This window comes from Strix uralensis, chromosome Z, assembly GCF_047716275.1.
Source record: "Strix uralensis isolate ZFMK-TIS-50842 chromosome Z, bStrUra1, whole genome shotgun sequence".
Classification (NCBI taxonomy): Eukaryota; Metazoa; Chordata; class Aves; order Strigiformes; family Strigidae; genus Strix; species Strix uralensis.
Genome location: NC_134012.1, coordinates 18,560,121 through 18,632,209, shown reverse-complemented (window position 1 = coordinate 18,632,209; position 72,089 = coordinate 18,560,121).

Here is a 72,089-nt window from a genome sequence, read left to right as displayed (position 1 = left end):
TTTTCGGTGGAAAATGTGTCAAGGGTCTTGTTTTGCTGTACTGGCTGCAGACTGCTATAACATGCTTGTAACACTGCTTGTGGGGGTGAACCAATACGTGTTTGCTGCCTGGGCTTTTGTTAGGGGTCTTGCCACCTCTATGGGTGAGCCAGGGGAAGAGATCCTCTCGGTTTTTGAGAGTTTTAGCTATCCCTGGAGCATCCAGGCCAGCATGTTTGCGGCGCAATGCTTTCTGAATGTATGCCACATCTTGTTTTGGGCCATGTGGTAATTCTGCAACAATAGCACCACCCGGAAACCTGCCCTGAGGCCAGATAGTTATAAATGGCAAGGTGTGTGGGAAAAGATGGGCAAGTACCTGAGTCAGTGGTCACCCCCAACGTTCTGGGATTTCACTCCCGAACAAGTGCAGAGTCCTGATAAACTGGTGGAGTGTTTGGAAAAGGTGTGCTGCCAATCTGACAAACCCCGGGAGACACAACTTGCTGCAATGTGCTGGGGGTTTGCCCATGCGTACCGCACCGCCCTTAACAGTGATCACTGCCCTCAAGGGGGACAAAGGGCTGCAGGATCTGAAAGTGAACTTACTGGTACAGCAGCTGGGCCAGGGGGACAACCAGTACCAATATCAGTCACCCTGATACGGAAAACCAAATATAACAAAAAATCCCCTCGCAGTGTACAGGGTGACAATGAACCAGGCCCATCACGAGAGCAGGAGGAAGAGCCAGAGGTAACCATCCAATCTCTATCCCTGAATGAGTTGCGAGATATGCAGAAGGATTTTAGCTACCTTCCAGGCGAGCAAATTTGCACCCGGCTGCTCCGATACTGGGATAGTGGAGCTGCTGATTTTGAATTGGAGGGGAGAGAGGCCAAGTAGCTGGGACCTTTAGCCAACCAGGCTGGTATTGACAAGGCAATAGGGAAACAGGCTCAAACCCTCAGCCTTTGGAGGCGACTCCTGCTCAGTGTGAGGGAGAGGTACCCCTACAAGGATGATGCTCTATGTCAGTTAGGTAAGTGGACCAACATGGAGAAAGGCATTCAAAACCTCAGGGAAATGGCTGTGTTTGACATGGTCTATGGTGATCTGAATGATGAGCAGTCACCCATGGATCGAGATCAGGCCCCTTGCACACAGTTGATGTGGCGGAAGTTCCTGCAAAGTGGACCAGAGGCACATTCCAAAGCATTAGCAGTAGCGTCCTGGTGGCGAGATACCCAGACTCAAACAGTGGACGAAGTGATTATCCAGCTCCGGCAATATGAGGGAAATCTCCCTTCCTCCCAACATGCTTTGGTTTCAGCTGTAGAGGAACTGTCTCAGAGGCTCCAGAAAATGGAAGAGGACATGTCCTACATTCCACCTGCACGGGCCGATGTCTCAGCTATTAGAAGCAGGTGCTTCCCCACCCAAGAGAAGGGCAGTGGAAGGCACACACCACAGGGCACCTTGTGGTTCTTCCTCCGCGACCATGGGGAAAACATGAGGAGGTGGCATGGACAGCCCACTTCCACCCTAGCTGCATGAGTACAGCAGCTGAAAGGGAAGACCACCATGAAAGGGGAGTCTTCCAAGAGAGACGCAGCTCCAGTGTCCAGTCGGAAATCCCCCAGACAGAATAGAATGGCCAACAGTATGCTTGACCCTCTTGAGGAGACCAGGAAGTCATTCTTGCAGGAGTCACTCTTAGATCAAGTGAGTGATGGTGAGCAGGATTACAGGGGCCCTGCCTCCAGCCAGATGGAGGAAAGGGATAATTGGATTTACTGGAAGTTGTGGATCCGATGGCCTGGCACATCAGACCCACAAGAATATAAGGCCTTGGTAGACACTGCTGCACAGCGCACCCTGATGCCATCAAGCCACAGTGGGGTCGAATCCATCTGCATCTCTGGAGTGACAGGGGGATCCCAACAGCTGACCCTATTAGAAGCTGAAGTAAGCTTAACTAGGAAGGACTGGCATAAGCACCCCATTGTGACTGGCCCAGATGCCCCATGCATCCTAGGTATAGATTACCTTAGGAGATGGTACTTTAAAGACCCAAAAGGGTACCGGTAGGCCTTTGGTATAGCTGCCCTGGAGGAGACTGAGCAATTCTCCACCTTACCCGGCCTCTCAGAGGACCCCTCAGTGGTGGGGTTGCTTAAGGTTGAAGAGCAACAAGTACCAAGTGCACCGGCAGCAGTACCGTACTAACCGAGATTCCCTGGTCCCCATCCATCAGCTGATCCTTTGCCTAGAAAACCAGAGGTGATCAGCAAGACTCACTCACCTTTCAACAGCCCTATATGGCCAGTGAGAAAACCTAATGGTGAATGGAGATTAACCGTGGACTACTGTGGCCTGAATGAAGTTACACCAGTGATGAGTGCTCAGTACCGGACATGCTAGAGCTCCAGTATGAGCTGGAGTCGAAGGCAGCCAAGTGGTACGCCATGACTAACATTGCTAACGCGTTCTTCTCCATTCCAATAGCACCAGAGTGCAGACTACAGTTTGCGTTCACTTGGAGGGGTATCCAGTACACCTGGAATCGATTGCCCCAGGGGTGGAACCACAGCTCCACCATTTGCCATAGACTGGTCCATACTGCACTGGAGAAAGGTGGGGCTCCAGAACACCTGCAGTTCATTGATGATATCATTGTATGGGGGGACACAGCTGAGGAAGTCTTTGAGAAAGGAAAGAAGGTAATTGAAATCCTCCTGAAGGCTGGTTTTGCCATCAAGTGACAGAAATTTAAGGGGCCTGGAAGGGAGATTCAGTTCCTAGGAATACAATGGCAAGATGGACGTTGCCACATCCCAATGGAGGTGATAAACATGATAACAGCCATGACCCCACCAACCACCAAAAAGGAGAGTCAGTCTTTCCTGGGCACTGTGGGGTTCTGGAGGATGCACGTCCCAAACTACAGCCTGATTGTGAGCCCTTTCTACCACGTAACCCACAAGAAGAACGATTTTAAATGGGGCCCAGAGCAACAACAAGCCTTTGAACAAATCAAGCAGGAGATTGCCCAGACAGTGGCCCTCAGGCCAGTCAGGACAGGGCAGGAGATTAAGAACGTGCCCTACACCGCAGCCGGGAAGAATGGCCCTTCCTGGAGCCTTTGGCAGAGAGGACCTGGGCAATCCCGAGGCCGACCTCTAGGCTTTTGGAGCCGGGGATACAAAGGCTCTGAAGCTAACTATACACTGACTGAGAAGGAGATACTGGCAGCGTACGAAGGAATTCGAGCTGCCTCAGAAGTGGTTGGCACTGAGACACAGCTCCTCCTGGCACCCCGACTGCCGGTGCTGGGATGGATGTTCAAAGGAAAGGCTCCCTCCACACATCATGCAACAGATGCCATGTGGAGTAAATGGGTTGCATTGATAACACAATGGGCTCGAATAGGGAACCTCGATCCCCCAGGATTAGTGGAAATGATCATAAACTGGCCAGAGAGCAAAGATGCTGGGATGTCACCAGAACAAGAGGTGAAACGTGCTGAGGAGGCCCCACCATATAACCAGCTGTCAGAGGAGTAGAAGCGATATGCCCTATTCACTGATGGGTCTTGTCGCATTGTGGGAAAACATCGACGATGGAAGGCTGCAGTGTGGCATCCCACACGACAAACCACTGAAGCTGTTGAGGGACAAGGTGAACCGAGCCAGTTCGCAGAGGTGAAAGCCACCAATTGGCTTTGGAGATTGCTAGCGAGAAAAGTGGCCGAGGCTCTATCTCTACTCTGACTTGTGGGTGGTGGCAAGTGCCCTGTGGATGTGGTTGCAGCAGTGGAAACAGGACAACTGGCAACGCAAGGGCAGACCCATCTGGGCCACTGAAGTATGGCAGGATATTGCAGCCCGGGTGGAGAACCTCATTGTGAAGGTGCACCATGTGGAAGCCCATATACCCAAGAGTCAGGCCACTGATGAACATCAACACAACCAGCAGGTGGACCAGGCTGCTAAGATCGAAGTGGCTCAGGTGGACTTGGACTGGCAGTAAAGGTGAACTGTTCATAGCCCGGTGGGCCCATGAGACCTCGGGCCACCAAGGCAGAGATGCTACATACAGGTGGGTTCAAGATTGAGGGGTGGACCTCACCATTGACACCATCGCAGAGATCATCCACGGATGTGAGACGTGTGCTGCAATCAAACAAGCCAAACGGGTGAAGCCCCAGCGGAATGAAGATCAATGGATGAAATATAAATATGGAGAGGCCTGGCAGATCGACTACATCACACTGCCACAGACCCGCCGAGGCAAGCACCACGTGCTCACAATGGTGGAAGCAACCACTGGATGGCTCAAAACTTATCCAGTGTCCCACGCCACTGCCTGGAATACCATCCTGGGCCTTGAAGACCGAGTCCTGTGGTGACACGGCACCCAGAGAGGATTGAGTTGGACAATGGGACTCACTTCCGAAACAACCTCATAGATGCCTGGGCAGAAGAACACGACATCAAGTGGGTCTACCACATCCCCTACCATGCACCAGCCTCTGGGAAGATCGAGTGCTATAATGGACTGTTAAAAACTACATTGAGAGCAATGGGGGGTGGAACCTTCAAACACTGGGACACACGTCTGACAAAGGCCACTTGGTTAGTCAACACAAGAGGATCTGCCAATCGAGCTGGCCCGGCTCAGTCAAAACTTCCACGTGTTGTAGACTGGGATAAAGTCCCTGTGGTGCGCATGAGGGATCTTCTGGAAAAAATGGTCTGGGTTAGTCCTGCACCAGGCAAAAGCAAACCCATCCACGGGATTGTTTTTGCTCAAGGACCTGGGTGAACCTGGTGGGTGGTGCAGAAGGATGGAGAGGTCTGATGTGTACCACAAGGGGACTTGATTGTGGGTGAAAACACACCATGAATTATACTGTGCTTTTGTTAATTTTTCTTTGTTAATGCTAATTGTTAAATGGCAGCTGGATGTGAAGCACATGGTATAGAATAGAGGGGTGGATTATGTCCTGGTTTAGCTAGGATAGGGTTAAGTTTCCCCAGCAGTGGGGAGGAAGCTCTAGCCGGGTTATTCATATACCATGCTGACGTCATGTCCTGGTGCCATAGCGCGGGAAGAATCGCTGAGCGCGTGGGGTTTGTGCAACCGGTCCTCTCACTGCTGTATCGGTACATATTTTGCTCTGTTCATTGTTATTACTGTTATTCTTAATGTTACTGTTGTTGTTTGTTGTGTTGCTGTTGCACTGTTGTATTAAACCTCTCCTTATCTCAGCCCCGGGGCTTTGTATTTCACTCCCTTTGTGGGGGAGGGGGACTAAACCCCAGCAGGGACTAAACCACCACAATCTCAAAGAAAATAATATTTTGTGATATAACAATAAAAGTTGAAATTCAAAACTAAAGTATTTATGTTCTCTAGCTAAAAAATTAGTGCTTTAAATGATGTTTATTCATTTTGCTTTCCTAAAAGATTATCTCTGATCTGAAAACCACCTTCTCACATAAGCAAGCTTACTTTATTCTTTTTGGACACCCAGATAGATGCAAATTCTCTGAAGACAGATATACAGAGAAGCAGAGTTAAGCAATTGAAAAATTGTCTTCTCTGAAAATATCAATGACTTCCCAAATTTTCAGTCTTCCTTGTATTCTAAATTACCTAATCAACTCATTATCAAAGGCTCAAATACACCTTCATAAACTCTGTTGATCTCCATTTTTAAGGCAGAATTCTCATTTGGTTTCCAACATCCCCCTTCTTTCTTCCATCTGACTCCCAACTTTATGATAAATTGAACAGAGCAAAAGTATCTGTTGTATCTATGTATGTGTCAGTGAAGGTGTATAAATCTCTACATGCTAGAACAAATAAAAAGACCTAAGCTGGCATTTGAAGAGGCTAATTTTTGGACTAATGTGGTATGCATCAGACCTCTCCATCCTTCTGCACCACCCACCAGGTTCACCCAGGTCCTTGAGCAAAAACAATCCCGTGGATGGGTTTGCCTTTGCCCGGCGCAGGACTGACCCAGACCATTTTTCCCAGCAGATCCCTCATGCACACCACAGGGACTTTATCCCAGTCTACAACACGTGGAAGTTTTGACTGAGCTGGGCCAGCTCGATTGGCAGATCCTCTTGTGTTGACTAACCAAGTGGCCTTTGTCAGACGTGTGTCCCAGTGTTTGAAGGTTCCACCCCGCATTGCTCTCAATGTAGTTTTACGAAAAAAAAAAAAAAAAAAAAAATTGTATCCAGAGGCTGGAATGCTAAGGCCAAAGGTGACAGACAGCCTTCAGGACACTTGACAGTGTCAAGTGACAAAATTAATATCCATATATTAAATTTTTTGATTAATATTTTAGGTAAGCTCACTATTTTATGTTTGAAGGATCATGTACCTTTTTTAGCAGTTACAAAGGAAGTAGTTTTTTCAGTTTCACCTAGATATCCATGTTGTTACTTTGTTACCTTATTGTGCTCAAAAAAATTACTTTGTGTTTTATTTCCATATTTGTAGCTTTACATGCACATTATATTGTATCTTGACATTTTCCAGCCACCTGAAATCACCATGGCAACTCCCTCATGAACTATTTTTTGATGTAGAATGTGAGAGTATTTAGTAAAATAAAGTAAAAAAGAAGCATTTATTGAGCAACTGAATATAGAAACGCAGTGAACACAACTAGGTTATACTGAATTAACACCAGAGTTATGAAGAAGCAAACCAAGATAAAAGAAACAAAGAAACCTTAAGGTTCAAATGGGGTTTAATACTCTGAATAAAGGTGAAATTCAGAATACTGATTTTCAGGCTGTGTGAGATCATCTAACAAACACAGTCTTGATGATGGCTGAAACCCCACTTTAGAACTTATTTGCAAAGCTAATTCTTATGTTCTGTACTATTTTTTCAGGATATCTATAAATGTCCTTATAAAGACTTATCGCCTGCATTCCTTACACAGCTAGGGATTGAATTGAACATGATTAGCAATCATCCTAGTCTTTTTATGTAATTGTACATGTGACTTTTGTGGCTTGTATCACAAATCATTACTTTTTTTGGATAGTTTTTTCTATGCTAACCTGTGAATTTCCTGGCAAGGAAACTGGTGATAGGATCCAGGCTCCTTTGGGAGTAGGAAACCATGTAGCAGGTATTTTCAGAAGTGCTTAATTTCTACTCAAGCCAGTTTAAGTCTCACATATGATGATTTTGCCCTAGTAAGGCTTGTTCCTGATTTCTCTGGACCTTATTTCCTCATCTGCAAAAACATACAACAGTTATTTCTCATTGCCTTTCATGTCATGCTTTTCAGCTTGCAAACCCTTTGTGGCAAGACTTATTCTTTACTATGCATATTTAGTCTGGCTGTTGTAATAAATGAAATAAACACTACAAAGGTATGTGTGGTGGATTGACCTTGACTGGACAGAAGGTGCCCACCAAAGCTGCTCTATCACTCCCCTCCTCAGCTGGACAGGGGAGAGGAAATACAACAAAAGGCTGGTGGGTTGAGATATGGGCAGGGAGAGATCATTCACCAATTACTGTCATGGGCAAAAGAGACTTGAATTGGGGAAATTAGCTCTATTTATTACCATTCAAATCAGAATAGGGTAATGAGAAATAAAAACAAATCTTAAAAACACCGTTGCCCCCACCCCTCCCTCTTCCCAGGCTTAACTTTACTCCCAATTTCTTTACCTCCTCCCTCTGAGAGGCACAGGGGGATTGGGAATGGGGGTTGTGGTCAGTTCATCATACCTTGTCTCTACCACTCCTTCCTCCTCAGGAGGAGGCCTCCTCACACTCTTCCCCTGTTCCAGCATGGGGTCCCTCACACAGGACACTGTCCTCCAATATGAGTCCTTCCCATGGGTTCCAGTTCTTCATGGGCTGCTCCAGTGTGGGCCCCTTCCATGGGGTGCAGTCCCTCAGGAACAGACTGCTCCAGCATGGATCCCCTACTGGGTCACAAGTCCTGCCAGCAAACCTGCTCCAGCAGGAGTCACAGCCTCCTTTAGGCATCCACCTGCACTGGCATGAGGTCCTCCACAGGCTGCAGGTGGAGATCTCCTTCACCATAGACCTCCATGGGTGCAGGGCACAGCTGTCTCACTATGGGCTGCACCACAAGCTGCGGGGGAATCTCTGCTCCAGCACCTGGAGTACCTCCTCCACGTCCTTCTTCAACTGGCCTTTGTGTCTGCAGAGTCGTTCCTCTCACATATTCTCAATCCTCTCTCCCAGCTGTAGTTGCCCTTGTACAGGTTTTTTTCCCCATTCTTAAGTATGTTATTCTAAAGGTGCTACCACCATCACTGATGAGCTTGGCCTTGGCCAGGAACGGGTCTGTCTTGGAACCAGCTGGCATTGGCTCTGTCAGACAAAGGGGAGGCTTCTATTAGCTACTCACAGAAGCCATCCCTGGAGTCCCCCTGCTCAAAACCTTGCCACATAAACCAATACAGTATGAAAAACCCGTCATATGGAAGATTAAAACCTTTAAGACATGTAAAATATCCCTCCTAAAAGACAACCTTCCCTCTTCCTTCTCTCTTCCCTCTTTCATCCCACTGAAGAAGTGTGAGAGCTCTTTTCACACTGAATCACTTTAGGTTCCATTAGCTTACACTTTTCAGCTGTGGCAGGCAAATCCTAGCATGCATTTTTGTACCTTTCTAAAGTGCATTTTGGCTTATTACCAGAGCCATTACTAAATCATTCTTTGCTCTAGTTACTGGAACAGAAAAATAGTAAGGGAACATGGCAATTTTACCTCACTGCTGCAAGAAGCTCCTTTTGCAGAAGATAAAGGTTGTTTTGAGACTAAAGGCTTTTAATATATGGTCACACTGTTGTGTAAAACTTTGTATTGCCCTATGTCAGAGAACTGAGTATACAATCTGGGTTTCAGAGTGATTAATTTTTATATATAGTACAATAAAGGATGTTCTGATTTCAGAGATAATTCAAAAGCTGGTTAGTGAACTGACTCTTAGGGTTTTTTTGATTTTTCAGTACTAATTCTTTGAGACCTCATTCTCATTTTATTTCCTGAAATTCCTTTGATCTTATTACAAACACATACCTCATTAAAAGGGACTTTATAACAGCCCAAAAACACTCCTAAAGAAAAAAAAAAAATAGCACTTAGTGAACAAAACAAAAACCTTATCTGTCTTGAAATTTCCATTTCTGATGCCTTAAAATTGTCCCCTATTTCCAACTAAGGGAGAAATTCTCAGAATGACATTTATAAGAATGCCACTTTTTGCATAACTAAGTTCCCAGGTAGTAATTCTTGATTAATAACAGAATGAATGATCAGGTATTATGACATAGCATTTTAAATCTGCCATTGAAGTATATTAAAATGCTCTGATTTTTGTCCAAAATAAGAGAGTAAGCAATTATTAATTTTTATTGTGTGACCAGGGCATATTTGGACTTTTTTTTTCTAACATAATCCTGGTGTTAGATCCATTCTCTTCATACAGAATATAAATGCAGAAAAAAAAAAAATGTTTAAAGGAAAAAGCATCTTGAACCCACTTGCTCTAATCAAAACAGGATAGTGGAGGAAGCTTTGTCATTCTTCTCCATCTGAGAAAAATGCCGGCTACTAGTCTTGCTTTGCCCTCAAATGACATTTGAATTCTCCCCATTCTTGATCCATCACAGCAATATTGCAGCAAGCATCAGATCAGATGGCAAGGTCTAAATGAAAGAATGATCTGATGTTTGGAGCTTGAGTCTGGATATAAAAATGAATAAAAATTTATTTTCTTCTGTGATAGGCCACTAAGTTTCTCTCTCAGTTCCCATCAGTAGCGGAGCATTATGTGCCTGACACACATCAGAACTTAAGAGGACAAAATCACAGAGGTTTACAACACTAAAATGTACCAAAGCTCATTTATGTTGTCATTAATTTTCAGTAGCATAGTTTAGAACCCATGCTACATTTTGCATGATGTTGTAGAGAAATGGAAGAGAAGCATGATCCTCACCTGAACTTTTTAATATCTTTTTTTTTTTTTTTCAAGCTGATATATTTCATCCTTCTTCAAACAGTTAAACCATCGATATAGTCACCAGTGCAACACTGATACATTAGACAACAATATACTTAGCTCTATTTACTGTGGCCTTTGTATGTTGGGCTCAACATACATGTTTTAAAATTTATGACTGAAGTGTGCATCTGCTATAACAGTAGACACTATAGTCTGTGTCTGTACCCAGTTAAATCATAATCAAGCCTTCGTTAACTTCAGTCTCATAAATAAGACCTGCAGAAATCCATGTAATGCTTAATGTGCCACTGATATCATGAAAACCTTATGACTTGATTTATCAGGAAATATAAAATCAAAGATTTAATAATAGATAGAAAAAATAAGCAGACAATAAAAGAAGATTGTCAGAATACAGTAAAATTAATACATATATATATTTTTACACTATATCTGAAAAAGATCTATATTTTCTTTAACTGAGAAAACAACCTAACACTCGTTAAACACGTTTTGCTTGCACTTTAAGTCAGGAAATCTACCTACTGTATAGAACACAGACATTCTCTTCAATAAACTATAGTGTCTCTTCAACATTGTGGAAATTGCCAGAAGTCTGATAAATGTTTATGATCAACATGTGTGCAATATATGGTATGATTCATCATTGTGCAGTAACTGTTTTCAACATTACCAGAAGTGTGATAAACGTTTCCTGGCAGCTTGTTGGCAATAGGATTTATTTAGTGTTGACATTTATTCTATTCAACTCTTTTAAAGCCAGCATTCTGTATGGTGCACATGTTACATACCAATGAGAACAGCAGCAAGGAGAGACAGAGCTTGGGCTGAAGCTGTAGGAAGTACTAACATTCAGTACTTCCTACAGTTTATGATTTTCTATATGTTCACTTAAGTAGTTTTTCTATAGAGTGGAGAAGGCAATCACTGCACCATAAGCTTGCAAAAGTTCTATTCAGCCTCTCAATTAGTTCCTTATTTCTCCTAATATATTCATTTAAGGGAGAGAATTTCATTGCTGAGCACAGAGATTTAGTCACACAGCTTTCATTAACGTAAATGAGAACTGTACAACAAAATCCTCTGGCACCTTCTCTACTGTTTGTGTAATTTGATGATAGATTTTGAACGTGGGTGAAGCACATCGTTGCATAGCCCTGATCTCCCAGTACCTGCTCACAAGTCCAGACCTCCCATACTCATCAGGTAGCTACAAGGAGTTAAGCTGAAAGTGGTAAATCTTCAGGACACCTTTTCTCATTAGGGTGATAGAAAGGTTCAGGTCTCTCTAGGGGCCATTCTGTCAGCTTCAGTATGTGTGAATAACAAAACACTGTCAGATTGGTAGCCAATTCAGAGCTGCAGTGTGGATCCCTTCCATCAGAGAAGACTGCCAAATATTGGCCTAAAGAATGTTTTAACTCCCTCAATCTCTCTTTTCCAGTCTTCATGGGATATCAAGATATATTTTTTACCTATGTAAAAAAGAAGATTTTAGGACAATTGCCTGATAAATGGACCTGGATGAAGCTCTTGCTTACCTGTTCTAGCTTCGAATTTAACAGAATTTATTGGGCAAGAATACTCTTTTCACCTGAAATATCATGAATGAATATGTTTTAGAAATGGCAGATTACAGGTTAGTTTTCCCTCATGTTGAGGAGATAATGAAACCTGAATATCCCCCTTCCTTTCAGTGGAAAGGTATAGAAGAAAGTTACTGGTATTACATCCTCCTGATATCTATCAAAAGCAAACAAGCCAAAAGTAAAGAGTTATTTTGAAGAAAGGCTGCAGGACCCTACTTTCTGTTTGGGCTTGAAATGCCTTTGGTTGGAGACACCAAGCTCAGAGAATGCTGTCAGTCTGGACAGAGGGTTTTCTCTCTGCCCTGCTGTCTGGTTACTGGAAGATCCTTAACTTTCCCTGCGTATTATATAAAGCCAGCCTATGAAGAATTCCTTACTGAATTTCAGAATAGAGACCAGATGCCTAAATGTTATCAGAATTTACATTGCACAGACCCTAAGGGGAAGAACTTGTCTTGTCTACAGTTTAACAGCACTTCATGTCTGGGGTTTTGCAAATCTAAGGTTGTCTTAATAACTATCCTGTAAATCAAACAACCAAGGATCAAGGGCTATTTAAAAGTTTATTTCATTATAATAAAACTGAATTATTGCATTACCTGTAGTGCAGATTTAAGATTGGGTTGATGATCTATAGGAGAGAATTGTCTGTTAATTTTGACATGTTACGGACATGTATTAGCCACAAAACTGTGTGCTTACACCTATGGATTTACAGACACACAGATGTAATATTCTACCAAAACTTAAATATTATGAGATTAATGTTAAATTTCGATGAAGCCAGAGAATCCATCTGATCACCAACAGATAGAGTTAAATGTTCATGACTTAATTAAAATGCAAATACCCACTGATTTCTGTAATTTGACAATGAATAAGCTCTGACTTTTTTGCTTTAATTTGCTGTACTAATCAAATTAGTAATTAGTGAATACTTAGATAAACAACAATAAGGTAGGTTATCCTTGTTGGTTTTATGTCTTCTAATGATGATATGAAATTAGATGGGATCAGAACCTTTAACATTTACCAAAATATCGACAAAGAAATACAATTTATGTAAATCTCTGATGCTGAATGCTGCCTGTAAAACTCATTAGGTAAAATAAGGCATCTTGAAGCTGCACATAAAGTATAAAAATATGCAGTAAAAGGAATCTGAAGACATAAAATAATATGCACCTTTTGAGTAATATGAGAGAACTTGCTGGGGGAAGGAATAAGTTTTAATTTGGGTTATACCTTCTTATACCAGCTATAACATGAGTAACAAGAAACATAAAAGGCCTCCTAATCTCTAAACACAACATAAAGATTGGTAAAAGGAAACAGCAGGTGTAGTAGGGAAGAGAGATCTCATTGAAGTTCTGTATACAAGTCTGAACAACAAACTACTTTAATCATAGTGGAATTATATAGTCATAACCTAGAAATCAAGGGAAAGATTATCAAAGCTAAGTAACTGTTCTGTGATGACTGTATCTGACTACCCTGACGGTATAATGATATAACCAGTTGTTATAATGTTTTTTAAGCTTTTGTGCAGTGAAGTTCCAAGGGTAAAGGGGAGAGAAAGGGGAAGGAGAAAAATTCAATTTCTTTCTTTTTTTTTTTTAACTTTCAACATTTAAAAGCTGTAGAGTTCCTTTGGAGACAGTTTGGTGTTCAAGACTAAGATGAAAGGTAACACTGAAGATACTACGACCACATTCTCCTTCTCCACTCTCTCAGAGCTGTAGAACTTTTACTCTGAAGCCACCTGTCCCGGTTTCGGCCAGGGTAGAGTTAACTTTCTTTGGGCTGAGAGGGAGCACAGCTAGAGGGCTGGGCCCGGATTAGTCATTGGAGTATTCCACATCATGTGACGTCATGCTCAGTATATAAGTAGATGCATGCTCTCTCATTTATGTTTTTCCATTTTCTGGTTGGCGCAGCAGGATTTCTGGTGTGGTCAGGATCACTGCTGGGGGCAGGCTTCATACTGGTCGCCAGCTGGTGAGCAACTGCTGTATATTACCTGTTTGGACTTACTATTGTTACTGTTGTTCTGTTACTATTACTATTTTTTTTTTTAATTCAACTTAGGAATTATTTTTTGTGTGTCCCTCCCTTATTTCACCGGCGGGAGGGGGCGGGGCGGGGGAGTAAACAACTGGCCACATGGTGATTGGCTACTGGCCGAGTTCAAACCACCTACTGAAGCAAGAGTTGTAGCTACAGGAGAGAAAACACTATTTGTCGCTTTCTTGCTGTCAATGTTACCTGCTACACTAGCAGTACCACTGGCAGGACTGTTCCAGCTGTGGGAAAAAGCTGCAGCAATCAGTCAGCCTTTAGTGTGAGAAGTCCTACAATAACATGGGATCTATCTACCTATCACACCAGGAAAACATCTGAATACACTCTTAATTCATCTCCACTATTTTGCAAGGTGAATTTTGCAGATCTCAGGAAGAAAGACTACATGGTTGGATGTATGGTCAATGATGGACAACGTAAATGGAGTTTGAAGTTTAATACATTTTCTCCTTGGTGTCCTTGGTGTCAGGAACACCAGTTTGATTCATTCCCCCACCACCACCCCTTTTCTTTTTTCTATTAAATTACTACAACATGATGTTCTTCAGAGATTTCTTTTGACTGAATCACACATACTCATTTGCTTGGATTACAAGACAGAACAACCTTCTCTTGAAACTACAGTTCATTAAATTTGGAATTTGATAGGGACAGACATAGAATATACCACTATAAAATCAGATCTTACCTCAGTCATCCCCATGATAATGAAAAGCAAAAACATCATTAAGTGGTCTGCATGATTAAGAATTCATTAATTTTTTTACTAGTATTAAATACTGTTGGAGGCAAGATGTTATGTCTTCTGCTTCCTTCATGAACACATTTACAATGCACTTAAGTGGGAATGGTGGACAGGTGGTGTCCTGAAAACAATAATTTTTTCGTTCATAATTTAAGGATTTTTTTCTATTTGTATAACACACTGGTTTTCTGCCCTGACTCTGATGTGACATTTATACTCTCATAGAGAATAACAATGGAATATTTTGGACTAGAACACAGGAATTAGAGACAGAAGAGGAAAAACTACCAAAAATCACCCCAAACTTTTCTCCTTCTCTTTCAAAACAATATCAACTGGTAGCAAAGTGGAAGTAGGTAGGACTCAGATAGTGACATACTCTAAGTCCAACTTGATAAAAGCATATCCAGGCACTGCCCAGGGGGGGGTTAGACCACAAAGTTGCCATTTATCCATGAGTGACTGGTCTCTTAAAGAGTGTGGGTATCTCTTGAGGACTTGTCAGATCAGATCACCAAAATGGATACTTCTAGCTTTGCTTATCTGTCTTCTGAAATCCTATATGTATAAGTGTACTAAGATTTCTATATCATGCACCTAACAGATAAGCCTTAAATCAATAATAATGTTTTACAGGTTATAGGTCTACATCCTCAGCTATAGTAAATCACTGATGTTCCATTTAGACAACTTGCATCTACTGCTTGTGTCTCATCCTTTTTCAAAGGATTACAGATCATCTGATAATATCTCAGCAAGTTGTTCTCAAAGTTTCTTATGGGGGGAAAAATTATAAAAATGTTAATTATCATTGATGATAATTAACACAATGTATTCACGTGGTGGGCTGTGGAACAGATTGCTGTTCCTTTTAGAGTGTGAAAAGCTTATGAAGTTTTCCTAATCCTAGAACACAGTTTCTCTCAATTAATCATTCTCACAGCCTGAGCATCTTGTAGTACAAAGCAGCTTAGTAAAAAAAATATAATTTGACCAGCCATTTAAACTTTCAACATCACTTCTCCAATAATGTTATCTGGGCAATACACTCAAGTAGTTGTCCACAGTTGTGGTCAATTGATTTATCCTCTAATTATGATTGAAGCAGGTGATCAAAACCAGTGATGTTTCAAAGGGATTGCTGGAGAAGTCAATGACAGTTGCAGCACTCAATAAATTCCTTGGGTTTATCATAAAATTGGTAGTAATATGACGATGATTGGGAAATAAAAGGAACAAAAATAGTATGTTTATAGTTTGTGGCCTTCTTCTCTCACCACTAGTATCTAATTAAAAGACTGATTTTCACATAGATGTAATGAAATACATATTGAGTTGTGTAATGGATTTTCCCCTAAGAGGCATGGAAACAGGAACATGTGCACATATATATGAAACACACAAATCATTCAGGCTTTGTGAAAGTAGATAGTGTATTTTTGTTTGTCATAGATGATAATTAAAACTCTGAGAACAAGATTTAACGTCTTCTCTGTTAGCAGTCTCCTTATCTGGTCATCAGAAAAAGGGGGTTAATTCTACAATTTGAATGAGTTTGCTTTATTCTAGCCTTTAAATATATCTGTAGCATTCTTAGCTCCTAGGCAATCTGAACAATCAGCTTCCGGTTCTAATATTACATGGAAAGTGTAGAGTAACCTTTATTTCTACTGAGTAAAAATAGAGCCAATGTGACACATCTTTACCAGTTTCTAATCTGAGATTGGGATGAAGAATGAATATTTTTTGTTTTGTTTTACATTAACCAGTTCGGTAACTACCACTTGTATCATCTATTCCAATTAATTTGGTTCATCAATTTTTTAATACTTGGAATGAATGTACCAATGTCATATTTTTGGTTTTAAAAGTAAGACAGATATTTTAATTCAATGGTCAGATATTACTCACTTTCACCAAGATCTTACTACTTAAACTAATCTGCTGTTAGGGTATTCATTGAGATGCATGGTTAAAAAAAATCACAGTGCAGAGGTAATACCAATTTCTTCCTCCAGAAATGTTACATTTCTGAAAGAAAGCTGCATCATCATGGCTCATTTTACAGGTGGAGTGGAATGATGACAAGTGAAGTAACTAATACAGTCAAGTTTTCTTTTGGGAAACCCAACCCCAAAGAAACAACCAAAGCTCCCCCCAAAACTGAAGCACATAGAAAAGGTTGCCTTGGGAACTGAGGGTTTGGAAATTGAGATTAACCTTGATCTAGTCTTGAATGTACTAAACCAGAGAGGGCAGATCAACACTTGAACCTTGTTTGTTCTGATCATGTAACAAATTAGAAATCATTCAAAATTACAGATGCAGTACATAGATGTTTTAATAGGTAAGGAACATTTCCCCATTTCCTAAATATTTTTCTTTTCACTTTCAAGTGGCAGTGAAATCATTTCTTTTGCATATTAGAAATGCATTCATGTTTATTCTGTACATGGAGAAAAAAAAGAAAACCCAACAAAAAACCCACAACCCAAACCAAACAAAAAAACCTCAAGACTTTTTTCTTTTGCATCAGGAAATAGTTATTCAATTATTTTGGCCCAATCACATACTAAAGTCCTGAAGGAGTGGATTCCAGACTACTAGCTGTATAATAGAATAATATTCTAATGGAACGAGGGCAGAATCCATAAGATAAAGATAATTGTCTTGTTTGGCTTTACACACAAATGAGGAAATCTTCAAAAGGGTGAACTGCTGGGCTGCTGTCACTCTCAACTACCATGCTTTTGGCAAGTCTTTCTCAGAAAACATGAGCCACAGCAGTGCACTACTCAAGCCATTACACGAGACTTATTTCTTTCCCAGTTAAAATTTCTGGCCACTAGAATGTCTCCTCTGACAAGGCTAAATTCAGACATCTTTCTCCATTCAGAAATCACAAGCCATGTGTCGTTGTTTGATTTCACATCAGGACAATACAGATAGAATAGGATATCACTGCTCTCTGGAGAGAGCAAGGAGAGATAAAACTGAAGATGAAAGAAAACACTGTTTGGATACACTCTATCACTTATTGTGAGAATTAAAAATTTGAATTATTTGATTACTATATTTTCCTATTTTTACTGGGTTATAAAATTGCTGTCTCCTGTATGAGTAGAACCTGAGATCAGATTAAAACTTTGACTTGTTTAGTGCTGCATAAATAACTCTAAAACCACTTGTGCATTGAAAAAATTTTTGATTTGCAGCTTCTGAAGTTTTAAAACAGAAAAAAGTTGTCTCTGATTTTAGCTTTTTCCCCCTTGGTTATACAACCCTACAAAATACTAAATTTGTATAAAGAGATATATATGCATCATCAGGGATCTTCTTGTTCTGTCAGAACCACAAGTGAGATCAATATCCACATGGGAAAAAATTAACACACACCTTGCCCAGAGTTACTTTTCCAAGTATGCACAGGTAAGTCTGAAACTCACATGGAAACAGTAACCTTGGAATGTTCTTATAATTCAAATTCAGAGACATGGTCTGCCATATAAAAACAACAGCAGGATCAGCAAACATGGGCACAGAGCCAACTGTGAAGATGAGAATGATATAACAAAAGAAGGACATGTAGAGAAGGAAGGCAAATGTAAAGCTGAGAGTTGATAACGGAAGACATGAGGTTGGCTGAGTAATCAATTGAGAAAAGAATGTAGGCAGTGAAAAGGGAAAACAAATAAAAAACCACAGAAGACTTGATGGGCTGGAAAAGCAGTAAGGGAGGAAGGAAACCAAAAGAAGAAGGAAAATCTGGGAACATAAATGCATATGACCCTCTCCAATGGAAAAAAAAATAAAAATGCCTGCTGCAGACACTTTGCACACAAACATCTGTATTTCTCTCCTCCTGAAGCTTTCTGAAACTAACCTGTGTCCTGCTATCAGGTTATCTAACATTTTCTACCTAATCACTAGAAAAGTCTGAGTCCCACACAACTACTAACTTCCCCTCCATCCAACTACACAAAACAGTACTTCATAGTTTAGGCCCAAACAACAACAAAAGCACCAGGGGGCTGCTCATTCACTCCACCCCCTATGGTGGGATGGGAAAGAGAATCAGAAGAAAAAGGTAAAACTTCGTGGGTTGAGATAAGGACACAGTTTAACAGAACAACAGAAGGACAGAAGAAAACAGTAACAACAACACTAATAAAATGAATATATAAAACAAGTGATGCACAATGCATTTGCTCACGCCCGGTACCCCATGTTCAGCCCCTTTCCAAGTCATGGTCTCCCACCCACTCGGAGCTAGCTCCTCCAGTTATATACTGGGCATGATGTCAGCATGCTGTTGAATAGCCCCTTGGCTGGTTCAGGTCACCTGTCCCAGCTGTGCCATCTCCCAGATCCTTGTGAAAATTAAACCCATTCTAACTGAACCCAGAACACAATATTACCACCATTTTACAAAAGGGGGAAAGAGACAGTGATGAAATAATTTCCCTGAGAGAGTAGAAATAAGCAGAAACTGAAATTGCATTCAGAATCCCTAAATACTAATCTAGTGCCTTACCAATAAAGTTATCCATCCTCCACTGGTGCAGTAGTGTCTGAAGGTATGTGATTCACTACACACCATGATCGATTTCTGGTAAGGGGTGCATTGTTTCTTCCAGTTTTTGAAATTCCTCCAAACTTGGGAGTGGAAAGAGAAAAAAGCCCAAATGTCAGCCTTCTTAATACAGTGGTTTTATGCACTTGTATTTCAATCTTTCACAAATCAAAGGCATAATGTGTGTCACTGACAAGCACAATGTACATCCAGGACTGGAGATTTAGCCATCAGTTATATATCAAATTCACTCAGAAGAGTCCTCATCCATTCTGTGCAGAAGTTTAATGTTACAAAACCTCTTACAACTGTATTGGGAATGAGCAGAGGACAATGTAACCTGCCTTCATCTTTACTTTATAACTTTGAATTTTTGAGAAACCTTATACTGCTGGCAAATTTTAATTTGATATTTTGAAGAATGAATAATTTGAAAGCTTAGTAGGGCTTTTTTTTTTGGTGTTTCATTTGGTTTTGGGTTGTTTTGTTCTTTTTTTGGGAAAATGCAAATTAAAAACTCTCCTGGATGCTTTATGTGTTGTAAGCTGCATATCACAGTTGCAGGGTAGTTTCCTGGAAAAAACGAAGGAGACTATTACATTAGTTTTTCAAAGTAAGGGCAATTCACTTATAGGTATAACTATTCACTGTTGATAGATGGAATGAATCCTAGCAGATTTTCTGCCAGGAAGAATCAAGCAAAAATAATTTAAGTTAATGTATTAATTTACGTTAATGAGTAAAATGAAAGCATTTTGCTTAGAAGGTACAATTTATGGTTGAAATGAGTGAAAGATCAACTATAATGTTTTACCCTGGATCTTATAATAACAAAAGAGAATTTATTGTTCTATTATAAAATATCATTCATGTATCAGTCAGAATGAGTAGAATGGGTAGAATGTTACATTCTTACAAAGTGGTTGGTGGAATTGATTTCAAAAGGATAAAGAAAATTATCCTACTTCAATAAGATTTTCTATACATATGTATACTAAATAGATATGTTAAATACTTTTCATGAGAATCACTTGATGTCATATCTCTAGATTATGAATAAAGCTTAAAGTGTGTTACAATTTTCCATCATTTCAGGATATAAATTAACAATATTTATTGTATACAAAATCTCACAGCATTCTTTTGTGCATAACACTTCTTCTCTCCATCAGCTTTCTTGTTAGATTACCTTCATCCAGTGATTCAACACAAGACGTGAAAGGAATACAAGTAATGTCATAAGAGTAGCTGACATCAGCTGATGGTTGTTATATTTCAAAAAATCATCCTCTGGACATGACCTAGGTAGGAGTTCCTATCCCAAGCTTTTTTAAGGACTAAACAGTTAATTCAAGACATGTTTATTACAAAAATATTAAATGAGAGGTGGACTAATTCTATGAAAAAGAAGACACACTACAGAGAGGTTTTAAGATTTTAAATAATCTGCAACTAAGTGAGAAATCATTAATATACTCACAGACCAGGAGATACAATTGCATAGTTATAAACCATGCTTTTTGTAAGAAAAAACCCTTGCAAAGGGTGTGTAACACTGTGCTTCTCATGCTGTAGTCTAACAGAGATGAGAAGTACTAACAACAATTTTGCTAGCAAACCAAGCAAACTTAAGATAAATACAGTCATTTAAAAATACTTGATTCAAGAATATATATGAAACTGCCAGTAGCAATGATGGATGCTGAGATATGTTATTAAATTATACGGCAACAATAGCTTGGAAATGAAAAAGACTAGACACACAATAACTACTCAAAGACTAAATGATTAGCAGTAGATAGTTTAGCTGGCAATAGGCTAATTTCGTGTCAGTCTGCATTGCATTATACAATGCTAATCTGGTTTTTTTGCAAAGAGGTTAAAAAAAAAGGTGGAAAATCAGCAGATTCTAACAGAATGTGTTACAGAAGTGAGTATATATATTTTTTGAACATCATCAGTCATATGTAGAGAGACTGCAAGTAGGGTATGCACAAGTTAGAATGATAAATTATTATTTGCTTGACAAGACATACAGAAGGTAGCTAGTTGTAACAAGTTATTTGGCTAAGCCTTGGTGCCACGACTCTGATGAGGCACCCAGGCAGCCTTTGCTGACAGGGCAGGAGCAGTCAAAAGATGTAGAAAATGTTCAGATCTCTGAACTGTGAAATAGTTCTCTATGTCACCACCTCTTGTACAATGAATACCCTGTTGATGATGGTTTGGGATGTCCTTTGAGAAGGTGATAGTTTCTCAGGCAGACCCTGTTTGGTTTTCTAAATCAGCTCTTGGGAGAAAGCTGCAGTTTGCTCTTTTACTAGATGAGACCCCACATACAAAGTAGTCAGGCAACACATGGACCAAAATGCATGCTGAACTACTGAGCACAGGTGAGGTTATAAAGTCCTGTGTATGCCATGACAGTTTGAGACAGCCAGAGGGATTATACTGACAAACACTGAGATTTGTGCAGCTTTTGCTGGACTGTTTCAAGAATCTAGATTTTTTATTTAGATGTGGCAGTGTTTTTACTCTATTGCAAATTTAGCCTTGGGACACATGGACAAAGGACATCAGTAGAACAAAAGATAGATTTTTAAAACTTTTTTGATAGAATAATCCCTAGGATTTCTCTCTCCCACTCAATTCCATCAAGTCGCATAAAGTTGCTGATGGAACAAAAAACCTGGAAAAAACACTCTTAAATATAACTTAAATTTCCAAATCAGCAAGTTATAACTTCAGTAACAGTTTAGTAAAAAGAACTAGAAGACTGAAATAATTTAGAAGGACATGTGCGAAAAGCATTTGACAGAATACATTAACTAACAGAGGCTGTAATGTCATAGAAGAGTGCAGTATGTTGAGAAAATTAAAACCAAAAAAAGTTTTCAAAATCTAGAAAAAATAAAAAGACATTGTTATGACAAGAATTTATGAAGATCTGAAGCTATAAAGTAGGCTTACATATTAACCAGTAAAGAATAAATTATAGGCAGGCAGTCCTAACGTAGACCTAAATAACATTGTTTCAGGGTCAACATTCTGAAAGACAAAGAAAACCCAGCTCACGGTTTTGACAAAATTAACCATAAAGTCCATATTATAGTATAAGCCATACAAAAAAGCTGTCTCCAAAACAAGAGGAAAGATAAGATTACAGCTGAGAAGTGTTTTATTTCACTCATTGTATCAGATATGTTCATGACAATATGTTTCTTTAAAGGGAGTGTATGTTTTCATATCATAAGGATATTTGGTATAAGAGAGATGCCATTGCATGCAAGGTGATATGACCACAAATGCTGCAATATAAGATCAAGCTTAAGGATCATGTCTTTGATAATATCCAGTACCAAACACCTGATATGTTCTATATCTTTCTATACAATTAAAAATAAAAACCAAACTAATGCACTTTAATATGATGTAATTAAAATATCAGACAGACAACTTTTCTTTTAATTTTAAATATGAAACAAAATATTTTTTAAAGCTTACAAATTCTTCTTCCTATTTTCTGACACAGAACTTATGCAACCATGGAATCTTTGACTTTCAGTTTTCATGATAAGCAATAATTATGTATATAGCATCTCAACCCTCATGCTCATGCATAGTTATGAAAAGTCAGGTCTGAATAAATTTTTATTATAAGGGCAAACTGACCATAGTGGGATAAAAAGTTTTTTTTTCTCTTGCTATTAATGGGAAGAGCAACTGTGGAATGATACAAAAAGTATCTGCAGTACAAAGGTCAACAGAACATTTTATCTCAAGGCGTTGTTACAATGAACATTGACAGACAAAATAAAAGTAAATCTGGGTTCTTTTCATAAAGTGAAGGATATCAGATTTACTAGGGACGATGGCTGTGGGTACAGTCAGTCAGTCAGTCAGTCAGAGAAATTCATGTTCTGTGAATGTTTCTAGAATCACAGAGGTAACCAGCTGAAACAAATTTCTTGACGTTTTGGTTTTGCAGAAATTGAAAAATAAGTCATGATGGTTAAAACCAGCAGAAAGATGAGAGACAGCATGGGAACACCAGTCTCCTAAATTTAACTTGAGTGTGTAACCTACTGGAGAAGTACATTTCATGAAGAACTGCTCTAAGGGTGAGAACTGCTGTCTATTCAAAAAAGGCATTACGAAGTGCTTATACTCTCTATAACCAAAGTTTCAAAAACAAATTTTCTCACCTAGTTTAATAGATTAATTCAATAAACCACATAATTCAGGCATATCAGATCAAGTAGGAATATAAAAAATCAGACTGTCTTCTTCCCATATCAAGTTTTTATTATTATTGTTAACTTATTTTGGATTTAAAAAAGGAAGAAATGTTCCCTTGGGAATTTCTCAGGCAATTAAACATTTAAAAACAAGGCAGATCAGTAATACATAACTCAGGAAGAAAGTGAATCCTAGAACTTTAATCAACTTAATGATGTTGTTAATGAATCTATTTCTCCTGCCCAGGATAGTGTTAATGCTAAAAATTTAGGCAAAATTAAGCATTATTTCTGTTATGAAGAAATAACATGTTCAACATGCACATCAAAGTGAGAATCTTTGTACAAGGTAATCATATATTAAAACAGAAACTGACTGGTTTTTGTTTCTGAAAATTCAACACCATGACATACACGTATTTCATGGGAGTGTGCTTACATTTCCTGTCCTACATTCAACAATAGTCATTTGCTGGGTTTGTTGTCACAAACTCTTCAATTCCACCAAGAGGACTCTACCTTGCAGCAGATAACAATATAGTGACTTCCCATTTATTTATGATTATTCAGTATGGATCCAGTTTTGCCGGTTTTGGAAATTTGGGCAAGAAAGTGTCATAAGGGCTTGTTCTAAACATAAACAGTTAAATAACAGTACAGCAAACCAGAAAACCAAACTTTCTTTTTCTTTTTCTTTTTTCCTTTTTATTTTTCTGTTTTCTTTTTCTTTCCTTTTTCCTTTTTTTTTAATTTTTATTTTCATTCTTTTTTCTTTTTCATTTTTTTATCTTTTTTCTTTTTCTTATTGCTATTTTTTCTTTTCCTTTTTGTTTTCCTTTTCTTTTCCTTTTTTCCTTTTTTCTTTCCCTTTTCCTTTTCTTTCCCTTTTTCTTTTTTCCTTTTCTTTCTCCTTTTTTCATTTTTTTCCAGTTCCTTTTCATTTTCTTTTTATTTTCTCTTTTTTGTTTTCTTTTTCCTTTTGATTTTCCTTTTCCTTTTCAATTTAATTTTCATATTAATATTCATTTTTCTCTTGCTTTTGCTTTTGTTTCACTCATGAATAACTATTTTACCTTCAAAAAAGTCAAGACAGTTACATAAGAAACTATGAGTCAGTATATTAACATTTTTTTTATCCGATTATTTGAAGATGTGTTAATTACTCAGAAATCTTGTCTCTTCAGACTTTAAAGTTTTACAAGCATCTGTTTCTTTTAAGAATCAGATTTCTTAGTCATATATTATTTTCCTGGAATAAATATGAATAGTTCAAAAAGAACCATTCTTTTTTTGAAATCAGTATGTTAAGAGTCAAAATAATTGAGAAGAAATCTTTGACCTGTCATTGCCCCATCATTCTCAATTATTCTGTTTAAGTTCTTACATCTAGTGTACTGGAAGAATGCTTGAATAAAAGTGACAGTATTAACATGTTAGTTTCTTTTGAGAAGAAAATTAATTTTGTATAAAATTCTAACAAGAAAAATAAGTGAACAGTGATAATTAGCTCCTGCTGGATGGAAAATCTAATGGTTTTTAACTTCTTCTGAAGTACCAAATGTATTTTAGAATTATTTTAACTTCACAGTCATCTGACAGGAGTCATAACACATATCTTCTTAAGTTGCAAAAAAAAGATAATGTTTACTGTAACAAAAACAGTGATATCTACTGGTCATGCTTTTTTACTATGTAAAGAAAAACATTTATTGAAAGGACAGGAATCCCATATATCTTTAAGGTTGCCACTCTCTAACTGAAGTTATGTGCTTTGCAGCAGGCCTTAATTTCTATACAGACATTGAAAACAAAATGGAAAAGGAAATACGCGCCCCCGCCAAAACCCAACCACCACCACCACCCTTCAAAAACTCCAAAAGACAAAATGATATTTCAATATGTATCTAAATCAAAGAACTTAAGTTTTTTAATCTAACAGAACCATACCTATTTTTATATTTACATTCATATTCATACTTGTGTTTATGTCTATGTGCCATTGTATATTCTTAATAGTTAATCACATCAGATTGGTTTTGATTTTAATATTACATAGCATATTATATTTTCAAGTGATTCAGTCACTTACAGTATGCACTTCTCATTTCAAGTTCTGATTCTGAGATACACTTAATGAGATATTCAGTTTGGATGAAACCATTTAGTCTCAGATAAAACTGGAAAGGACAGGAACTCAGAATTTTAACTCAGCTGAAGATTTCAGTGAAAATTTTAAACTAGCAGTATATGTAAATTCATTATTCCCTCTTCAGGCAAATATTATTTCATATACACCAATTCCCTATGGAAAAAAATATAGTATATTAGCATTGTTAATCCTATAATCAACCAGAATAACTGGTGCAAAAGCAAAGGTAGCCATTTGAGCTAGATGATAATTCTGGGTGCTCACTCTCTAGCTAGCTTTGCTCAGAGAAAATGTGTGTATTGAAAAGACTGGATTGCAGCCACCTCTCTTTTATGTGAAAATACTTTCTCATCAGGCTAGTTTTGTTAACTGATGGCACTTAATACCCTCAAAAGCTTTGTGCAGCCGTGGCTGGATCTCTGTTGCTTTAACAATTAGTAAAGACAGTACTGATAGTGAAGTGTCTTAGAATGAAAATGAAAAATAAAGTAATACTCACCTGTACTCTTGCATAGATACACTCTGCATAAGAGCAACTCTTAACACTTTCAGTAAGACATTCAGTCTATCCTTACATTATTCTAAAAAAACAAACCCCACTGTCACAGACCACATCTTTAGTAGTGGATATTTAAGAAAATCAACACCGTTTATGATCTTAGTACCAAGATTAACGAAAAAGCTGTTACTAGGCGTGCCATGAGGCGGTCACCACATCTTTGCATATATCAGGTCATTCTTGACGTCTCTAAGTTTTATTAATTGTTTTGGGAGTAGTACGGGTTATGTTTCAAATATCTACTGAGCTAAATTCACTGAAGAAAACTTTCCCCAACTTGAAAACATCTGTAAAAAAAGAGTAGTCAAAATCTTCTTTTATGGTTGTTGTTTGATTTGATTTTACATTGAACAGATTAAATTAAATAATATCAGTAATATAGTAATAGAAAATTTTGGCAGAATTTTTGGTTAATACTGGCAACTATTTTCAGACTAATGAATGCCATAATATGTGAGTAGAATAATTTACTCTTTGCAAATTCCTAATTATGATTTTACATCAAGTTCAGATATTCAGAATGAATAAACCATAGAACATTATCTTCTCCTAGGTTATTAGGAATTTAAAGCTTTGCCAGATGTAATTTGAAAGGTAATTCTCAATAAGGCCTTGGATTTAACTTACAAATGCAAAGAAAGATCTTTATTTTCTGTATACAGGCAAAATGAAAGGAAATTAACATCAGAAGGTGAAAGCACAGGAACAGAGAATTTCCCCTGAGTTACACCAATAAAAGCTAGACTAATTTCTGCCTAGACTACTGTAAGATAACACTAGGACACAGGGTTTGAAACAGTTTTTCTACCACATAATTATTTTACACATCCACTGATTTACTATTACAGAAACAGTGCAATTTGAAATAGGTGAATATAACTCTTCCACACCTGAGTTTTAGTGTTAACCATAATTTTATAAACTATATATGTTTAAGGGAATGACATTTGGCCACAAAATTCTGGTTAGGCGACTGTTTTGCTTAAATCTATTCCAACACTCATGTCAGTCAGTGTGTGCAATATTACTAATATTTGTCCTTTGATTCTCCTTGTAACAGAGGAAAGACATCATGGGCCATAAAGCCAAGATAGTAAGTCTATAGTTTCTCCTACGTGTGGTGTTTCCTCAGTTTGATTATTCCTGGATTTGTCAAGGTCATATATGTACTTCATACATCTCCATGTAAGAGTTGCCACTACTATCTTTCCAAGAGAACACAGAACTCATAGAAGTGAGGGAATAGACCAAGAAATAAAGTGTGGGAACAAAAAGTAATGAGTTCATTTTGCAGCATTTAGTCTTGTAGTTTAAAAGCCACCTGACTTATTTAGAGATAGGTCTGAGAAAAGTGAAAAAATCCTGTCTTCTGTTCCCCACCCCAGACAACTTAGAATGAGAATTTGGTAAAAGTGTTATTCTAAAATGTTGCCAAATAATTTAGAAATGTTTATAATAATGACAACAACTGTAGTAGTAATAGCAGCAGCAGCAGCAGCAGCAGCAGCAGCAGCAGCAGTAGTAGTAGTAGTAGTAGTAGTAGTAGTAGTAGTAGTAAAGTCAACCAGCAGTAAAATCAAGAGCTGGTACAAAATGTGAGCAATTATTATATATAACAAATCAGTTTTAGAGGCAATTAAAGCTGATATATGGCCTTGTGGACCTCTTTCTATTTTCAGGAAGTAGTATACTTGGTTATGTTTAGTGATTTCCACTGATGTAGAAATATATTTTGCTGACTACTAACTGCAAATCACAATTGTTTCACAGTATAGATAATAAAAGTAAAATTAATACTAATGGTTAAAAACAAAAGCTACCTATGTCCTTGATTTTTATTTTGTGATAAAGCATCTGCAGTTGATATGAAAGATTAGATCTACAGTTGTTCATAGACATCTGGAGAAATCTTATCTTTTGGTTTAGGTAGAGCTGACATATAGCTGACTGGTACAAAGTGACAGGAAACTCCCAGAAGATAAAAAGTTTGACTCTTAACCCTGTCAAAAGTACCACCTGAAACAGGTAGTCTCTAAAGGAACTTTAACTGACCGTATTTCATGCGATCTTCCCCAGTATCTATCAAAGTTCAAGTTGTAGCCATTACCCGCTACTTATTGGACTTTCATGATTAAGACAAAATAACTTATTGAGACAACAATTATATGATTAGAGAAGTTTTAGGGAGTCCTTGGGGACGTGGCTGTTGAACTTTCTGCATACATAACAGATTTATCCCTAAATGTTATGAAATATTTGTGTTAACAGAGCTTATATAGTCAACTGTTTTATTGGTAGACCAATAAAATTATAATTTGTTAACAAACACAAGCAGAAAATGTTAAGACACAAACCAGAACACTTGTACTTCAAAGGACAACTTTCTACAGAACTAGATTAATTTTCCATAAAGCATTTAATCCCTTAATTGGTATTTTATACTAGAAGAATAAAGGATTTATATATTCATAGATTCAGCCAACAATATTAAGAGGATAAAATTTGCTTGTTATGATGAGAGGAAAGCCAGCTAAAACATAGGTCTAGCCTATGGCTTAGAAGTAAAGCTTCTTTCTTGGTAATTCTGTACTTTTGCACTTAAACATTATTGGAAAGAGGTTGTGTGAAATAAAGCTATTCTATCATCATAAGTAAATAAAAAATTTCATAAAAAACTTATCAATAGATTCTAGAAATTACTAAACTGATAATTCTGAAAGAAAAGTCTTCCTTTTTATTTTTTCTTTATAAATTACTTATAACTGAATTTCAAAATTACTAATAAATACATTTATAAAACTCATGTTCTGTCGAAATTTAGAACAAAACAACCTTTTTCAAATTCTTACATTTTAGTTTGTCTCTGAACTTCTTAATTCCGATCAGTAGCATGTAAGAAGTAAGTCTGACTACTTGCAATATACAGCTCAATTTGGTATCCACTTGGTTGGGTGGTGATTAACCTTTGAGATCATTAGTCACACACAAAAACACAAAAGGGCTTTTTACATGTGTACCTAACACCCCATCACACCCTTTGTCAGTCATTCCTCCTGAAATCTGACAGGACAATGTGTGTGTTGGGTATTTCTTCTTGTAGGTCTTCCAGTGATAGAAGTTTAGTACTACTTCTCTGATTACACGGGAGAACATTATGGCTTAGATCTAAAAGCAAAGTTTTCTACTCTGTGGAGCACATTTTTTCAGTGAAATATTGTTTCTTGAAAATTTTCAGCTTTTTCTGTGAATTCTAGGTGACAATAAAGGAACAAGAGGTCAAAATCAGTGATAGAATGGTGAAGAACAAAACTCCCATGAACTTCACTGGACAAAAGTGCAGTGCTATATAGAATGTAAATCTTAATGAGGGGTGACTACACACATCATCACTTTATAAATGAGTAGAGAACAAGTAGAAACCATACTGAAATCACTGAGATGGTTTTAATTGCTGCTTGTGAAAAAAATTGCTCAGATAATTTGAAAATGACAAGGTGGTGATGTCAGCAAAAGTAAAATAAATAAAACAAATTTCAACAAAACAATCCCTTCCTCCCTCCCCCCAAAATATAAGTTTTACAGCACTATATTTATTAGTTCATAAGGATGTGGATACCAACTGAAATCTTCAAAGTGGTCAGAAAACTCTCACTGTTTTCTCTATTATTTGGTTTACATGCAGATTATGTGCCTTTTTGTTATCAATATTTTTCACATTTACATATTTAGTAAGCTTAAGTGTAAAAACAAAAAACTGTCCAACTATAAAAGCACCCTCAAATACTGTTCAGTTCTGTTTTTCATATACTTTTGCATGACATTAGGCATATCCCATTGTCTCAACTGTTTCCTAACAACAGTATTATACTGCAATTGTGGGAAAAAGAAATATTAAAATTGAATAGTGAGATTTATATAGTGCCTAAAGTAGACAGTCCCATAACAGACTTCAACAGAAAAAACAAAACCATGTTGCTTTCTATGTCATTCAGATATTGAGGGACATGAATAATTAATTGATCTTTAGATGCTAGTGCTAGTACTAATATATCACGCACATGTATGACCTGTTGCAACTCCTTTGACAGTAAGAAGATCAAACCTAAAATCACCTTCCAGTTATGATGTTACTGATTCCTTATTTCACCTCTTGCTAGTCTGGATAACACCAGTCATGCAGTCTGTATGAAGGTGATATCAGGGAAGCGATGCAATTACTATATATCACCAATATATATTATCACCCTCTTTTCAAGCCATCAAGTACTCCAACTTGGAGAACCAAATCATGGTTCTAGACTTTCATTCTCTCTGGGCACACTCTTGATTACAGTCCACAAAACCTTCCAGAAAACATTGTACCTGTCTACTATCGCTTTCACTACTATCACTATCAAGTGAGCAGTAAGTATTTCTAATCTATATGAAAAGAGAAAAGCACAACATGAAAAAAAAAAAAAAAATATATATATATCTGTCTGCAGTTTGCCTTTCCTGTGATCTGGATTGCCGTAGAATTAGCTGGGGATACTGATCAAGTATAATGCTATATGATTACAATTATGTGAAGCAATACTTACATCTTTATTTACAGTTGAAGCCATGACTAAAGTATACCTCAAGTCAGTTTTCAGGCTTGAGATACAAGAAAGCCTCAGTTTCCCTTAATATTTTTTTTATTCACACACCCAGATAGTAGCAATCTCCCTTCTGCTTTGAGAAAACAAAAATCTTGTATGTCCTCTCCCACAGCCACAATTACTGTAGTTGTAACTATGTATAGCTTTCATTTTCATTTTTTGAGAAGCTTGTGGAAAACTGGGTACTATCTTTGAAAGCAGAGGAGGGTGGAAGTTTGGACAGAGGAAGAAACTGCACTGGTTCACACAGGAATGGCTTACTTCTGCAGTTGCTGCTTGTTAATGAGGATGAACCCACCCCAGCAGGATCAGTCTCTTTATCATTTCTTCATGTACAATACTCTGTCTTTCCAACACAAAGAGTCAATAGTATACACAGGTTTTTGTGCCTCCATCACCTCTGAATAGATATCAGGTCACACAGAACCTGTTCTCAGTGATTTAAAACTCCTTATATCACTCAATGTAACCTGAAAATATCATCAGAGGGAGTTATATGTGGTAATGGAAAAAAGAATATCATTAAGGCAGTTAAAGATGTTCAGGATGTTACCCATCTTTTTCCCATTGGACACAATTGCATCAAGGCTCTCTTTGTCACCAAGTGAGTTATTAGCATAAATTAGCAGAGACATCCAGACCAGAAAATAATAAAATTATGGGAGCTGCTCATGTTTTCTGCTTTTTCTCGTTCTGTCCTACAGAGTCAAGTCAGTTCCTTCAAAATAAGCAGATTATAACACTGTTTTGTTAATTATATAGTAAGGCTTCTTTTTCCATAGTATATTATCAAGTATACAAAATAGCACTTTTATACATTTTTGTTCTGCTGTCTACATGTTTTAAGTCACCTAGACTTTGCTTTGGGCAGACTTTTAGTATATGTGAATAAAAAACCAAAATAATTTAAACCTTTTTTTATGGTTGAGTAAAGCAATCCAGGGTTATTCACATTAACTAGGTATACTGAACCATCTGGAACATCTTTTAAACAGTAATAAACAAACATTTGGATTAACTTATTTGAATAAGATTCTCTGTTTATAAATTTAATTGTCCATATCAATTCTTTTTACTGTTTTAAAACACATATATTTTAATGGCAAAATCAAAATTAATAATTTTGGATAACATACCACAACTTGCTAAAACATTCATTGAACATGACTGTAACTATGTGATGTTCCACATCATGAAACAATGTTACTGAGTCCTCTTTGTCCAGGCTTGGAGCAATGCAGCTCCAATATACCATTAGATTTTTGCACTATGGTAATCCAGGTACATTTTTTGGATATACACAAAGCACGGTAAGATACTGATAGTTCTAATTCCATTAAAAACAAAGGCCATGATCATAGTAGTACTCAAAATGGGATGGCAGATGTGCTCACATGAATTACATTAGCATACATAGCATATACATGTTGGCTGCAGGAAGGTTGCTGCGTCAGTTGGTCTTTCAACTACTAAATGACTTATCATGCATGATTATCGTCTTTCACAGGACTGAAAAATCTCATTCTGATTTTTGTCTAGGTTCTCAAATGCATAGGTATCATTTTTCTACACAGATCTCTTGCATCTAGATACATCTACAAGCATCTGAGGATTCTGACACAGTGATTTGGTATATCTGTTAAGTTTATATGAACTGAAGAGTTTCATCCTTGGTCTTGACTTCAGGAATCATTATATTGAGTTTTCACTAGCTGAGGACTAAGTCTGCTAAATGATGCATCAATTTGCCAACCATTTAAGCTTCTCACACCAGTATAATTTCTGAAATTTCATTTTCAATCGAAACTGTTAGACAGTAGGCAATACACATATTTGAGGACAGTATTCTAACAACAGTAAGCAAATGTGCAAAAATGGTCTTTTAAAACACAACTCTACCAGAGCTCAAAAGAGCTTTGCAGATTAATAGTGGAAGTTCTGACTCAATATTCATTTCAGACCAAGCTAATGAACAAACAAATGTCCCTTGACATATGTAGTTAAGATGAACTCCTATAAGTGAAATAGTATAAGCATTTAAATGGGGCACCAGACAAGATGTTAGCTTCAGTCATTCACTCTACCAGTAATCTCTCCCATGACCCTAAGAATACTTGCTAAATTTCCTGTGACAATAACTTATTTGACAAAATGTTCTGAAATCTGTGAATGAAAAATATTATATATAAATTTTATTTTTACATTTTAAATAATGTTAGCAGAATTTCTGTGATATATACACAATCATTCAGAGTACAATCATACTTTCACTAATTTTCTATCACTGAATAAAAGCATTTCTACTGGAAGACCTGCCTCGAGAAAATTGGCTGTACTTCTAAAAATAAGATAAAAATATAAATATGTTATCTTCTCATCTACAATCTCTCTGTTTCTCTTGCCTTCAGACTGCCATGTCTGCCACAAGCTAGAGCATGTCTGGTCATAGAGAAGTAGACTACCGGGACTACAGCATAAGGAGTTACTCATTGCCATATTTAATGATCAAGCTGGATGACTGTTCTTTGGAAGAATAAAATTTCCATTTGCTTATTCAGCTAGCTAAAAGGACCAGACTGTGGACTGCTCATTCAAGAAAAGACATCACAGAAACTGTTTCAGTCATGAAGCAGATTATCATTTAAACCAGAAAAGGTACTGTTATTTGTGACAAAAATTCTTTCTCTCATATCAGTGTAAAATCATTGACATGAACAGTCTCATCATTAAAATGGGCTGTATTCCTGTAATTTTCCATTTAGACATAAGGAAAGGAAACTTAAAACAAGATACCTGTCCATACATATATCTGAGTACTACCCTAAAGCATGTTGTTGTGGTGGGAAAAATTAGCAACAAACTGCTTCAGACTCCTCCATCTGGTGTGTAATCTAGCCCAGTCTGACAATGGATGTAAGAAGGGTCAGAGCGCTATTGTTCATGCAGGTATGTACACATCACAGAAGGAAGTTGAGGGCTGTGGAGGTTTGTGCTTGATGATCCCAGAAAGCTCATGTTCTTATTTTGCAACCAAGATCCTCAAAGAGAAGAAAGTATCATTGTTCCTTAGGTCCACATAAACAAGCTTTGTTTTTCTGCTGGGCACCTGTGAAAAGTTCCATATCAAAATAAACAACATTAAATACAATGCCTGAACTATATGTACCAACATGTTAGAGTTTATTTAAATAAACTTCTTCCATTTCCTTAAAATAAATAAATTATCAAGGTTATCACATGATCTTGTTCTTTCTAATCCCTTTGAAACCACGTAGATATGTACAACTCAGGCATATGCAGGCAGAGTCAGGTAGACATATATGTATACATGATATCACCAGTTTTCTGAGTCCCAAATCAATGATGTGCAGCATTCAAAAATTGTTGCAATAAAATAAGTTTTCCCAGCTCATCTATCTTCCACCTGATTCTACTAGATTAGCCTGAACATTTTCCAGTGACCAAGGCTTGTATCTTCTGTTCAAAACGACATGACGCACTCAGATCATTTACATGCAAATCAAGTACTCTAGGGTAATGGGAAGGTAAAGTTACCAGCAGAAGTGATTCACAGTTTCTTGGAGTGCACAGAATTGAGGTTGTCAGAACTTTGTGTTTGAGCCATAATTTGTCTACTGTGCAAATATTTACAATACAAAACAAGTTAAGACTCAAACCTCAGTTTCCCATAGTTCCAGCTCTCAAACTGTTTGGGATATCTGAAACTTGTAGAAACAGATTGCTTCCTCTTCAAAGTGAGACTAGTGTTTTTCTGTTCCCTCTGTGTCACTGAGAGGGTGTGGCAGGTGCATCCGCCCAATGAAAGCAGAGCTTCTTGGCTGCTGAAGGGTAGTAGCTCCTGATTGCCTTTGTTCTCAGGGCTTCATGGTAACTGAGGCCTTTGGCCAATGGGAGCCGCTATTGACTACAGGTCAGATTTGGCCTGAGTATAAATGGAGTCCCCTGGGGGAGCCATTTGGAGCTCATCCCCTGGAGCAGCATGCTGCGGTTGAGGACTCTCCCTTTGGGTCAGGACGCTGCCCTGAGCAGGTCCTCGAGGTTGAGAGCCCTCACTTGTCAGGTCAGTGATAAAGCGTTTTGGGTTGCCGTTAAACCCTAGGGAGTGAGGCTTTGTTCTGCATTTTGGGTTGCCATTATAAGCCCCATAGAGTTCTTTGTTATGAGTTTTGGGTTGCCGTTAAACCCTAGAAAGTTGTTCTGTTCTCCTCTCACAGACATTCGAACCTGTAATTTACGGAGAGCTAGTTAACTGTATTAATAATTAATTTTTTTATTTTTGGTGGTTGGTTGTTTATTTGAGAGCCTCTGTAACAGAGGGTGGTTAGCGATACCCACTTAGTGGTGACCAGGAGCCTTGCTTCTGAGAATAGAGGGAAGGGGGACAATCCATCTTAGTCTGGACTTCTCTTTCCCCTGTTTTCAACTCTGTTTTCTGCTGTAAGGTCATGTCACTGAACCAAGAGCCAGGAACTGTGGTGGGTTTTTCTTCTGAGAATGGAAAAGAATTGGTAAACTCTGTGGACTTGAAAGATGCCTCACCAGAAGAAAGCCCATGGTCCAGATTCGGACCTAATTTATGATGGAGATAGTCTACAAGATAATTAATGTCATAAGGAATGTGGAAGACATTGCTCAATTTCATTTGAAAAGGCCGATTTTAATATGCAGTCTGTGATCTGCTACATAGCTGTTTGGCCTCAGAAGGGTGTAATGTAAGGCATCTATAAATACATAGTGCAGGTTGTAATTAATCCTGTAAGATATCAGCCCTACATTTATTTCTCAAAAAACCTCTCAGCAAACAAAAGGAGGTATAGAAGTGGAGGAGGGGGAAAACTTAATATGTGATTGGATGAGATACAAAGTTATAATGACTACTTTCAACAGGGGAAACAATTAATTATATGGCATAATGATATGAGTGAGCATTTCTATAATGGGCAAATCTGGACATGAATATTTAACATGCACAGGAACAGCCAAGTGCAAAGCAGATTTTCTTTTGGGTTACAACTAGGCCACAAGCGCTTTCTGATTTCCATTCATGGCACAATTTTGTCTCTTAAGTATAAAGCAGATTTGATCATCTGGCAGTCAACTTCACTGGCAAAATGAGTTTATAGGTTATCACTTAACCTTCTTACTTGGGCAATATATGCAAAAAAAAAATTAATTTTTAGCTTTTTAACAGAAGATACAGCTTTAACAAAGACTGAAAACACCCAAATGTTTCTATTGGCTTAGTATATTAACCCTATCCAGAAAGACTAACAATAGTTTTCTTACACACTGAAGGACTATAATACTCTAAAGCTAAATATTTCCTCTGTTTTCTCTAAATGACACACTGTAGACAGCTATACATGATAGGAATTGTTAACATACCTAGTTACTATGGCCAGAACATTACTTATTCTCAGATCCTGCTTTTAATTGCTTTTAAACTTTGACGTATTCTAAAATGGAACTTTCTAAACAGAAATTAATTCTTCCATTTTGTCATGGCTGGAAATTTTGGTTTAAGAGAAGCTATAGACATTACTGAAAATTAAACATCCAAGTGAGGTAAACAGTGTTTTACTCAAGTTGAAAAGGTATCCCAACCTTTTAAGTAGTTGCAGAACATCTGTAAATAATAGGCATAAATAAATTTGATACATTGGGAAAAAGCCAATATGATTTTTATAGAAGGAAGTCATACATCAAAAATATGTTTGAGTACCTGGCAGGACTTAGAAAGGTCAGAGATCACAGGGGTCTGTAAAATTAAAAATAAAATAAAGATTAAAAATCCTAAAATCTGGATTTTTAGAAAGCTTTCTCAAAGAGAGACTTTGAATACAGTAAGAAGACAAAGTTGGTATGGATTAATCTCACATATCTTAACCACAGAAAGATTACTATTATTAATGTTGTTATTACTACTCTGTATAATATATGGCCATGCATCACAACCAGAAGGTGGGTTTTTTGTTCTGCCCCAGCACAATGCCAACTTATTCTAAGATTCCTGAAAAGGGGAAAAACTGTAACATGACAAAGCTTGCAAGTGAAATAACAACTTCAAGACAGGCAAAATGAAAATTGACTGTGAAGACTTGCTAAAGATTCACACTGTGCTGAGGGTCTGGCTAGAAAATGAGAGATGAAACTCAGTGCCTTTATGTGCAAAGTAAAGCAGAAAGGAGATTAAAAACAAGCTAACTGTAAATATACTCTGGTGAGCTGTTGCCACTCTGGGAAAAGATCCTGGTGTCCTTATGGATAGTTCACTGGAAATACCACCTCAACACTTAGCAGCAGCATAAAAGAATATCACGTCAGGAATTATTAGAAAGGAATAAAAATTGAAAACTTTGTTACAGTTCTGTTTAAAGCCGTGTGGCACTCAAAATTAGAAGAAAGTATATAGTCCTCACACCTTTTTCCCACTTCCTTTCACTTTGCAATAAGACATGGAAGAACAAGAAATGTTTTAGAGAGAAAAACAGACTGAAAAAAGCTGAAAATAGCTTCTATTGAGGAAGATGAGTAATTTAGCCACTAATACTACTGGTGAGGTGGATGGTAGCATGGTTGATGCACACAGAACTGTTGGTTCAGAGCAGGGATGTGATTTCGAAGTGGATTTGCCAGTTGTCCCCAGTTACCCAACATCCTCACATTGTTTCAGTTTACATGATGGATTTGGTTTTGTGCAAATTAGATTCCTTTCACAGGAAACTGCACTGTAGAATCCCCTATAGATACAGACTATCTGTTGCAAACCCTGTCAGAGACAAAAGGATCTGAATCAAGGCTAAATCCTTCAGAAAACTTTGAACTACCTGTGTGGTGGACACAAGAAGATGTCAAATAATATGAGTGTTGCCAGCAAGGTTTTTATTTTTTATTTTTTTTTAAACCACCCAAAGACACAAAGAATTTACCTTCCACATAAGACATCATTTAAACTGGTTATATTTTTAGTCATAGGATATCATGGATGAGACAAGAGACTTATAGGTAAATTAATGCTCAAGTCCATAAAGTAGTGGTAAACAGAAATATGCGGATACAGCTTTCGTCTCAAACTGCATCAGTGTGACAAGTTTCTCACGGCTGACACAGTATCACATAGATTTGCCTTATACTTGCACTTTTCCTAAGGCTTTGTAACTGACTGCTATCAGAAACAGAATGGTAAAGCTTGCTAAAGCTCTGTCTTGCTTTATATTATTGTTCATAAGTTTTTTCTCAGAACTTGTATTTTGTTTCCATTGCAATAACGAACTAAAATCCAACAAAGTACTTGATTTTTGGGTTTGTTTGGGGTTTTTTTAAATAAAAATCAATCTTAATACAGTAAAGTTCAGGTCTTTTGTGATAGTTACAAGGCAGAGAGAACAAGGATGTTTATGGAAAATGTATGTTCCAGAGAATGCTATACACCAGGACTAGGAAGATATAACCCATCTGTCTTTGGCTATTGATGACTTTCCTTCACAAAAGAAACCTATGCAGCTGGGAGAAGAACCAGCTGCTGAAAAAGAAAGAAATATAAAACAAAATGTACAGGAAAGTTGATGGAACTGAAAGGCCACTCTCAAATTACATATGAGGAAGCCCATCTGTTCAGCACAGGTGCCTACAGGAATATTAGAGACAGCAAAGAAACCCCCAAAACAGAAACGGTGCATTCAGTTCAGTTTCAGTGTCAGAATAAGCCTTCCTCATTACACAGCCTATAAATGCCATCTCAAAAATTCTGTTTGAAGACACAAACATTTCTCACAGTCTCTGTTTTGTACACAGAATCACTGGATAATTAAGGTTTGAGGGGCACATCAGGATGTCTTGAGTGTGATCCCCTGCTCTAAACAGGGCTAACACTGAACTCAGATAGGGACGCAAAGTGCTTTGTCCCAAGGGGACATGAAAATCTCAAGATGGGGAGTCCACAGCCACTCTGGGCAACCTGCTCCACCTCTTAGTTATCCTCAGGGTGACATGTGGATTACAATATATGTAATCTGAACCTCTCCTGTTCCACCTGCAGTCTCACTCTCCTGTCCATCTCCATCCCCTCGATTCCCTCCCTGTAGACAGCAGGGTGCTGTTAGGTGAACTGAAGCTGTCCGTTCTCCTGACATAACCAGCCCCAGCCCTGAAGACTTGGTGTCACCACCTGAAAAACTGGCAGAATACATTCAGTCACCTTCCCAGGACAGGCCCCAGGACAGAGCCCTGTGGTCCTCATTTATGATGCTCAATTTATGATGCTTTTGATGCGGTCCTCAATTTATGATGCTTTTCTGAGCATCATAAATTAATGTGTTTGCACTTGAAGGATATTACCATACAAGGACTAGAAAAGCTTTTTAGGTATCTGTAAGTAAGGGCTACAGATATGCAAACATAACTAGAACTGTTGGTCTGATCCTAGAATGAAAGGCTAAACACCATGCGGGTGCCTGAAAGGCATCATGATTTTGTACTTCAGAATATCTTTAAAACTGCGCAACCTTAGTTCCTGTCTTGTCATTTCTTATATTTTTCTTTTCTGTCACTTCCATATCATACACACAATACCACTTAGCAGCTAGGCTCCAAACCTAATTACTTTCTTATATTTGCAATCAGTTACTGCTCTGTATGAATTAATAAAACAGGTACAGATACAGAAAAGTTTACTCGGGAAAATTGTGTTGCTGTCTTCAGCAGAGAAGGTCTTCAAACCTTTCGTATGATGAAATGTGGCTTTTCTGAATCTGTTTAATTTTGGATGTTTTCTTCACTACAGTAAGAAGGAAGAGAAAAAAGGTCAAAACAAGAAAAACTAAGTACTTCAGTACTGAAAGTTATTTTTATATACGCAGTGCATGCATAAATGTCTGACCACATATTTAGGATCTTGCATATTTAGATGTAGCGTCTCTCAATCTTTGAACCATTTAGCCAACAGTTTTTATGAGAACAGGTTAGACAAAAAGCAGCACTGTGTTATTTGCCCATACAGAGTGGCTTTTGCGTACACATCCATGGCAATCCAGAAGCTGATTCTGAACTATAGCAGTGAACTTCACAAAGCCTCTGAGAACTGCTAGAAATATACTAGTCCAAAGTCTTGTATTCTAATTAGGGCCACAGCAGATAGTTTTCTCTTGCGAACAAATACTTATGAAGCTTTATGTTATGACCTCAGATAAATCCAATTTTGGTATCTAATGTTGTCTTCATATTTATATGACATTTTTAATTGGTTTGGTTTTGTTCAGTCTCTCTACAGCTAAGAGTTATGTTCTAACTTAACTAAGCATTGAAAAAATGATTCCAACCAAAGTTAAAGAATCAAAACTCTGCTCCTCAATTCATAATCAAATTCTGAGAGTACAGTTTGTGTGAGCGTGTTGCTATTTTTTAAAATTCTAAATTTAAGGGAATCATTTCAAGAAAATCCAAGTCTTAATTTCTTTGAGATTACAGATGCATGTATTATCACAGTAATGTGGTTCTGTAGAATAATAAAACTCTAATGATTTTCTATAAAACAGATTTTTTGGAGTGTGTATTTATACGGTGACAGATAATGTCATATTATGCAGAGGGTTAGGATTTTTCTGTTGTAAATGTGCATTTCACTCTCTGGTGATGGCCTAAAATTATTGTGCTAAATATTCAGTGACTTGATATTTAGTTAAATATGTAAACTCTCTGATCATTTTTCCCCATTAATTTCTGTTGTTATGTTGTCTTCACTTTCTTTCTACATTTCTCATTCCTTCTCTGTTCTTCAACACTTCAGAAAGAAAAAAGAGCCAATTATTCAGTTTCTGTGTTAAGGTTTGCCCTTAAACAAAATGAAAGCATCTGCATAGATTTGTCATATCAGAAAGACAGAACGGTTCAACCACTTTTTTCAAAGAATAATAGCACATTTTTTGTTATCATGTGACTCCATATTGCTCTAAAATGCATCCATATTACTTTGGAAAAAATGAAATCACTTCTCACTTTGACTTTTGTGATTATCACCACCTTTGAAACAGCAGTCATTAACCTCCTATTGTTTCTTTCTCTCTGACTCTAATACCAAGCTTAAAATATCCTTTGTCATGATAAAACACTTTGCATCTGAAAACAGCACAACGAAAAAATATTTTTTTCAACAAATGAGAGAAAAAGTACATTGCTAAATTCTTTTAGCAAAAAGGGCCAGTGAAAATATCAAGAGACTAGGAGAAAAAAGATCTTAGAGATGCACTGTACAATGTGAATATGTCACACAGCCTTAGGCACCACGTAGCTGCCTCTACCTAATTCATATGCTTAACTTTCCAGACAACACATCAAATGCTACCACAGACATTCTCATCATCCCAGCCGTGGTTATATTAAAGAATTTAAGACTTATGAGTTTTTAAGTACTTTTTTCCTTGTAATGTTAAAAAGAAAGTCTGTGGCATGTGGCAGTAATCACTGATGCATATTAGTTCCGTATAACATTAAAAATAAAAGCAAAAATATTGTCAAGAAAACATCTGAGGCAAGATATCAGTAAGTGAAAGTTTACTAAACTTTTTCTTGGGAAAATATCAGGTTGGGTTTGGCCACTCATCTGATATGTGGAAGACCATTATCTATCTTCAATTAATTCTCTCTTTCTCATGTAAAATAATTATTAAGATTAATTTAGTAGAATTAAAAAAAAAATAATAAAAGCAAGAAAGAATTTGCTCTAACTCTGTGATTAAGCTGTTTCTAGTCAGTCAGAGAAGACAATGATGTCAGAGTTTCCCACAAAGATTTTCTAAGCATTGCACAGGTGGCTGTTCCAGAATGGATTCTGTTCTCTCCCACCTCCTTCCTCTCTCAAAAATGTGCAATGAAAAGACTTCCCAAAACATCAGCATTTCACAAGATGGAAGTCACACCACCAGGGAAGTGAAGTACCCAGACAGGAAGACTGCCTGCAGTCACCTCCATCTAGGTGTCTATTAACTTTTGGTGGTACAGTTTTCCATTTAAACAGTTTTCTAACGTAAGTGCTTTTTAAAAAAATGTAATTCCTAACCTTTTTAGTCTGATTTTTGTCTTTTGGATAAATTAATGGTCGTCTTATTGGCCTTCCTCCTCAAATGATTTTACCTTTAGAGTTGCAGAGCAGTCCCCTGTCACTGGTGTTCAGTGGGTGCTCGTACTCCTCTGCCAAAGTGAACTGTGTGTCCATATTTTTCCCTTATGACATGCAAAATCTAAGCATCACTCAACTGTAGGTGCTATTGTACAGTTTAGCAAGGAAATTCTTTAGATAACACCTATTTTTGGCAAGCCTTAAGTTAACAGAATAGACATGCTTACAGTTTAACACTGAACTCCTATGTGACTCCCTCTGTCATCCCTGGAATTTCTGTTAGAGTTTCAATGAACACATAAATAGTTATTTACATGTCATGAACTGATTCACAAACTATGTGGGTTCTTCTGGTTTATCAACATCCACAAGACCAGATGCTAATCAATGCACTATTTAAAAGTATATTTCAAAAGACTGCAGAAACTTTCTTTGTGAACATGGAGATAGGGAAAAAGAGAAAAAAAGATATAACTGATGTATAAAAATCAACCTTATACTTTTGCTATATAAAACTCCAAGGTTAAATTATATTCATTCAGGAACAGAGCATTAAAGTGTGTTATATATTCTATTTGGGATATTTTTACTTACACCTCTATGTAAGGGTCAAAATGAAGTAACCCTATCTTTTGTTTCCTGTCTCTTTCCATGCATGCATCTCAGAGGCTACACAAAGCGCTACTGGGAATAATTAGCTCCCAATTATCACCATTTACATTCCCACTTGTTCTGCTTGTAAAACTGAAAATTCTCTCTTGCTTAATTAGCAAGGGCTGATTTTCCCTTCTTTCTCATTTCCACTGGGTCACTGTGTGAAAGAGCACTATCTCCACTGAGAAATTAATTCTCTAGCTTTGAAGGTAGGGTTAGAGATGTTCTTTGAGAAACTCAGTTACTAAGTACTTATTTGTTCCAAGAAGTGGCTAGGATATATCTGTTATGCTGTCTACTTAGGCTTGTCACAAGCCCAGCTACATTCATTTTAAGTCTTAGATATACAGCACCTGCATATGTCTAAAAAGTCCAGCCAAAGCTGTATTTTCAATATCTTCAGTGAAACATACTGAAGAAAACACTATAACACATTAGGTATGGAACTACAGAGCAGCTAGGGGTCTGCAGAAAAGGAGAAAGCATAAAATTAATACTGAGTTGTGCAGTGAGAAGAGTGGAGCAGAGTCACTAGCAGAGTTCCTCAGGGCCTGCTTTGAAACCAGCCTTGTTTAATTTCATTAGTAACCTTTCAGTTAAAGAGGCACATGCTGATTAAATTTTCTGATGACACAAAGTATCCTCAATACAGAAAAGGATCAGGGTGATACTGAAACACAGACACAAATAACTGAATTGCCTTGAGGATGGGACTATGATTGCCTTGAGGGTGAGTCTGGGAATAAGACTGAATTAAATATGTTCTACAAAATACAGAACGTACTCTCAGGAATTTGTGAGAAAACTTACTATGATAAACTGCTGAATTTAACAAACATAAATAGTTGAAAAGGTTTCTGGTGTCATAACTGATCACAAGATGAACAAGTCAACAACACGAGGTACCTAAAAAAGCAGGCAAATGTAGAATTTATTAGTTAATTCTCTCAGAAAGGGGATATTGTTGAATGCTACTATCCAAAATATTGCTAAGATCTCATGTTGAATACTACTCACAGTTCTACAAACACATTTTAAAAAAGCTGATCTGGAATATCGACAGGTGGGGTAAAAGATGTTAATCTGAAATTACAAAAAGCTTAATTTGAAAGACAACTAGGAAAGACAGTCATGTTTTCCAAGACAACAGAAACAGGGTTGTGTTAAGGAAGTCATTTATCTATAAATAGAAGGTGGGGAGTGACAAGGGAGAAGGCTAAAGTACAGAGGAAGAAAACCTGTTTAAAAAGAAACAGTCATGCCATCACACAAAGAGATAAATGGGCAAAAAATACACATAGGTTGGAAACAGAAGAATATCCCAGCTTCTATGAGGCTGATAGCTGTTAGCATGAAGTCACAGAATCATAGAATCACAGAATCACAGAGCAGTTGAGGTTGGAAGGGACCTCTAGAGGACCTCTGGTCCAACCCCTCTGCTTGTGCATGTCGACCTAGAGCTGGTGGCCCAGGACTGTGTCCAGATGGCTTCTGAATATCTCAAAGGATACAGACTCCACAACTTCTCCGGACAACCTGTGCCAATACTCAGTCACCCTCATAGTGAAATAGTGTTTCCTGATCAGGAGGAACCTCTTGTGTTTCAGTTTGTAACCATTGTCTTTTGACCTGTCACTGGGCACAACAGGAAACAATCTGGCTTCTTCTTTGAACACTTCCTTCAGGTTATGTTATGTTAATAAGATTAGAATCATAGAATCATAGAATGGTTTGGGTTGGAAGTGTCCTTAAAGAACATCTATTTCCAACACATCTGCCATGGGCAGGAACACCTTCTCCTACATCACGTTGCTTAAATTCCCATCCAACCTGGCCCTGAACACTTCCAGAGAGGGGGCAGCCACAACTTCTCCGGGCAATCTGTTCCAGTGTCTCACTGACCTCACAGTAAAGAATTTCTTCCTTATATCTAATCTGAATCTATCCTCTTTCAGTGTAAAACCATTACCCCTCGTCCTATCACTACACCCCCTGATAAAAAGTCCCTCCCCATCTTTCTTGTAGCCCTCTTTAGGTTCTGGAAGGCTGCTATAAGGTCTTTCTGGAACCTTCTCTTCTCCAGGCTGAACAACCCCAACTCTCTCACCTGTCCTCATAAGGGAGGTGCTCCAGACTCTCACCATCTTCATGGTCTCCTTTGGACCCACTCCAACAATTCCATGTCCTTATGTTGGGGGGTCCAGAGCTGAACACATTCTCCCCAAGCCTGCTCTTCTCCACACTGGGCTGAACCCTGGAGCTCTTTCAACATTTCCTCAGAGGAGAGATGCTCTAGTCCCTTCATCTTCTTGGTTCTTCATTAGACTCTCTCTAGTAAGTCCATGTCTCTCTTGTACTGGGTAGCTCAGAACTGGACAAAGTACTCCAGGGGTGGCCTCACCAGCTCTGACTAGAGTAGAGGGAAAGACCACCTCCCTCCACCTGTTGTCAACACACCTCCTAATGCATCCTTAGGATACCCTTAGCTGTCGTTGGAACAAGGGCACATGCTGGCTCATGTTCAGCTTTGTGTCTACCAGGAAACCCAGGTCTTTTTTTGCAAAGCTAGACAACCTCAAGCATATACTGGTGCCTGGGGTTGTTCTTCTGCAGGTGTAGGACTTTGCACTTGCCTTTATTGAACTTCATGAGGTTCCTGTCAGACTATTTCTCCAGCCTCTCGACATCACTCTGGTTGGCAGCACAGTCCTCTGGCTTATCAACCATTCCTCCCAGTTTTGTGTCATCTGCATACTTCCTGAGGGTACACTCTGTCCCATTAATGCAGATATTGAACAGGACTGGACCCAGTATTGGCCACTGGGGTACACTGGCCTACAATTAGACATTGTGCCACTGGTCACCACTATCTGGGCCTAGCCATTTGGCCAGTTTTCAGTCCATCTCACTCTCTGTTCATCCAGACGTACATCAAGAGTTTCTCTGTGGGGATCTTATGGGAGACAGTGTCAAAGGCCTTACTGAAATGCAGGTAGAAAATGTCCACTGCTCTCCCCTCAGCTACCAGGCCAGACATTTCATCTTAAATGTTTATCAAGCTGGGCAAGCATGACTTCCCCTTGGTGAAGTCATGATGACTACTACTGATGATTTTCTTGTTGTTGATGTGCCAGAAAATGGTTTCTAGGATTAGCTGCTCCATCACTTTCCCAGGGATTGTGGTGAGACTGACCAACCTGTAGTTCCCTGGATCTAACTTCTTGCCCTTTTTGAAGATAGAAGTGACATTTGTTTTCCTCCAGTCTTCAGGTACTTCCCACAATCAAAGTGATAAATCAAAGATTATCAAGGGTGGCCTCACAATGACATCTGTCAGCTCCCTCAGCACTCATGAGTGCATCTCTCTGGACCATGGACTAATATATGTTCAGTTTGCTTAAGTATTCCCTGACCTGATCCTCTTCCACCAAGGATACATCCTCCTTGCCCCACATTTTATGGCCAGTCTTTGGGACCTGGTATTCCTGAAGGCCAGTGCTGCTAGTAAGACTGAGGCAAAGAAGGCATTCAGACTTTTCCATGTCTTGTGTAACCAGGTCCCCTGTCTCATTCAGCAATGGACCCACATTTTCGCTAGCCTTTCTTTTTGTCTATGTACTTATAGAAGCCCTGCTTGTGGTCTTTGACATCCTTGGCCAGATTCAACTCCAGATGGTCCTTAGCTTTTATAATTTCAACCCTGGATGCTCAGACGATGTCTCTGTGTTCCTCCAGGTTAGCCGTCCTTCCTTACATCCTCTGGATGCTTCCTTTTTGTGTTTGAGTTTGGCCAGGAGTTCCTTCTTCATCCACACAGACTTCCTGGCATTTTTGCCTGACTTCCTATTCACTGAGGCGGACTGCTTTTGAGCCTGGAGGAGGTGATACTTGAATATTAACCAGCTTTCTTGGGCCCCTCTTCCCTCCAGAGCCTTATCCCATGGGACTCTTCCAAGCCAACCTCTGAAGAGGACAAAATCTGGTCTTCTGAAGTCCAGAGTTATGAACTTATGTTTTTACCTTTCTCCCTCCCCTCAGGATCCTGAACTCTACCATCTGATGATCACTGCAGTCAAGGTTGCTTTTGATCTTCATATTCCCAATGGGTGCCTCCTTGTTGATGAGTATTAGGTCCAGCAGACAACACCTTCTCATTTTCCCCTCTATCACTTAGGTCAGAAAGTTGTCATCAATGCAGTTCATGAACGTCCTGTATTGCTTATGTTGTGTTGTGTTGTCCCTCCAGCAGATGCTGGTGTGGTTGAAGATCTCTATGAGGCTGAGAGACTGCAAATGTGAGGGCTGCTCCTATCTGCAGAGGGCCTTATCTGCTCGTTCTTTCTGGTCAGGTGGGCTATAGCTGACACACACTGTAACATTACTTATACCTGTCATCTCTTTAGCCTTAACCCATAAGATCTCAGTTTGTTCCTCATCCATTCCTAGGCAGAGCTCCATGCACTCCAGTCAGCTGCTTTCACATAAAGGGCATCTCCCTCTTCTCGTCTTCCCAGACTGTCCTTCCTGAAAAGCCTGTATCACTTCGTAGCAACACTCCAGTCATATGAGCCATCCCACCATGTCTGCTTGATCCCAACATGATAGTAGCTCTACAACTACACACAGATCATCATACTGCATGCTTTCTTATACAGACACTTTACAGAGGCACAGCAGGTTGTTGACTTCCTAGAAAGGGTTTTCGGCATTTCTCATAACAATGCCATGTAGACACTTCCTTAGATGCATTCAATCCTGATGTAAAACAGGTGCAGTGGGAGGTGGAAGATGACTGCTTTCCAGACATCACTGAACTATGCTGTAGAGGACTCCAGAGCAGGATGATTGTGTTAGCAAGGTTCTGGATCTCATAACCCACACACAGGTCCCCACTGATCTTAATTTATTGTGTTTTTCCTGAAGAGGTAGCTTGACGGAAGAGTATGAGACTGGTGAGTTATGCTTTGGCTATACTTACTCTACTCAGCAGGTATGTAAAAGTGTATGGTATGCCCTCAAATGTTGTACCAGTACACAGTATCCTAGATCTTCTGTTCTGAAGCATCTTCTGTAGCCTCCATACCAGAGGCTATTAAATTTCCTAGTGAAAAATATGTCTGTCAATAAAATAAGCAAGACAATAGGAGCAGTTGTGTATAACCCCTATGAAGATTTGATTTCATGAAAAATAATTTGAGCTGTGAACATCCTATATGTGACACTTCAGTTCAGCAAACCTGTTGTCCTGAGTACACCTGGAGTATTTTTATTTAATTTATTTTTATTCCTGTGTCATTTTATATATATGTAACATGCATACAGTATTTGGACACTGTCACCAAATTTTCTAGCCACTTGAAAATGAAATGTACATTAGGACAGTATTTGCTCGTGACACATAGAACTTATCTCCTTGTTACAAGGATTAGAGAGTTCTACCCAGCACTTGGTAAGCTGGTCAAAATCCCCATGTTCTTCCAAAGTAGGCACAAAATAATAATTTTTAAGAAATATTATTTTAATAAACATCAGACAATTCCAATTTCAAAAAGCATACAATTACCAGCTTTTATTCTTAATATGAAAAGCAGAAAATATTTGTTCAAGAAGAGAATATGTTAATTCCAAAGATGTCATTTAAATGAAAACATTTTTGACTAGCTATCACGATAAAAGCTTAATTGTTAGTTAGGTCAAACTTTTGTACAAGCCATACATTATACTATCAGACTTTAGTGGGCTTCCTTGTTTTTACTTGTCAGCAAGAAGTAAACTCTATGTAAAAACGCTATAAGAATTCTTCTTGAAAGTGGGCTTTGCTTGTAACTGTGTTACTGGCCATCTACATCAGATAGTCCAGAACTGATTTTTTTCATGCAACTTGCAATGCAAACTATAACAAACCAGTTATCCTTTTATACTTTGTTTTACAGATGGTAGCACCTGTTTGTCGAAGTCTTTAAAAAATGCTACTGACAGTACAATAAGATATAGGAAATGGACAGCAAGTGCCTGGTATCAACTGCCACAAGATAAAATAGAATGGTCTGATTAATAATTCAAACTTATATAAATACATAAACTATGGCTACAGTAGTGTGGAGCCAATGGTAATAAAAATAATAATGCAAACCTTTTGAAAGAATGTAATTTACAGAAAATACAGGTTGCTAAAAATGAAGATTTCTAGTTTATTATCCAATTTTAAAGTTATCTTTTTAATCATTAAATTTCATAGAACTCTTCTGAATTGCTTCAGATAACTTAGATACTTAGAGGAATCAAAAGAAATCTTGGGATGCACACACAGAATTTTGATATTTGGATTTCATATCTTGAAGCAATCTCCCAAATTGTATCTTTCAAATATAAACATGTCCCCAGTACATATGCCAAGCCCTATAGCCACACACAAATAGAATGTAGGGATGTGTGTATAAGAAAATAAGTACATTTCAACAGGAGTAACTCAGAGCATAAATGGACTTACACTGACAGTACCTATACAATAGATACACAAATTCTTCCTGATTATGCTGTGATATTTTGTCCTTTGTAGTGTCACGCTAAAGTACAAAGTAATTGGGAAGAACATTTCTGAGTCATGGGACTAAAAAAATTAATTCCCTGTAGTTTCATAGTGTAAAGTAAGAATGATATTAACAGTTCTGTGGTGAAAAGCCAGTTCACAAAAATCCTTATCCTGCAAAACTGCTTAGTCCCTGAGATCAGTAGTCTCCTTGAGATTATTGTTTATGCATAGTTAAGCATAGCTACTTAATTTCTTAAGGCCATACTTTTAAACTGCTCACCAGTGAACAGAAATTACTGGATTAGCTCACCCCACATATTCAGTACCAGTCAGCTTCCACTAAAAATTAATAGACAGCTCTCTAGAAAAGAAAAGATATCTAGTTTCAATGCATGAATAAATGAGAATCTCCTTTCTCTGATTTCTGGTCACAACAGCCATCTAGGAATTTTGTACACACACATAAAGGGAAATAAATTAGTGTAGGTAAATTTGGCTATGAGATCAAGGGAGATATTCTTTGCAAAGTCACTCTATACTCCAGAGCTCATGTCAGATAAGAAATTTCTGCTGTTTCTTTGTTTTATTTAGTAATGCTTTGTCCTACATACTTGTCACTTCCTTCTCGTAGTACTGAAGCACTTCACAATCATATATATCTTTAATCACAGAATAGACACATTAAGAGTAAGAGGATTTGACAAATATTACAGATGCTGAACTAAGACTCAGAGAGAAATTAACTCATTTATCTAAAATTCAGTATAAAACCTGTGACAAAATTGGTGTCTTTGGATACAAAATGTTTTCTAGCCCCATCTACAAATTCTTTCAAGAGCTCCCTAAAATTCAGATTGATTGTGCTTCTTTTTAGCCATTAAAATTTAAAAGTCTTAAAATCAGTCTCTTAAACCCAAATACACAAAGTAATCAAAATAATTTGTTCTACAAAGAAGTACTGCTACACCTATTGGGAACTTTTCACGGGAGCTGGTTTTTTCTCCTCATCACATTAGGTCTTTTTTTCCAGGGCTTCACATTAGCTCCATTAAACTCAGTATGAAAAGATTTTCTGGCTGTTAAGGAGTCTACAAGAGCCTCTGTTCTAATGACCAGGACATGGGAACTTCTGTGCTGCTGGGCTAAAACTCAAATCTAAATCAGTGTAGTAATGAAAAAACTATCAATGGGGACAGAGTATATTTCTCCCTCTTATTTTTCCATTAGAAATTAAAAACATACCTTGGTCCTATTCTCATGTGTCACAAAATAATCCAGAGTATTAAGATCTCAAAAACTTCAAAATGGATTTTTGTAAAAAAACTTATACCCCCAGTTTCTCCTGTTATTAAGAAGATAAACGAATAAGGGTAACCAAAAGCCTTACTAAAGAGCAAGTTCATGAAAACAGTTTTTATGCATATTGATTTCATTCATTATCTTTTGAGATAATATTAAACATAGAAACAAAATTTTGCTTTTTAGTTTACCTGCCAGGAGGCATTCAAACACCAAATATGAGGTTATCTTCAAGCATGTCTGCCCCAGCATTATTAAAGCTGAGCACAGGTAAGTAAGTTTTTGATATAACCTGACAGAAAGCCATTAATTGATTATATCTTATTATGTAAACATTGCAAAAATACACCAAAAAAATCCTGTGAAAATACTTTTAGTCATAACCAATAACTAGCATGTTTTAGCAATAGCACTATGTGTTTGTCAGAGACATAAAGAGAAATCTTGATTTACAGGGAAATATATTTGCTATATCATAAGGCATGGAAGGAATAGGACCCTAAGCTCAAAACCAACGGTATGTTCTCTAAAATTATTGACTACATCTGAGAATTAAATTGACTTCATATAGAAATCTTGATTGGCCAAAACCTCGAACACCATGATGTCAACACTAGAAAATCATATCCAGCAAATCTTACAGGAAAATTGGCAAAGCATATCAGCCAAATCCTGCCAAGGATTCTCCTCTGTCATTAACACCTATTGCGAGGACGGTGGACCATGCAAACAGCTGCATTTTGAGCTATATGATATACCCTCTTTATCTGAAAATGATAACTTCATTATTTTACCAAATGTAATTTCACTGAAAAAAAAAAAAAAAGTGAAAAACAGATGAACTCCCAAACCTCACAATAAAATGTATGGTTTTGCACAGAGGGAAACAATTATGGTAGGCACACTGTGGTAGAGGAAAAGTAGAACACAAAAGTTGTTACATGTCTGTTTAAAAATACATAATAACATTATCTTCCCATGAAAGATAAAGTCATATGACATCTGTCTCTTTTGAAAGAGAAGGTGTGTGATAGATTTCTCTTTGCTTGCCAGAAAAATGCTGCTAAATATACTGACAAGGTGCTCAAGCACAGTCTGCAATGACTATGGGTGGCTTAGACTGACATCTACCATTATAACCTCTTCCATAGTATTTCGCACCTCTGAGCACAGATTGACTGCACAGTTAAATTCACTCGGGAGGAAAGCTAGGTTATGGTAAAACATTTTCTGAAAAAAAAAGGACTTTCTTTTTTTCTGTAAAAATTCATGAACTCATTTACATTCAGAAAGAACATGTAGTAGAAGATAAGATCATGGACAGGTTTGTATCACTAATTAGCTTGTTAGAGGAACTAAGAATGCTAGTACAAACATGTCAGTCTATGAAGGTGAAGGGAACATTGAGAAAAGCTTAATATAGTGAGCAATGGTATCAAAACTATGTTTTAAAAAATATGAACACAGACATAAACATACGTAAGTAAAAATTCAAACCACAAATGCTTCAATGTGACAGTTAATTCTCCTCTGAATATTTTTTTTTTTAAATAAGGAGGATCATTAATCACATCAACAAGCTTTTTAAGTGGTTAGAAAATAAACTTTTTAATTATTTCTTTCATGACAATAACATTGTGAAACATATCACAGTCTTTAAGGGTTGGGGTGGATTTTTTGGGGGTTACCCTCAGGCAGAAAAGGAGAATGGCAAATATATTAGAACATAAATACAAAAAAAAAGGAGCATTTATTCTGCATGCAAAAGTCAAGGTACATTTCAACTGAATTGCTCCCATCAACCCCAGGACTTCTGTACACACACATATAGCAATCCACTTTATTTACCTTTCTTCTACATGTGCATTTTGTTACTTCCATTTATGTTCAACATTTTTTTAAATGTAGACTTCAGTTTTCAACATTTCTCATTTGATAGCAGCAGTGGTGAACTACCAACTACATGATACTCAGCAATTGAAATCCCATGATTTCTTTTTAATATGACTGTCTTGAAGAAATGAAAGAGGCATTAAAAAGAAGGCAAATCTTGTTCTCTTGACTAGAAATAAATAATAATTTTTGTGCTATAATGTCTCATACAGATACTTGCCAAACTGACTTGTCTGTTTTTGCATTGACTGCCAATTTCTCTGCATTTCACTAATACCAGTTTAGTTAATGTATGAATATGGTCCAAAAATTAAAAAGAAAATATAACAGAACATGGGCAGAGATGTATATATATAGATAGATATAGATTATATAGATCCTATAGAGAAGTATACACACATGCATATATAAATGAGATAAAGATACATATAGAGATGATGGAGATAAAAATAGAGACCAAGGTAACGTAGATTAGATAGGTAGAGATGATAAAGACAGATGGAGAGAGAGCTAGAGCTAGAAAGATGTTATACATATACATATACATGCATATATAGATGAGACATTATGTAGATTAGATAGATATAGATTTAGATTTAGGTATAGATTAGATATAGGGTAGATAAAGATACAGGTATAGTGAGAGAGAGAGATGAGAGAGAGAGAAAGAGATGAGAGAGAGAGAGATGAGATTAGATGCCAGGAGAGAGAAGGATGCAGACACAAATACAGATGCAGGTACAAAAAATCCATGCTTTCCTTAGAACAAAGATAATTAAAATATTCTAAGAAAACCTTATAATAAAAAATCATGTGGTTAAACAGTGTCTCTGAGTTTGCCTGAGGTTGGGGGAGGTTGGTAACTACACAGTGAGGAAGCTACAATGATCACAGCCTGTAATTGTTCATCATGTAGTACAGCAGTGAAGGTGTCACTGCTGATATTTTTCTGTGATGGATTTACCTGAAGACAAATCCCTTGAGGCAAAATGTCTGAAAAAGAAAAAGGACATGAAAGGAGCATATTATGAGTTTTCATAATTCTAAGAAGATATTGGGTGTATTTAGTCAAATGCAGTAAAAGATTCTCATTGCTCTGTACTGGGTGAGAAAATACACTGATAATATCATTTCTCTGGTTTAGGGGCACTGTTGTTGATTTTAAAAGTGCATTCTTCATTTGGATTTAATGCTTTCCCAGTTTGCTTCACCTCAGGTTGCAATAATATTTTGCCCTGAGAAAATGTATTTCTTCTCCAGCTAAGTCTTTGTCTTCCTGCTCCACCAGCAAAAAAGTAATGTACATGCAGTGTAAAGAAACAAAGCAGTGCATTAAAGCCACACAATTGCAAAGGAACTCTCTTCCTTCAGGCAAGACATCTAGCAATGTAGTAATGCATACTTGTCTTGTGAGCCAAAAGAAGAGAATAAACATTTCATCACATATTATCTGCTTCATTTAATCCACAGCGGCTTTAATAGATAATATTCTGAACACAGTGTGCTTGAATGAGCGTGGCATTTATTGTCCTAGAGCACTTACTTGGACAGGCTGGAAGCTATATGAAGGCAATTAACATTTATCATAAATCAAACAAGGCTTTTATGGCAACCAGAAGAGCGTTGCTGGAAATGTCATTTTTCAGACCACCACAAGGAGATGAAGAAGTGGAAAAAGCTTTTTTTTTTTTTTTTTTTTTTTTAATTAGTAAACCTTTCAGGCAGATAACTGAAAATCAGTTGATTACTTCCCAAAATTTTGACAATTCAAAGTGACACAACATCACATACATGCAGAATAATATCCACCAGAAAAATATAACCAAGACCAAAATTGTTTGTCTCTATTCAGAATAGTGCAGGGAAGGTGCTGCTTATGTGCTTATTAATAAGTGTTATTTTGGGTACATGCTACACACAAAGAGTGACCTATGTAACTTGTAGCACACAGAGTAACCTGCTGAGATCATAGATTTGAGTATTTGACATATGTATTTTCATTTTGGGCAGTAACTAGCTTGAGAAAATGAAAAATAAATGTAGCAGAGAGCACTGGAGAAAGGAGGGAGGTTGAGTCTGGGGTTCAAAACCAATCTGATAAATTCCAACAAAGTATCTTGTTTGATTCAGGAGGGTTCAGAAATTCACATTGTACAGATAGACTGAACATCCCAGACTAGGCAACCTGTCACACAGCAATGTTTTGATACAACTAATAATTAATTGAAAAACATTTTTTCCTGAAATTTATTTCAGCAACTTAAGCATGAAGTTATCCATCTAGGCTTTTCACAATATAAGTGTATTACATAGACAGTGCGTGTATGTACACACTCATGTACAAATTGTCTACAATTTTTCACGTCTAATGGGTATCAGCTGTAAACCAAATTTACTGAAGAAAAAAGCAAAGCAGAAATTGAAACTCAAGAGTTAATTTGACAGAAAACTAGACATGAAGGTGGATACTGACTGCCATGATGTGAAAAATAATACCAGTCTATATTGTCAATTACAAGCATCTGCATTACAACATATTCTAGTTTATGTCATTGGTAAAACTGATCCAACGCTATATGCTTCTCTTCTGTAACAGCTCCAGGATAAAATCAGATATGCTACCTGACTCACCACCATAACTTACAGAGCTGGAAGAAGAGTCTGGGTTCACAGACATTTGAAAAGAGGTGGATGTCGAAAATTCACAGTCCAGCACCTAAGAATTTAACTCTGGGGTGTCATTTGCTTTCTTGTCACAGCCCTGACAATTTCTTCTCTATTTCTTGATCCTTCATCATGTGAAGCTCACCTATCATAATATCTGGTCCTTACTAAACTTCAGGGAAGTGATTTTTTTCTCCAGTGTAAAATTTTCTCTTGAATACTTTCTTTCTCTACTCAGCTAGCATTGTCAACCTAATGACTAACATGCAGCATAAGTTATTTCTCTTTCAGAATACATCTTTCAGGTGCCTTTTGTACTCCTTGTAGCTGTAGTGAACAGAGCAAACTTATCTCAATGTCAGAGTATTTAGAAATGGAAAATGTACTTGCTTCAAATGTAACTGTGATATTTATCTGCATTAAAACTATACTGAACTGTAGAAAAGATATTAACTGTTTAAAAAAATCACCAAAATCTACTGAACAGACTACTGTTAACCTCAACAACAGTCTTATTTCAAAATTAGAAAGGACAGGGTGAAGGAATCTGAAGAAAAAACCCCACCCAGTTAATAAATATTAATTAATATGCAATAGGGACCTTAAACCACTTCAAAAACAGCTAAGCCTAAAAGCTAACCAAATTCTATTTCACCAACAACAAGAAAGGATAGTTTTAGCTTTATTCTTTAATAATTTAAGTCATTGTTTTCATGGACTTGTAAAATAAAAAGCCTGCTGGCAAGATAACTAACATGCAAATGAATCAGAGGAAGCTCTGAAGAGGATCAATGATGTTGTAATATATATCCTATGAGTTTTGTTGATTGCATTGTCTATCAAAGTAATTTGCTAATTACATATTAGTTTGAAATTAGTTGGTATTTGTATACTTTAACAAGGTAAATTTCAAGTTTACGTCAGGTATTTTAGTCTCATTTTCCAAAGGAATATGAACTTTTCTATTTCTAAACTTTTTTGATATGTGATGAGCAAATGAAAGGGACCACCCTGAAAGTAGGTAATCCTATTAACACATCATAGTTTTACACTTTACTTTGATAGAGTATCAGCTGGACTCTGTACCACATGAAGTACTACCAGGCTTATTATAATGGTTCTTTTGTTTCCTTACCCCCAGGATTTCTTATTATCTATGCAAAGATTGTTTAGATAGCTACTAACCACGCTTCTCAACCAGACAGGTAAGCATGAATGTTTTTGCATAATAGCATTCAGGGAAAGACTGGCTGGATGGTTGCACTCAAAGGGCTGCAGTCAAACGCTTGATGTCCAAGTGGAAAGCAGTAACAAGTGGCATTCATCAGCAGTCTGTATCGGGACCAGTATTATTTAACATCTATGTTGGGGACATGGACAGTGGGATTGCGTGAACCCTCAGCAAGTTGGCCAGAGAAACTAAGCTCTGTGGTGCGGTTGACATGCTGGAGGGAAGGGATGCCATTCAGAGGGACCTTGGCAGGTTTGAGAGTTGGGACCGTGCAAATTCATGAAGTTCAACAAGGCCAAGTGCAAGGTCCTGCACATCGGTCAAGACAATCCCAAGCACGAAGAGTGGATTGAGAGCAGCCCTGCAGAGAAGGACTTGGGAGTAGTAGTGGATGGAAAACTGACTATGAACCATCAATGTGCACTTGCATCCCAGAAAGCCAATCGTATCCCGGGCTGCTTCAAGAGAAGTGTGGCCAGCAGGTGATTCTCCCCCTCTGTTCTGCTCTTGTGAGACCCCACCAGGAATACTGCATTCAGCTCTGGGACCCCCAACATAAGAAGGACTTGGACATGTTGGAGTGAGTCCGGAAGAGGACCAAAGGAGCTGGAGCTCCTTTTTTATGAGACAGGTTGTTCAGCCTGGAGAAAAAGCTCCAGAGAGAACTTATAGTGGCCTTTTGGTACTTACAGGGGGCTACAGGAAAGATGGGGAGGGACTTTTTATCAGGGAGTGTAGTGACAGAACAAGGAATAACGGTTTTAAAGTGAAAGAGGGAAGATTCAGATTAGATATAAGGAAGACATTATTCACTGTGAGGGTGGTGAGACACTGGCACAGGTTGCCCATAGAAGTTGTGGAAGTGTTCAAGGCCAGGTTGGACAGGGCTTTGCGCAACCTGGTCTAGTGGAAGGTGTCCCTGCCCATGGCAGGGGGTTGGAACTAGATGTTCCTTAAGGTCCCTTCCAATCCAAACCATTCTATGATTCTGTGATTCTATGATTATCAGTGCTGGAACTTTGGCACTAGAAAGGAAAGATATTTCGCTGAACTGGAAGAAACAAGAGGGGGTTTTTTCCAAAGTTTATAATAGGATATCTGGTATTTCTTTTAGTAAAGCTGTAAGGTTTTTAAGTTCTTTCAGGTTTACAGTTGAAGATGGCCGTGTAGAACATGACAATAGCTTTATTTGCATTTTTCCTACAAGACTCTATACCTTTTCAGACTAAGACCTTACTGTATTTACTCATGTTTTTTCCACTTCAAGATTAACCAAGTTCAGTGCATTCTCTATGGACCTGTACTGGTTACAAAGTATTTATGTATCTTTCTACTTAAGCTCTATTATAACATCTCTCTATACATAAATTGAATCCAAAAAGTTACCAAACAAATGGTGAATGCTGGGAAAGTTAAAAGTGGCTGAAATCAAGCTTATTCAGGGAATGCAGCAATTCACTGTACTCCTTCAAATCCCAGCTTGAAAATGCGATATTGAGTATTGGCTAGAAAAAGGATTCATTTACAAAAAAAAAAAAAAAAAAAAAACAACAACATCCACAACCCCCCCAAACTTTATTATTTGCAAATAAGAAACAACTCTACAAGGCTGACATTAATTTTCTGATGGAGTCACAAGAATTGAGTCTCAGAAGTCCTTTTCTGCTAAGACTATATTAAAATATAGTATAACTATCTGGAGAGACAGAAAATGTTTCCTTAATGTCTTAATAAAAGCAGTGTATCAGCTGTTCCCTGCTGACAATGAAATCCTAACCTGTGATGATCTGAATTCTGATGAGCAAATTTACTGCTTTTTGTAAGAAGCTAGAATAACAACAGATTACTGTCATTGGCAGAATTGTAAATAACAATAGAAGCATATCTTGTTGAGCAGGTAGCAGCTACTCCCTCTCCCTGAAAAAGGTCCTGCTAATCAATGTAGTAATTCCCTGGGAAACACATGACATCGATCCAAAACACTGAATAATTTCAGTTGCACACCATCATCAGTTTGTTGCTGGCACCGTGTGTCCCCTTGCAATGCTCATATCCCACTCAGATCAAAATTACAGAACTACTTTAATCTTTGTACTCTTAAAAAGTCTTTCACTCCTTCAGCATGAAAACCATTTTTGATTTAGAACACAATATTTAGAGAATAAATGGAAAGTATTCATAAACACTGGCATCATCAGTTCAGCTATGGGGAAGACATTATTATGCAATAGTTTTGTTTTTTTCAAAAAACATTCTATTCCAAATATTCTAACTATTCTGATAGTCCTCACCACCAGGGTATCTGGGTTTCTCAGCATCCTTAACGTTCCTGTCACAAAATTTCAGCATATTGAGAAATTTCCGGATGTGTAAAGAATCAATTTGACATGTCCGTTGGATGTTGCCTGGCTTATGCAAGGTTTTTGCACCTTTTGTGCACAGTGAAGCATAGTTCCATTGTCTTAGGGTTAGTTCCCCACAGTGATTAACATGAGAAGTAGGCATCATACCTAACATCTTGGAGAACCTCATTGCTTTAAATAATGTACTGTTTTGAATACTACTTTGCACCACCTTGCTTGCACTTTTTAGTCTTCTAAGCTAGCAATTACTGTGATCCTAAGCTTTACCCATCCCTATTTTGCATATTTTAAATTTGTCCAGGGCAAGTTTCAAAATCAATAGAGTGTATAGAACATTTTGATTCTGAGTAAAACAAAGAGCAGGATCATTACATTCACACATCTATTTGTCACACATATATGACACCCTCAACAAGACCACAACAAAGCATTAACTTTGATCAATAGAATTCACATTTGAAGAAACTATTTAATTTTAAACTTCAAAATCTTAAAACTGTTACTCTAAAAAAATCTAATAGATTCACACAAAGATTTTTCTGTCTGTGGTAATAATAGAGCAGAACTGTGAGGAATATCTCAGGATTGGAGGCCATTTTTCTAGGCTGAAAGTTTCCATCATTCTTAACTGACAGCATTACTGGTTACATCTTCTCTGTATAGCAAGATCCTCAAAAATTAACGGTATCCCCCCTCGCACATACTAAAATAAATTTTATTTATCTTGAAATGAAATTAATCTGCTTTTGAATTATAGTAAATAAAAAGTGTCATACTCTCCCTTTCCTTCATCCATGGCATCCTTGTCTTGAGATCTGGATTTAGTCATCTAAGTTATACTCTTGTTGAATCAAGCAGACACAGCACATGCTTCCCTAGACCATCTTTTTGTTATCACCTTTCACGAAGACATTGCAATGGAATCCTATCTCCAGCTGTCAAGACTGTGAGGTATGTAAGAACGACTCAAGAAGAAATTCCACAAAAAACAGTACAGACTAAAGATGCACCATATTGACACTGGAATTTTGTAGACTTTCTTGATTTTCCCCTAATTTACATTTTTCTCAAGAAATGTTAAGGTTTCTAAGATGCATCAGCACAGTATCAGAAGGAAATAAATGCAAAACTGTTGTAAAGCACGTGCCTATAATGTGCAAAGAGTGAAAAGGCCAGAATAAATGTGAAAGTGCAAATATTCAAACCTGTATAAAATGCTCATGTAGCATATGTGTCAGGGGGAAATTATAGACACTTGTCTTCAAAAATAGGGAACTGATTTTAAAGAGATGTTTATAGAAATACAGCTTCCATGGAAGAGGGAGTTTTAGAGTTTTATGTTTAATAAGAGCTAGATTATCAGTCTTAGTCACACAGATTCAGTGCAAATATATACTATACTAAGGAACATTTCCTCCCAAAGAAGTGCCATGGCAAAATGACATAACAAAAGCCTGTATCATCACCTCTTATGCTTTAACTAGTAAAGAGAGAATTTCACTTCACAGAACTATCTACCGGCACTCACGTTAAAGAGAGATTTGTACTTCTAGTCATCCAAAAACTCAACTTTTGGCATGTATTTTAGATATACTTTTCCATTTGTGTGTGTGTGTGTGTGTGTGTTCATCAGGTAATCCTTCATACGTCTTCTGGAGCCAGGTGGACAGATTACAGAGAACTTCTAGCTGAAACTGGAAATCTTGGAACAGCATGGTTAGCACAGCCCTCAGTCTGGCTGCTGATCTTGTTTCAAAAGGGAGATTTTCTTACCTTCAAGATAGTAAAGACAGACCACATTGATTTAGAGACTTTAAACCTTGCCAACTGAATATTTTATAGCCTACCAGGAGCTGCATGCATTTACTTATCCTGATAGACATTTGCCAGGAGGCAGAACACAGGAAATAGTGTAAGTCTTGTCATTTTCTGGTGTGTCACCTCCTTCCTTTCATGGTCCATTACTCCCCTCAACTCCACAGAGCCAGAGGCAAAAGAAGGCTAAAACTGATCATATGTGCAGCCTGATGTCTCTTGCATGAGGAGGAAACTGCACACACTCCTGGTGTCATTCACTAATTGCACTGAAAATGAAACTGACTCTCTCTGTATGAGATAATTACTGGTCCACTAGACCTAGGTTCAGACACACAAAATTACAAGAAATCTTTTAGAAAAAGATGGGGGGAAAACAGCAAATGTCATTTAACAGGATTATTTCTCAGGACTGAAGACATTGTCTTTTTAAATGTAAAATATTCATTTTAGTGAATCACTTCAAAAAAAAAAGTTAGTAATTATTTAGCTGTTCTTTGTGCTTGGCCACTTAAAACCTGAAATTACAGCTTCACTCCAAACAGTGGTCAGACATTTCTAACCACTAAAGAGTAGGCTCCAATCTAAGGTAGATTCACAGTCATCCTGTGTGGTTCTATGATTAATTAGGTGCTCCAGGCTCTCATTCAAAGAATACTGAAGTCAATATCATTGTTACATTAACTTTGGTAGAGTCTGGAGCAAGCATTAAATGAACATTGATTTATTTCTACAACAAAACAAAGAAGCAAATGGATATATCCCAGCATATCATGACTCCAGACATCCCTGAATACTTGTTGCCCTCCAATTAAGTGGTCAGTCCAATACCCATGGTAGTGGGAAACTTTCCATCTATTTCCTGAAGTGTTAGGCCATGTCCTCAAAAAATACTGAGGGTGAAAATTTTAGAAAAAACATACAGTGAAGAAAAGATACTTTTTTTTCCAGGATATTAAATTAACAGCTGGCTCCTGCTTTTGTAAATTATTTTCTATCATTCTTCCTTCCAGACTTAAGGTTGTCAATGCCAGGCAGAAAATGCATATTTTTAGTATATGCAACAAAACAAAGAACCTAACTTTTGCCAATTTTGCCGATTTTGGATTTGGTCACATCAACTAGTGAAGAAATTTACAACATAAGGTAATCTAGATCCAGTTTTATAGACACAAACTCTTGAAATCTGTCATATTTGCTGCTAATACAAACTGACAAGAGAGTACAATAGGTAAAAAGCTATTTACTACACTGCTCTATTGCAAAATCTTTTGAAAAACATTGACATATAATTTAGTTTCAACTTGAAAGAAACCCAGGAAACCTGACCCTAGTTCCACAAAGCTATTCTAAACATTTGCATCAGACATGGACAGATAGTTTTATAAGCTACCCCTTCCCCTTTTTTTAACCTGAACAAATAAGAAGTTTGTTCAGTGAAAGAATAGCACAATAGAAATGGAATTTTAAAAGTGTTTCTAAAAAATAGTGAGTATTGTCAGTTTCAAGCATATAAAAATTTGAATCAAATGATCCAGTATCATATATCTGGATTCAAATATATCAGTACATTAAAAATCCATGCTGCTTTTTGTTCATTTCAAAATTACCTTCCTACTGGAATCTCCCAGTTCATGCTTTTCAGTATTTTCTTTCTTTATTAACAATCTCTGAGGGCAAGATTTTTTTTTCAAAATGTATACCCTACGTAATTTCTTCATGCACCTCTAGATCTGTCTTCCTGAAAAAAATGAGAAATGAGACATGAACTAAAGCTCCAGGCGTTAGTATTAGTGATCACCATAACAATAACAGAAATGCATTTGCAAATTCATAGTTTAAATAAAAAGCATCTCTGTTGCTCTCAATTTTTTCTCCGTAATACGTGTGAGAACACTCTCATGTGCAATATGTAATTTAATTTCAGAGACAACAAGCTCTAAAAAATTTTAAGCTGAACACTAGATTCTTCTCAACTGACAAGGTCATATTGCTTTGTTCAGAAAGAAATATTTCAGCAGGAGAAAATTAATATGGGCAAATCAGTCTCAATGCAGTAAATACTTGAGAGAAAACTGCACATCTAAATTTTAGAATACAAACATTTTCCCACCCTTAGTACAACAGACTAAATAACACCACACTGAAAAATTCTATCATGTTATTCTTGCAAAATAATTAAATAACAATAGCCCCCACGAAATGTATGATAATAAGGGGCATTTGCATTTCTATCCAAATACATTAATGCTGTGTTCCTCATAATATACAAAGGACTTAAGTGCATTAGCCAACATAGTCCCTGTTAAATTATATACAGAACTTCCACAAAGTGCCTGTCAATGTAAAGCTCATATTCAAAGCTCCATTGTTAGAATTTTTAAAGGCTAATCATGTAAGTTAATGCAATACAACTGGCTTAGCAAACTATAGTGTTTCCTGGAGAACACGTTACTTGATGTCTGTTGATTGCACTGGAAATACATCATACATTCTGCAAAACAGACAAACATCAAGGGTCAGACACATGGCTTTAAAAATTATTCATTACACTGAACAGTTCTAGCTAAGAATTATGATTCCTCAGAATGCCAAAAAAAAATGGCTTCCAAAAGCTTTTTTATATATTGTATATCTATTAATATGTTAATCCTTATACCAATTTCTCATCTCTTGATAAAACAGATTTCAGTAAGAAAGAACCTTAAGGATGGTCCATTGCTGTAAAAAATTGTTTCTGGTATTCTTCTTTAGCTTTGTTACATGCTGATAAAATATGGGATAAATAACTGGACACAGAGATGGCTTGGAAACTGGATGAATTGTTGGGCTCAAAGGGTATTTATCAGTAGCACAAAGTCCAGCTGGAGGCTAGTCATTAGTAGTGTATACCAGGGGAGGATACTGGGGTCAGTACTGTCTATCCTCTTCATAAATTGTGTAAGATGGGTCAGAGCATACCCTCAGCAAGTTCACTGATTATATAAATTGGGAGGAGTGGTTGATAGATCAGATGGGTGGTCTGTCATTCAGACGGACCTCAACAAGCTGGAGAAATGGGCTGGCAGGAACCTCTTGAAGTTCAACAAAGAGAAATGCAAAATCCTGCACTTGGGAAGGAATAACTCCAGGCACCAAATCAGGCTGGGGCAGACCTGCTGGGAAGCAGCTTTGTAGAAAATGACTGGGGTCCTGTCAGACACCAAGTTGAACATGACACAGCAATGTGCCCTTGCAGCAAAGAAGGCTTAACAGCATTAGGAGGGGTGTGGCCAGTAGATTGAGGGAGGTGATCCTTCCCTCTATTCCAGCACATGGCCATGAGAATGATGATAGGACTGGAGCATCTCTCATATGAGAAAAAAGCTGAGAGACTTTAGACTGTTCAACCTGCAGAAGAGAAGGCTTGAGGGAGATGTATATACATATATCTCATGAATGGAAGCAAAGAAGACAGAACCATTGTCTTTTCCACTGCTGTACATCAACAGGGCAAGAGGCAATGGGCATAAAAATAAGGAAGGTTCCTTCTGAACATCAGGAAGTATTATTTCACTCTGAGAGTGACTGAGCACTGGCACAGGTTGCCCAGAGACATTGTGGAGTTTCCATCCTTGGAGATATTCAAAAACATCTGGACACGACCCTGGACAACCTGATCACAGTGACCCTACTTCCGCAGGGGGCTGGACTACACAATGTCCAGACTTGTCTGCAACTTCAGCCATACTGTGAATTAGCAATTCCATTTTAATGCTCTGAGCATTCACTGACAGAATTTGCATTTCAGGTCCTTACATTGTATTTGCTGAAGTTCACAGATTACTATCATCTAAGCATGTTTTTATTAATTCAAACCTTTGGTCACATAAAGTTTTACAAAATATGCTAGTTTTTAGTCTTCCTATGTTTGTTCTAAGATGCAGAGACACACCTCTGATTTAGAGTCTGCAAAGGTTTACCTGTGTAGGCATTCTTTTTGAGAGAAGCAGATATGCAGCTTGGGTGAACTCACATAGGAGCTCCTGACTATAGCCAGAAGGGGATCACCCTAACTCAGCAATCACCCTGAAACAGCAAAGCCTTTCTGAATCAGATAGAATTCTGGGTCACATTCCTACTTCTTTTATTCTTCTGTGGGATATTGTTGATGTTAATGGCAGCAGCACTCGATTTGTATACCTTTGCAAGTCAGGTAAATTTTGTAGAAAGCCAAATGGGACAAGAGCATACTGAAGTTCTGCATGGAGCATATTAAGGTCCTGCCTGCTTAAGAAATCATGGTGGAATAACCAGTAATTGTAAAGTATTTACAGATCCTTAAAAACAAAAAAGTAATGCAGATATTATATATTAAGCATGAATCTTGTGTAAAAAGCCACAATTCTAATGATTCTTTGGAGTCCAGAATGTTTATTTCAAACTAGAATTTGACTTTACCTAAATTTTGAATTACCTGCAGGTGTTCTAATTTCACTTAATTGTTAGCAGCAGCATTTTTTAGAAACATACAGCAAAAAATATTTTAAAAACTCAGCAAGAATTACATAGCTATTTGCTCTTGGGACATATGGAAAGATTTCTAGCCTTCACTAGCAGAATCAGTTCTCCAAAGCAGATCTTCAACTAAAATAACCTACCATTTCTGCAAGTCCTCTCAGTGAGTTAAACACATAATATTTTATGCTAAGAGCTATTCCTACCTCTATTCATGAATTTAACAGCTTTGCTAATATTTCTACTTTGACATCTGGCATTTTCATATATTCCTTTGGAGCCTAATTAATGCTGCTTTAGTAGAAGCTTGTGTAGGATTCCATTATCTGGTGAAATGGAAAATGAAGAACCTTTTTCAAAGTGAAGATATTGTCTATTTTTCAGAAATACATTTAGTTCTTGCAATTTCAGAACATCCTCCCTGCCTCCTGAAACACCTACAAAACTAGTCAGCAGAGTGGCCAATCTGTTGTTCTTTTTAATGATACAGCATGGTGAGTATTTGAATATCTCAGGTTTTATTTTTATTAAAGTGAGCTTTAGAGCTTTGTAAGATGGACCTATACAGCTTCAAAGCTTTGCTTGGCAGTGAGCAAGTAAAAGAGGTACAAATTAAGTCAGAGTCTCATATCTCCAGTAAAAAGAAGAAAACCAAAAGATTTGCTGATAAATCTCTATTGTGTTTTAATCTATTGAGTCACAAAAATGTGGGAAGGAAAGCCAGTACCATAGGCTGCTAAATAAACAAATGTACAGTGATATAAAAACCTATGAAGAGTGTAGCAAAACAGCAATGTAAGGAAACATGCTACATGCGTTATACAAGACTAATTCATCCTACATTTGCAGGATGTAAAGTTCAGCAAACACAAAAAACAAGCAAGAGAGAAAGAGTTACAGTTCAGAAGACTTTTGGCAGAAAAAAAAAGGAACTGTACCAATTCTAAAAAAAAAAAAAAAAACAAACCCAAACAACAAACAAACAAACAAACAAACAAACAAAAAACCAACCAAACAAACAAACAAACCCCCACCAAAACTACCTAGATTTGTTATGGTTTTAAAATTAGTTTAATTGATAAGGAAATCTGTATCTATGTTCAGGTAGCATTACCCATGTGGGAAAAATTTATTTTCAACAAGTAGTGTTATATAGTTCATAACTGAACATGACAGTTAAATATATCAGAGACAATGGATCCAAAAGATATGAGTGTGAAATAGCAGCTGAAAAATACAGAAGAAGAGAGACAAGCAAGGCTTGTTTTCCATATTCAGGTAATTTTCCATTTTACAGGAAGTTCCATATTAAGGAAAATATTTTGGCTGTTGGAAGTTAAGCAGATGTTCACAAGGTACCATTTCTAACATTTGAAGACTTCAAAACTGACTCTGTACTTCCAGACCAAAACTACGTGTTCTCCGAAAACAGAAGTTCAGATACCATTCAGTTTGAACAGAATAAAGTCAATATTTTGTTTGTCTGTTCAACTTTTTATGTCCATTTGAAACCTTGTTCCTTGAGAAGTTAGTGTTCAAAACATAAGATCCAGTGCTATAACACAGTAAGACAGAAAGAGTGTTCAAGTCCCACGCCTCCATCAGTGGAAGCAAATGAAACTGAGATGATCTGACTTCATCCAGCCATCAGGACAAGGATGATGTACAATTGCTACAATTTTGTGTCTGAGCAATAGATACCTGCCTAGACAACAAGAGACAACAAAATATCTTTCCATCTGTTTGTTTTACAAGTCTTCTTGTAAGCTGTAGCAATTTTTTATGTTAGTAAAAGTGACTTTGTAAAGCTTTAAGTTATGATATACCATATCTATAAGTAATATTTTAAAAGACTGAAGGTCTTTTCAGATGAAAGGCACAAACAGAAATAAAGGTCTGAGATGACAGGAGGGAACCAAGCACTTAGAAATGGAAGCACCACTTGGTCTGGAACCAGAGTTTGCAGTTCCAAATAAAGCAGCAAGTCCTTCTCAGAAATATTCCCAGAACGACACTGAACTATAGTCTATACCAAGGCCTGTGGAAAGAGGCAAACTGAGCTTTTGGGTGCAGGACATACAGACAGCAAACGAAAATAGCTTAGTAATTATTGGTGTCCCAGTTGGGGAATAAGGAAACATAAAGGACACGAACAAAAACTATCATGGCAACTTTCCAATTTTGATGATGGAATGAATAAAACAACAGTACAAATCTATGTTTCTCAGCAGTACTAGAGGACACAATTGGACAGTAAAAAGAAAAGCCAAAAGGATGAAGGGACTTTGCATTCATGGGCTGGGTTATTCCACAGGCTATGGATTATATCATAAACTATGTTATTCTAAAGATTCTGTGTGTCTGCTGTATTTCCATGGTTTCTCATGCCCTGTATCAGAGAAGTAAAACATCATCCTGATGAGCACTGCAGATCAAAGGCTTAAAATAACTGGGACATTAGATATTGTTGGTGTTCTCTTGGTTATCAGTTTTGTGCAAGTGGTGGGAGGTTGTATAGCCAACACCTGGGTGCCCTGTATCTCTTTGTCAGGTATATTCTGCTTAATAGACACGGTGGATGAAAGTTAATGATCTGATTCCTGTCCATTCTCTATATGCCATAAGAGGTGTTTAAGAACAGGTAAAAAATATATATGGAAAAATAGACTATTTGTGTCATAGGCATTATTCAAGATAGTATATCTGAAAGACATTGTGTAAAAGACAGTCCCTATCAGAGAGCCTAAAATCTATAGAGACAAAAGAATAGGAGACAGGAATTACTGCCTATGGATGTCAAAGGATGAACAATAGTATAAAGAGATTATCAAAACAGTATAGGCAAAAATCCACTGGTCTATTCTTATTTTGTTTACTAAACTTCCAGAGTCCCATATGAATGCCGAAAGCCAAACTCATGGCAACTCTTACAATTTTTTATAAGTCAAAATTTTAAGAATTTCAGGCACATATTTTAAGACTCTCAGCATTTAATGCACCATGGAGAAGAGAAACAAAACAGTCACCATATAAATATAAGTAGGCCCAAAGGAGATAATCTCTCATGCTGGTAATCATTACTGGTACCACTCTAGAACTCAAATACCCCAGTAGCACACTGCTGTAACAGTTAATCTTATAGCCTTTGGAAATCTGCAAATACTCTAAGATGGCCTGGTTTTGTAATATTATTTCATATGACTTTTCTTTGTTATATCACTTATCCATCTGATTTTTATCATTAATACAAGGCTTCTAAAACCAATTTCCTTCCACTTCCAGAATAAGCCTTTTTTTTACAGCAGAGATAAAATTTATGGTCTTTTCATGTTTATCTTACTTTCTCTTAGCAATTTACATTTATTTAATATAATCTTTAGTCATGCATGGTCCAGTTTGCAGACAAAGCCTTTGGTTCTCACAACTATGCTTTGTCGTTTCAAAACAAGGCATGTGTATGAGCAAGTGGGTTACAGAAAACCACTACATTGCAATTAAAAGGACAGCAACTACAACTGGGGTTGAACAGAGAGAGTAAGGAAGAGGGAGAACGTAAACAGATGTCCTATAGACCAAGTAGTCATTTACTAAAAGTTGGTTATTGTATGTGTTCCCTTTCTGGGGTTTAAACAATATAAATGAATCAGCAAAAACACCTCTGCTATTTATTCTGAGTTTAAGGACAGATATGCTGTGTTTTGGCAGGTAGAAGGTACACATCTCTGAATACTTGAATCGTTACCTTGTCAGAATGTGAAGTCTGAATACATGCCAGGAGAGCAAGCAGTGAAGAATCTGGAAAACCACTTAACATAATCTACAAAATTTGAAGTGAAAAAATTCATCCACTTTGCCCTTTTCTTCACTTAAAAGGCTGGGCAACACATGCAACCTCCTGAGTGCACAGCTTTCTTAATTAAACCTAAGAAAAGAAAAAAACTGTGATTGTTTTAATGCAAATTATTAATCTAGCAGCAGTAAGAAACAAAGAAGGTGAGTGGATAGGGGTTTTCTTTGTTGTAGGGTTTTGGGGGGGGGGGGTTCTAAACTTTTTCAAAAAGGTATTTTTTTGGATCATCCTGTATTTGAAGGGAAATATTCTGGAATTGTGATGAATTCTGTATTCTGTTTCTCTTCAGTCTGATTGTAACCAAAAAGATTCAGGCAAAAAAGTGCCTTGAGAGACCACCAGTGGAAATAATTTCTTCAAAATGGAAAAGCAGAACATATCACACAGGCAAAAGAAGAGGAAGATAATAACAGAAAACTTAGAGCTCCCACTCAACTAAAGTGCCTAACCACAGAATTTAAACTGCAGAAGGACTATTCAGTTGAAATTAAAATTGCACTCAGGTTTGCAGGACTGATACTCAAAAACACAGCAAGAAGAAACAAAAACAACCAAAAAATCAAGAAAGTTATCTTTTGTATATGGGGCCAAGAAATCAGCAGACAAGAACTAAGCCTAGAAAATTAAGTTGGGCCACAGCCTGTGGGAATATGGAGTAAAAAATATAACAAAAACTTTCTGAGAGTAAAGGATAATAATGATGCAGAGAAGTACTGGCAAATTCACTTGTGAAAAGTGTTTTATGGGTGGGAAGAGTCTAGCTTTTCACTTGGACACAGAACAAATTCCATTTCTGGTGAGTCTCTCAAGCTCATGCTGTTGTTATTTCTGTTCTTCCTGGAAGAAACTCTTTATTCCAGGTGACAAAAGGTCAGAAAGTCCTGAAGAGACAATATGGGAGTCATTGAAAAACTATACTGATATATATCCCTGGCTACTTCCTTGCTTCTTCAGATCCTTGAGGGACTTTGGTCCAGAGGCTTTCATTCCTACAGCTCCATTTACTTTTTCAGTCAACATGGTGTCTTAGTTAAAAAGGATTTGAAATAGCTGTTCTTTAATACTCTTGAATCTCTAGCCCAACTTTGTCTCCCAGTCTAAGCAAAAAGTAGCCTTCTGTGACCTGACTAGATCTGTATATATTGGCTTGTAAAATCCATTTAACATTTGTAGGCTGTGTCTATAAACATTTACTCAAGCATCTGTGCCTACTGTGAGCCTGGAAATCAGCTCTATCAGTCTAAGATGGGGTGCTGCTTGTGTTTTTCTCACCATCCACATTGTCAACAATGACAACTTGACATTGTTAAAGATCAAACCAAATGAGTTTTCCTAAAAAAAATTAACCTAAATGGGTTTTCCTAAAAACATTGAGTTAAAAAAAATCAGTTTTCCTAAAAAAATTGCCTATTTGTCATTCTACAAACTACTACTGTATTTCCTGATAGTCACCAGTCATCTTGTAAATCTGAGGGTACTTAGTTTCTTCCATGGATTTCTAGTATGTGCAGTAATAATAATGATGCTAGAGGAAGAAAGATGAGTGATATAGACGAGTAATACAGAAAAAGCCCCCTCTTTTGCCTTTTATTGCTGAGCATGACATTATGTTATGGAGTATCTCTTTGGGTCATCTTCCCAGTTGTGTCCTCTCCCAGTCTACTACATACCTCCCAATCTCTTCGCTGGTGGCGCAGATTGAGAAGCAGAGAAGACCTTGATGCAAACACTGCCAGCAGAAGCTAGAACATTAGCGTGTTATCAGTACTGGTTTGGTCAAAAATCTAAAATACAGCACCATATCAGTTGTTATGAACAAAATTAATTCTATCCTAGCAGGTCCAGTACCTTGTTATAACTAAACATTAAGATATTAATTCCTTTACCTGGTCTTAGATGTTGGAGAAAAGATCTTTTCTGGAGCAGAACAAATGCTAATACTGTGTGAAACTTTGCAGATTAAAGAAAACAAAACAGACTCAATAAAAATACATATCATACAAAATAAAGCTATTTACATTCTCTTTCTTACTGATTAGCTATTTATTATACATTTCATGATGTCGTAAGGTATTGAGTATTCCTTTGGTCAGCTGGGGTCAGCTATCCCAGCTGTGTCCCCCTCCAAACTCTTGTGTCCCCCTACCCTGCTCGCTGTAGGTACAGAATATGGAAAAAGAAAATCACAACACTGTTTATGCACTGTTCAGCAGTAGTCAAAACTTCATGTGCTATCAACACTGTTTCGGTCACAAATCCAAAGCACAGCATCATACAGACTGCTTATGAAGAAAATTAACTCCATGCCAGCCAGACCCAGTACAGTGTTGAAGGAAAAATAAAAAGCTTAGAATGGAAACTCCACGTTATTTTATGACATGCTAATGTACTTGAGACCCCACAACCATATCAAAGTGCCCTTGACATTTAAAGACATTCCTCTGACACAGGAATTAATTTTGCTAGTTCTGCTATAAACATTACTGCAATGAGTTGCTCCTAACAACCATATGTTTTATAGGTCATCATCTCAACAGTGCAGTACAAAGAAAGAAAAGTCAGTATTACAAAGCCACAGCTACATGAAGAGGGAAGACAGTCACTGAATTGAAGTTACACCCTTGCAAATTATTTTCTTTCTACAGTAGTTTGTGTACTGACATTCTTTTCAATATTAAAACAAATACAAAAACTGGCACCAAAAAGACTTCCATTCTAGTTTTTCATTAAAAATGGGGTGAAAGCATATTAACTGAAAACTGATAATGTAGTTCTCATCATTTCATCTCATTCCTTCATCCCTAGCTTGAATACATCTCCTGTATTATGCAAATTTCTCTCTTCCTGGTGAGAAAAAACACCCTCAGTCCTTTCAGTAGCTACTATTCAAATTAGGATAAATGTTTTGTGGCATCAGGTCTAAGATGGAATTAAAAATATCAGGTGCTGCGATAATAAGATATTTTTGTTTCACCAGTTAATAAAAATGTCACTACCATAAAGACCTTCAGTACTTTTGCAAAATTAAAACTAGCAAGTTGTTCTTGACAGAACTAACTAGAAAAAATATCTCTGTAGAAGAAAAAAAAATCAGACTATTGCACATAGTTCTATTTTCAGGTACTCTGGTTTAGCTGGCACTTACACTGTCAGCCTCACAGGGTTTGTTATGGCAGATGCTTGGAGCTGGGTGATCATAACAAATTGCTTTAATCAATGATTTCATCAATACTGGTGAAGACATAGGTACATGATTAAACTCACACAGAGAACTAACTGCAGGCTGAAAAGTCCATTCAGAAACTAACCCTGGACATGCACAAATATAGGCCTACTTCTCAGTATTCATTTCAAAAGTATTGCATAACTGTATATGACAGAGAAATTGTAGAATATTAAGTAGCTTTTTACAAAATTTCAGACCAGAGGGGTCACAATCTTGATCCAAGTAAATTCAGAGGTGCTTTCATGGGTAAGAAGCTATAATTTGCATAGCTTCTAAACCAGCAGTTCAACCCTGAACAGAGCTGTGTCAAGGAACTCACATATGAAA